The sequence below is a fragment of the Porites lutea genome, chromosome 1 (assembly GCF_958299795.1).
Source record: "Porites lutea chromosome 1, jaPorLute2.1, whole genome shotgun sequence".
NCBI lineage: Eukaryota > Metazoa > Cnidaria > Anthozoa > Scleractinia > Poritidae > Porites > Porites lutea.
In genome coordinates this window covers 55,347,634-55,419,722 of record NC_133201.1, presented here as the reverse complement: position 1 = coordinate 55,419,722, position 72,089 = coordinate 55,347,634, and the positions used below count along the sequence as shown (strand labels likewise).

The 72,089-nt window shown below is 38.0% G+C and overlaps 3 protein-coding genes and 1 pseudogene across 8 annotated transcripts in view; 3 read left to right on the top strand and 1 right to left on the bottom strand.

The window, feature by feature from the left end:
- Window positions 1–12,751: 12,751 nt before the first annotated feature.
- LOC140922231 (olfactomedin-like protein 2B) lies at window positions 12,752–48,538 on the bottom strand. 5 transcript variants are annotated; one of them, XM_073372242.1, is made up of 7 exons: window positions 48,414–48,507; window positions 17,834–17,909; window positions 16,161–16,274; window positions 15,338–15,410; window positions 14,650–14,917; window positions 13,807–14,051; window positions 12,752–13,539 (listed from the first exon to the last, which is right to left on the bottom strand). In XM_073372242.1, exons 2-7 carry the CDS (start codon window positions 17,879–17,881, stop codon window positions 13,286–13,288), a joined length of 1,002 nt encoding a protein of 333 aa, XP_073228343.1. In that variant the 5' UTR covers window positions 17,882–17,909; window positions 48,414–48,507; the 3' UTR covers window positions 12,752–13,285. The 5 variants fall into 5 exon arrangements, with proteins under 5 accessions (XP_073228343.1, XP_073228335.1, XP_073228318.1 ...); XM_073372234.1 differs by lacking the exon at window positions 48,414–48,507 and adding an exon at window positions 17,978–18,058; XM_073372217.1 differs by lacking the exons at window positions 12,752–13,539; window positions 13,807–14,051; window positions 14,650–14,917; ... (1 more) ...; window positions 16,161–16,274; window positions 17,834–17,909 and adding exons at window positions 39,879–40,395; window positions 41,600–41,850; window positions 44,350–44,614; ... (1 more) ...; window positions 46,194–46,307; window positions 48,275–48,345 and having other exon boundaries at window positions 48,414–48,538.
- On the top strand, window positions 30,007–31,196 carry LOC140922288 (uncharacterized; annotated as a pseudogene).
- Window positions 48,539–53,711: 5,173 nt separating the features above from the next.
- Window positions 53,712–65,099, top strand: LOC140922152 (uncharacterized). 2 transcript variants are annotated; one of them, XM_073372160.1, is made up of 9 exons: window positions 53,712–53,860; window positions 54,513–54,631; window positions 55,935–56,699; window positions 57,080–57,294; window positions 59,187–59,372; window positions 60,733–60,832; window positions 60,931–60,996; window positions 63,674–64,331; window positions 64,887–65,099. In XM_073372160.1, exons 2-8 carry the CDS (start codon window positions 54,541–54,543, stop codon window positions 64,309–64,311), a joined length of 2,061 nt encoding a protein of 686 aa, XP_073228261.1. In that variant the 5' UTR covers window positions 53,712–53,860; window positions 54,513–54,540; the 3' UTR covers window positions 64,312–64,331; window positions 64,887–65,099. The 2 variants fall into 2 exon arrangements, with proteins under 2 accessions (XP_073228261.1, XP_073228262.1); XM_073372161.1 differs by lacking the exon at window positions 53,712–53,860 and having other exon boundaries at window positions 54,224–54,631.
- Window positions 65,100–68,481: 3,382 nt separating this feature from the next.
- The window catches only part of LOC140922210 (protein OSCP1-like), a 19,260-nt gene continuing 15,652 nt past the window's right edge, over window positions 68,482–72,089 (top strand). Inside the window, exon 1 of the mRNA XM_073372198.1 lies at window positions 68,482–68,664. Within this exon, the coding sequence (XP_073228299.1) occupies window positions 68,553–68,664 (112 nt within the window). The 5' untranslated portion in view covers window positions 68,482–68,552. The remainder of the gene's footprint in view (window positions 68,665–72,089) is intronic.

Here is a 72,089-nt window from a genome sequence, read left to right as displayed (position 1 = left end):
CATACAACTTAACTATTACCAGTAGAAAACAGATTTCAAAAATAAAACGGCCTGCATGGCTAATTAGCTTGAGAGAAATCAGGAGGAGGAGGCCCAGGTAGAGTAAATTCTGGGCAAGCGCCCTGAAAACTAGCAAATAACGCAGATGCAGATGAGATGGCGACAAATAACACTTAAGTTGACCTGAAGTTGCAAGGGAAAAGATGGCTCTCCCCCCCCCCCCCCCCCCCCAAAAAAAAAAAAAAATTGACAAAACGTGAGCGGTCTCTTCGCAGTAATACGTAACTTTGACTTTGCGATCATGTCTAAAACAGAAATAAGTGTTACAGCTCTTAACGTACAGTGGCAAGTTATCTATTTAAAGTAGTACTAAAGATGCAATCTTATGTTTTTAGAATAATGCTACTTACATGTTTTTTGCCAGCTCAAGAGCAAGGTCTTTTATTGATAACTTCTTTGAATGACTGTGATGGTAAGATCGCTTGCTCCGTGATTTTACCAAGGAACTTCCGAGACCGTTGTCCTGCAAATTCATTAAGGGTATTATAAGAAGAGAGGAAAATATAAGAGTGTAAGGACGATACAAGGGAGTAGAGGGTGTAGGTAGAAGAGCACGGGGATATATGGGAGAAAAAAAGACCACATATGGGTGTAGAGGGGATATGTAGAAGGTACGGGGATATATGGGAGTACAAAGACGATACAAGGGAGTAGAGGGGATATGTAGAAGGGTACGGGGATATATGGGAGTACAAAGACGACATAAGGGAGTAGAGGGTATGTGTAGAAGGGTACAGTGATATATGGGAGTACAAAGACGATGGAAGGTAGTAGAGGGGATATGTAGAAGGGCACAGGGATATATGGGAGAAAAAAGACGATACAAGGGAGTAAAGGGTATATGTAGAAGGGTACGGGTATATATGGGAGTGGAAAGATGATACAAGGGAGTGGAGGGGATATGTAGAAGGGTACGGAGATATATGGGAGAACAAAGACGATACAAGGGAGTAGAGGGTAGATGTAGAAGGGTACGGAGATATATGGGAGTGGAAAGACGATACAAGAGAGTAGAGGGGATATGTAGAAGGGTACGGGGATATATGAGAGACAAAGACGATACAAGAGAGTAGAGGGGATATGTAGAAGGTACGGGGATATATGGGAGCACGAGGACGATTCAGGGGAGTAGAGGGTATATGTAGAAGGGCTCGGGGTATATGGGAATACAAAGGCGATACAAGGGACTGGAGGGTATTATGGGCATTGGAGTACAAGCGAGTACTGGGCACGGTTCCTTGAAGGAGGGTTAAGTTTAACCCAAGGATGAGATACATTGTAGGCAAAGTTCTCATGTCAACGAAAAAGTAATGGAAACATTGTTGATTCTTTATTCTGAGATCCAAAATTTCAACGCAAAATGATAATTTAATGTAATATAAAGGGAGGCAAATACAATCGTGGAGTAAAATTTTAATCCTTGATTTGCTTTAATCATGCAGCCGTTTAGAAATCGGGCCCTAAAAAAGGATATGTATGTGGGATGTAAATAGTGGGGGGGAATATGTGCAGCTGCATGGAGGATGCAGGAAATGTTTAGGGCGGAAAACATGAAGAAAGCTTGTAGAATTAAGGGACAGAGATATATGGAAGTAAAGGGAAACAACAGGACAATTTAACGACGACATCATTTAGTACTCCAGTTAGCACTCCTTCCGTTTGTGTTTTTGTGTTTTTGTGTTTTTCTTCTCTCTTACAAATTAGGGCTATTGATTCTTATATCTCACTTTGGGACTGACAAATTTAATTAGGACAGCAAAACTGAAAGAATTCTGGGAGTCATTCGGTAGTCAAACGACGTCATCGTGAAATTGGCCTATTAGGAACCTAACAAGGGGAAAGTAACATATCACTCACGATAAACTTACCGGTAAAAGGACAAGCAACAGGAAAAATAGTGGGCACAATCGAAACATTTTCGGAGAAACTAAATCTCTGAACCCGCAAAGGAAAATAATTAGTTTCAAAGGACAATGTGAACTCAACGACTTAATATAATGCTGATTTTCTTACCAATTTCTTCCAAAGCTTGTCTTCTCTATCAGTGTCTATGAGCAGTGTTTCTTGATCCCTGACTTGAGGCACACTTGCCAAGTGAATGATTTTCGTGGCTGAGTTCACCTTTTTATTGCCTTGAGTTCTATATTTTGTCTAGCATCATTCATTGTTTAAGAAATGCGAACTTTTTCTTGTTATAATTTAAGCTGATTCACTCTTCCGCTTTGTACTTGTAAAATTAACGTTTGCTCGTCTCATTAAGGTCAAGATTAACTTCATTTCAAAAACAGCGAATAAAACATGTTTGATAGACGTTCCAAATGAGGAGTATTGGTCCTTTCAGTACAGATTTTTGTTGTGTTCAAAATGTAACAGCTTCAAATTTAATAAATGTTGCAAAAGCTTCTAGCCATAGTACACAAAAAGAATACTTATTTTGTTTTATTAAAAAATTGAAGGTATTAAAGTGGGCCGAATTTCTACTAGAGACGAACTATCCGTCTGAGATGGATAAATCGTCTAGATATAAATCCGGTGTTCAGACGAATTTTGGTCCCAAATTCGGCTGCACTTGATTCAGACAAAATTCGTCTAAACGGCAAATTTATATCTCGGCGATTTATCCGTCTCTAGTAGAAATTCGGCCAATGTCGCTTTTGCAAGATCATCTCTTACTCGGTAAAGATCTCTATGTGCATACCGAAACTTGGTCCACCACAGCTTGCCTTTTCACGGACTTCTTTTCTGACCGGGTTTCAGAAGCTTGTTTACACGGGGAGAATTTATCGCCCCATTTGTCGCCTGACATGAGCTTCGCTTTTGGTCTCTCTTGGAGATAGCAGCGCGATTTGTCTTAGGCTTGCCGCAGCGAATTCGATTTTGATCGAAATAGTGAAACATGCAATGATGTACGAACAATTTATTCCAGTATCCTACATTGGAGAAACTGTCATACCCGTGGTAAATGTTATCGTTTGTAAACCTGGGGCATGGAAACGTCACAACCTCAAATCAAAAAGCCTCCTGTGAAAGGCCGAGTCAAATTTGTTGGGTTTATACCCATTTCAAAAGTTAAAGTTCGGATTCTAAGCGCCTGCTGACGACTAGAGCACATTTTTCTATATTTGTTCCAATGTTGTTTCAAAAAATATTTTTTAAAGAAAAAAATATTGCTTTGACTATATACTGTCAGACAAACAAGGGTATATTGTAAACAAGTAAATGAAGATTTGAGAATCCCCATGAAATTGCGAAGAAATGGCCATTAATCGCCATTAGTTTTAAACAAGGCGAAATGAAAACGCGGCTCGACAACGTGCATGTGTAAGCCGCACGATCAGGTTTACCGACGCACATGACTTAGTAAAAATATGATTTTCTTTTGTGCAGCAAAAATGGAAATACAGAGGAATGATGCGGCGTTTTGGAACTTCATAAGGAAATCAGATGAAATTGGTCCAAAATATTGCGAGGTTCTACAAACTGGGACTTTAAGTGCCTGACTTTGAGAAATTTAGATTCGTCACTTTATCGGGAATTTTTCGCAAAGTAAATCGAATTTATTTATCGGGAAGTTCGAGAAGCTTCTATTTTGAGTGATCAAATAAAAACTAGATCGAATCGAGAAAGTTTTTTCGAGAATATTTTTATTTCGGAAATTTGCTCAACATATGAAACAAATCTAACGGTAGACTTGCTCACAAGTCGAGCTTTTGAGCGCGTAGCGCGAGCGAGCGAGCGAAAGTTCGTACCGGGTCCTATCACAATACCACACCAGACCAGAAAACCGTGCGAACGCCTTTTGAAAGTCTAATCTAACGGCACAGGCAACATACTTATTTGATACTTTACACTCGCGAATTTTCTGATCATCCACAAGAGCCATGAATGGCTCTTGGAATCCAACATTGATAAATGATCCTGCACCGTCATGTACCTTACATGCCGTTTCCAAATATTTACTGAATTTTAATTCTTTATACGCCCTATAAGTTTCACAGTTTCTATGTGATCCGGCTGCTAACCTTAACATGACATAACATAATAACTTTATTTAAGTGTCGATGTCTTTAGCTTATAAAAGCTAACTGGGGACACAATTGTGGAACAATTCATGACATGGTCTAGAAGAGAACATGTGTTGCAATCCGAAAAAATGTAAAGAACTTATCTTCAGAAGTACTGAAGGAAAAATTAATGCTCAATATAATTGTATTTGACATTCCTCGATGCAGTAGTCTTGTTCTACTGGGGGTTACTATCCAGAGTGATTGCAAGTTTCGGGCGCATGTTAATCTTAAATTAATTGAAGCAAATAAATGCCTCGATGTTCTAAGGACCCTTACAAAAGAGCAATATTCACAAGCTGATATAGATCACTTGTTCACTTCCTTGGTTTTGCCTAATTTTATCTATGGTTTACCCGTATACGGAGCGTCTGAACCTGATTTCAACGTCATACAGAATTTTTTAGATGTAATAAGAGCCGTTTTATTTTTTTACCCCGTTTTCATTTTGATTAAGGATCTATTAAAGACGCAAGACTGTAAAATTTTTAAGAAAGTAATCTCTATAAATAATAACCCGCTAGCTCCATATATTAATTCAAAGAACGTTGGTTCTTATGATCTCCGTAAAAAACAATATGCCAGTCCTAAAATTAAAACTGTGCGTTTCATGTCTGCCGTAGTTTGTAAATAGATTGATATCATAAGTTAAACACAACCTCAGTACAGGATAGTTAGGATTCTACGATTAGTTTGTTTATTTTATTATGTATTACGGTATTCACGACAGTTGTAACATAGGATATTATGTATCGTTCTCTTGTGCGAAATAAAGACCTTAAGTTTATAATTATTATATAGCGTGATCCAGCGCCTAGATATGAGGCTCTTTTCTTGAGTACCGAACAACCCCTATTTTAAGACTGAATCAACGAGCGATGGGAGACGAATCGAAAAACTCATTGAACGCATAATGAAAAAATTTGAACAGTAAATTACTGTAGTGTGGTAGCGACTTCACACGACAAATGAACATATAAAAATCTTGTTAAGGAAATCTTCTTTGCTTTCAATATCAGAGAGGGTCGAAAGGCGTTAGCGAAACGCAGTTATTGGAGCGAACTCGGACGACCACGGTGAAGTAGAGAGATGGCTACGACCGGTTCTACGCTGAAAACCATTAGCTATCAACATTGAATTTATTTAATTAATGATTATTTACACTTAGAGGACTGAGTTTGCAAATGTTGTTTAAAAAAGAAACTAAGACTAAAATGTCAAGCTGTAATGCCACTTTCTTTTTTTTTTTCATTTTCGAATATTAATTAATAGACAAGTTGTTTTGAACACTTCTATCGAGAACTGAATAATTCCGTGTCTGAGATTTTCTGTCTTTTTAAACTTTCAGTAGACATAGACATTAAAGATAATAACTTTTGATACTTTGTATTGCGTAAATCAGTTAGAAAACTTCTTTGACTGTCAACCACATGCAAATCTATTATGACTTTTTAAATTTTCCACAGTCGATTTTTTTTGTTGTTGTTGTTTTTCAAAACGTCCCCATTACTTCTTTCTTTTACGGTCCATTAATCTGCTAAAAATCGTAGCTGAACATATTTCATGCAATGGAGAATTCTAAGAATTACATTAATTATTTAATAGTACATAATTCCACACAGCAATGTTTGAAAGTCATGAACTTGAAATCTTTTTGCATGCATTTAGTCTCAGAAAGAACCAAAAGGTATTTGAGCGAAACGGCCACCCATTCGCGCTTGATTTGAGATCAACGCGGTAAATTAAAATAAGTGAAGAGACGGACGCATCAAGTTCTGATCAACTAAAAGAAATTTTACATTTACATTTTCTTTCTCTTTCGTGGATTTTTCAAATAATATCTTTGTTTTTAATTCACAGTAACACTGTAAAGTGAAAAATTTTAATAAAGGAATTATCATTCAGTTTCTAATTGGACCACAAATCAAATTCGTTAAACGCCGACCCTGAAAGGATTTAGCTACTAAGATCTTGATTTGGTGAAAAATTTCAGTCAAGTAGAACCTCGATAACTCAAACTCAAATAACTGTTTCGAATTCCTCGCTAACTCGAACTGTTTTTCGTTTCCCTTCAGAGTTTGAGTCACCTGGGTTTTACTGTATGGGCATGAAATTTAGGCCCCGAGGTCAATTTAATAAAACTTTTACAAGCGTATGTAATTTACAAGACAGAGTACCTATTGTTTTAGGGTCCGAAAACAATAGCTACACTTGTAAATTACACTTAAAATAGTTTTATTAAATTGGCCCCTGAAGAGAGCTATTTTTTTCCTTCTGATTTTTGAATATTAATTAAAAATAGAAACCTATAATATCGGCAAAGTTACCTCTTGATTTTGACAATTTGTTAGTCTTTTGGTTCTAAAAGAAGCCAAGTGCGAAAGATAATAATTTTTTGAGACTTTGCAATGTATGTGTAAATCAGTTAGAAAATTATAATACTTATTTGTCTGTCCGTTAGTCTAGCATAAAAAAGGCTCTAGGCAAATCTTTAATTGACGAGTTAAGTTTTCCACCGATTCCATTGCCTTTTTTTATTAATTATATATTCACTATTTTTGGCCAATTTTTGTGGTCTGATTGTACTTAATTTTCTGTATACGAAACTTTCGAATTTTAAGTTTACTAATAAAACTAATCCATCGTTAGTTAAGACTGTACTGTAGCTGAAATTTGTTCTTACGTTACGTTTTTGAGAAAAATTAGCCCGTCGCAATAACTAAAAGTAGATTATTAAGGACACGTCATCATTAGCCGTAGCTGCGACTTACCTTAGACTGTTCTCTATCCTTCATCTTTTTCTGCTTTTTGTCCTCTGTTCGTTAAATCTTGGACATGAAATATTTAAATCAATCGCTCAGTATGATTGTCAACGATTTGCGATAGTAAACATCGAAATACCTCAACACTCCGGCTTTAATTTTATACAAGTTTCGCGTAAGTCGGGTCTTTTATACCTCGACACGGCATAGTGCTTCTCAAACGGCTCCGAGTTTTTCTTTCGGAACTAAATCCTTTCGTTTAAAATTAGTCTATCATTTTAGGCAGAAAGTTCCTTACCAAAGCGAAACAAACAAAGGGCCCAATCAGAAAATTCCTATTAACTGCCCCGTTTTTCTATCTTTCCACTGTCTTCCTCAGTCGTTCTCCTTCGTTTTCGAGGATTCGCAGATATTAACATGATCAAGCCGAAAATATCACAGTAATGAAAACGTAACCAAACGCCGTAAATTAAAGAGTCGGTTTTCTAATGAAAAAAGCTTCGTTTCATCAAAATATGTAATCATCGGTGAAGAAAATAAGACTTTTCAATGACTTGCTCCACTGCGCATAATAAGCATAATTAACTCTTCCGTTTCAACAGAGGCCGGGCCGGATTTTGAAAGAAAGCTAAAGCAGTAATTCCGGGAAATCAGTCTGCCAGGTACCGATTTACTTACTATCTGTTTTTTGAAAGATTAGGGAAAGTTAAATAAATCTTGCTAGCTGTAGTGAAATGAAATGAAGCGAGCCCCTAGCCTGTCGAAGGTTATTTCTTTTTGTTCTCTTATAACTCTTGCTCGCATATATTTTGGTTTGAATTTCTTGAACAAAGTTGCTTCAGTATATTATTTTTATTGAACTGAGCCCAGAACACTTTACCTGTACCGTTCAGCAATCAAAAGCGAAGGCAAACAAACACTGAGGACAATCCTAGTTACTGTGTAAACCAACTTTTCATCCACAAGTGCGACGGTTGATTCAGACTTAGGAACTTAATTAGTCGGTTTCAATTCATTTTCACGATGTACAATGGTCTACAATTCTTACCATAGAAAATAAATCATTACGGATTTATGTATTAGGTTCCGCACATGACTTCGATGTTGGAACTGGGCCTAATTGCTGTCGATGCCGTATATATGGGGAAGAAAAAAGTGAAAATCGTTTGGAAAGGTTAGCTAATAAACGTTCGTAGCTGAAGAAGTGCTGAAAAATTTTCGTATTATTGTTTTCAACTGTTAAACTAGTACAGCAGAACCTCGATAACTCGAACTCGGATAACTCGAATTCCCCGCTAACTCGAACTAATTTTTTTTTCCCTTGATCAATATTTCAGTTAAATTTACGCCGATAACCCGAATTCCCCCGCGCTGAACTCGAACTGTCTCTCGTCTCCGGGCTCGTCTCCCTCATCAGAGGTCGAGTTACCGGGATTCTACTGTACATGTATTACACGTCTTTATTGAACAAGCCGCAAAAAGCTGTACGCAAGATAAGGTTCGTTTCCGTGCATTGGTTTAACGTGTATTCAACTACGTGGTGACAGGATCAACGCCTGGAGGATTAAACTGGAACTGCAACTGCAACTGTTACTAAATTTTACATACATACATACATAGCTTTTAAGGCAAAAATCGCTCAAATCAATGGTCTGCCTAATTTTTCTCTGTTCTAATAAATTAGTAATTAATTCAGTATTTTAACCAAAGCAGTGCTTAAATTTGGACATATCTATACCGGAATATTCAACATTTCCGTTCCTGAATTTCTTTTAAGGGAGAATTTTATTTGTCAGGACTGGTCCCTTGAAGAAATGTGAACGTCCCATCCTGCACCGTCCTTTTATTTAAACAGTTTTTTAATGTCGTTCAAATGTCCGCAAATATTTATTAAACGCCCTAGTTTAACAGTATGTAAAACGTGATCCGGCACCTTCTTATGAATCTTTCTCAATCTACCGACCGCCGGACCCACTTCTGTACGAGTGAACGGGTTAAAAACAACAAGAACTTTTATAAGTTACTTTTGTCCTTGGTCTAATTGCCTCAGTGTTGTCGTCAGCGACGTAGCTGCTAAAAATCGCGGGAACATATTTCATGCAATGGAGAAATCCGTGCACTACATTAGTAAAGTAAAAAAACGTACGATTTCACACCGCTTGAATGGAATGGTTTTGAATGCATATACGTTTCAGAAAGAGCCAAAAGGCATTAACGAAACGCACTTATTCGCGCGAAACTTAAGATTTTAACGCGGTGAAGTCGGTGCTGGAGAGATGGACTGGTGGGATTAGCGGGCGTGTGTTATTTTTTGGCGTAGGAGCAAGTCACATTAGGATTTTCGCTGCTCTCTTCGCCGCCGAATCAAGAATCCCGCCAGTTACGCAGGCTGGACGCGTCGCGTTCTGATCAACTTGGGCATGAAGTTAAAACTTAACAATTAGACCGATTATTTACGCTGTCTGAGAGAATTTACAACTGAAATGTTGTCTTTTACACTCGTATGGTAAGTGAAAAATTTCAATTAATCAATTTGACTCAAAAATTTCCATCACGCGCGTCATACCAGTTTCGTAAAGTAAAGGAAGTACACAGGGAATTTAGCTAGGCCATTGAAGAGAGCTGTTATTTTCTCATTATTTTTGAATATTTAAAAGTTGTTTTGAACACGCATATCGACAAAAGGACTTCTTGATTTTGACATTTTGCGTCCTCAGTATGATTCGAAAGTAGCCAGTGGGGAAGATATTATTATTATTATTATTATTGAAAGTAATTTATATTGTATTTATGTGTAGATCAGTTAGAAATTTCTTTGTGTGTCCATGACAGCTTAGCATAAAAATAAGAGTTTATGCAAATCTTTAGTTTCAAATGATAGTTTTCCACCAAAGTTCAAAGCGTCCCCAACGTATTTATTTATTTATTTTAGTGTGCTTAATTTTCCCCACACGAAACTTTTGAATTTTTCATTTTAAACAAACAAGTTCATCGATTAATAGTAAAAGCGGACTGTTGCCGAAATTTGTTTTTAGTTTTTTGAGTCAAATGAGCACGTTAGTAGGTACTAAAGCCACGTCATAGCAGAGGGTGTCTTTAAAGTCACCGTCCTCCGTTTTCAGTAATTTTCAATTGCTTATATTGCAATTACCGCTGCGACGATCATATCTTCTTTAAAAGTGCCGTAATTTTTTTCGGGTTAATTTGCAATTGCTTAAATTACAATTACCATTGTGACGATCATATCCTCATTTTAAAAAAGAAAGTTTTAGCGGTACATATGTAGCCTCCAACGTCAATCTCGGTGATTCACTTTACCATGCATTTACAGTAAAATAACGATATAGATAGAAGAATCTGTAGCTCAGTTTGCCCAGTGTATTGTCAGGGCGTTTTCTTTGGAGTGCGCATTATTACGTTCTGTTAGCATAACGCCATGTTGAATTATAAAAAATAGACGGGAGTTGGCCCCTACTCACCCCACCATCTGTTTTCGCCCTAAACGATCTATTCCAAGGGATGCTGCTCTCCCCAATTGCAATCTTTCTCAGCAACAAAATCATATTAAAGATGGCAGCCACGGTATTCAGCGAACATAGGCAACATAAACATAACAAACAGCTTTCGCCCGCTTCCAAAAATACGGCTGCATTGCAGGCTATAAAAATTAACAAGTGAATCTCCCGAGTAAAGGCCCGCTTCTTTTTGTTTTCGCGCTGTGGCGTGGACGAATTGACTGGATCGCCAGGCCGCTTGTTTGTAGGCCTGCTTTTAGTAGCTCAGAATAGTTTAAAAAATGTCAGTGGAATCCTAAAAATGGTAGTCTGGCGAACCTGCTCTGTCCTATCGGTGTGCATTTGGAGAGGGTCAAGGGAGACGAACTTTACATGGAATGATCTTTTCTGTAGATCGCGATTGCCCACCGTAGATAGCCTTTCTCCGCCGATGTTTACAATGAGTTTCTATATAAATCAGTGTCACCTGAAACTACCTTAACTCATGGGCATCCAACGACTGTTTTCTGTAAAATATCTGTTCTTAGCCAAGCTTGAATTTTCTATGCTTGAATGTGCCTAAAAATTTCTTGCGTTCCATTCAGGTACAATTTTTGAAGCTATTAATATATCTAAAAAATTCCCTACGATTTTCTCAAGTTTAACTTTTCATATTTTACTCTTCATGTTAGCTTATAAATTTTCGTAAAAAAAGGAAACCTAAAATTGGGTTCAAAAATATGATGGAGTGAGGAATCAGAAAAATTGTCAATTTCGTAAAATGTTCAATTGCATCTTAACTTTTTGGGAAAATAACACTGAATCCCTTATAATTTCGAAAAGCCTCAAGCTCCCCTAGGATGACAGAACAGAAACAAATTTTACAGCGCCGCTTAGAATGCATTTCTAAATATCTAAAAGTACACTGAAATAGCCTAAAAAGACTTTTCAATGCATTTAGGAAGAAACCGTCGTTGGGTGCCCCTGTTAACCGTGTATGGCAATGGGGTTCGGTTTTCACCAAGATAGATTACACTCTTTTTTTTCTATAAGAATATAGTTTATAAGAATATCGAGCTGAAATTTGCGAAATCTTAAAAATACTTTAAGAATAAACTCCAGGCTGAGATTTTGAAAAGGATATAATTTCCTGTGGTGAAAATTTGTAAATACAATACAAATATACCTTTTCAATTTATTCCTTTCTTTAAACGGCAAAACTAGCTAACTATATTTAACAAAACTATAATTGATACCTTAATATATATTCTAATTCGGAAATGTCATAAGCTATTATTAAGAATAATACAAGAATATTTACAGCCTAAAATTGGCGGAAAAGTAAGAATATTCAGCCTGGCCCTAGAAAACAACATTCTTATATAAAAAAAAGAGTGTAATGGGAAAGATAGGGAATCTTGGGGCGTTGGTCGGGATATACGAATTTCACTTATAAATAAGTTATTTTTGGAGGTTGTGATTAAACAGAAACCTTATTCTTGAGACGACAGCACATTTTAAAAGATTGATTGAAACTTCACAAAGTCCTCATGATGACTGTTGAATTCTCTCGTGAAACCCTGAAAAACGTTTGTGGAAGTCTCCGGAAACAAACCTCCCTACTAATTTCAAGCATTTAATTGGTCCCCATGGGCCATGATGCTAGGCGGTTACCTCTCTATCCGATTATTCTCTGACTCTTGGTTTCACTACACATTCTCGTTAAAAGTACAGACTGCATATCTGAATTTTAAGTTCCTAGGGCAGTGTTTTTAGCCTGCATATAGACGTCTGCTATTTCCTTAATTGCTCTACATGCGTCCAACAAGGGAAATAGGAGGCTATTAAAGGGGGCTAAGTTTTTTTAAACTTAATGTACAGACTATCACTCCCGCTTTAAGAAATAAAACTGACTCTATCGAACTTCTGCCCTTAATTTGGAGGGCCGTCTTACAACAAGCAAGTTTTAAAAGCGCAAAATTCGAGCCGAAAAGAGGGACAAACAGCCCCGTCGATCTATTGAGACTTTTTTGTGATAATAATTTCATCACAGATTTCGAGTGCAGTTGTCGTAGGGAGCCAACTCCGCGTTATGAACTCGCCATGTAGGTGATCGCTATGTCGCAAGCAGGAACGTTTACACTTACAATCATATGTTTTATTTTTATATTTTTGGAAAAGTTATCTAATCTCTCCAAGCACAAATCTCTGAAATATTTTTGGACACCGAAAGCAGTATGCAAACTGAACATGAGAATATCATGAGGAAAATTTATAAAACAAGCACATAGACCCCTTGAGTTTCCCTGAAATTTCCACCCTTGACGTCATCAGGCATTGTCCTGCTACGAAACAAAACAGACCAACAAGAGATGTTTTTTAACCCATTTTATAATTTCAGCATTTTAGCACTGGTAACAAATTCTGGTAACAGCAGTTTATTGATGACAAAATTAGGCTAGTTCACCACAAGTGAGTTCGTCTGCATGGCACAACCTTTGTAAACCTTAAACTGTTCACTGACTAAATGACCCAAGAAAAAAAAAGACAAAAATTTTAGCGAAATTCGGCTCTTAAAAAAGTTCAGTACTGCTGAAAGTTTTACCTAAGCGCATGATTTGGCACTATGCATAAGTTTCATTAACTCGCGGCGTGTACTAAAACTTAGCTTTGGAATTTATTGTTTCTAAGTAGGATTTGCATATGTTACGGTGGCTTTCAGAGGGTACGTGAGTACGTTGAATATTGAAGTTGGTTTATTTGGCATTGCAATTGTTCGTCTCTTGAGTAATATCAGAACTTGCTTGCTGAGAACTACCCTAACTTGTCATCATCTACATAGAGCAAAGCGTTCGTGATCAGAATTTTTAAACCCAACACCTGCTGATCACATAATGATTAGAACTTAATGTTCCTCAAAAGTGATGGGATAAGTGACCAAACGCTTGTTATCCCAGGCGTACAGCACTCTTTCTCTGGGGTTGTAGTCCACCATGGAGTTATAGCCGAACTGATTGGTGAACTGGATGTTGGGGTTCCATTGTTTTCCAGTCTTGGTGTCGTAAGCAAAGTTGATGGTTGTGGACCTTGAGCTATAGTGGTCGATACAATAAACCACGCCACAGGCCATGAACGCATTTCCCATTGAACTCATCCTCTCTGAAATAAAAATTAAAAAAAAGAAAATGAAGAGTGAACATAATAAAACTGTATGCCCACTGGTAGCGTACATTCACTCGGATGATACTGACTTGCGAAATAGAATAACATTCCGCTTTAAAATGGATGGTATTGGCACCAACTGGCAGGTTACAGGAAAAGGTTTGGAAAATTTTCAATGCATCTAACAAAGCTACTGAGCTTCTTTTCCGTTACTGAATTTTTCATGATGCTTTTACTAAGAGCGCTGCTCTTAGGGGGTAGTACCTGTTCCTAAGCTCCACGAGAGGACTGTTTGACCTTTGTACACATCCATTTTATATGCGATCAATCGGTAGCTGTTCCCATTGTAGCCCCATAATACCCATAATCCTTGTTCGTCAACTGCTAGGTCAACTCCACTGTATCCACCCCACTGGTAATTATTCTTCCTCGGTGATCCCCCCAAACCTATCTGTTTTACTTCACGTTCCGTTTGCAGATTGTATACGACGATATTGTTCGTACCCGCTCTGCCATAATAACAACACAATAAAGTCAGCATTTGTTAGTATTAGCGAGGGTGCTTGGAAAGTACGTGGCAAGCTGTTGTCAACTATATAGCCGACTGAAGAAAATGTATTTCCCCTTAGCTTTGATGAAGACCTCTATGTATACTGATATTAAATCAGTGCAAAAGTGAACTCGTATACATGTGTAGTATTCTACTGACGTGGCTAGCAGCTATGCAAATCTATTGGAACAAATGAAATCGTTAAATTTCAAGAGAGTTCAACTCCCACTGGATTGGTTTGGGACATCAACATGGCCACGGTCTGATTGTTTTGGGATACCAATATGGCGGACGTGACGTCATGTGAAGAGTCTATATTATTACCGAAAACTGTGATAAAACGAGACCTAGGGAAAGAAAAACTGCTTCGGGCTTAAAGCGACAGTATTTGAACTTTTGCCGATTTTCGATCTCTTAGCGATTATTTCTATCAAAAAATAATAATATATGAAACCTTGGTTCTCCAGCTGGCCATATTCAACCGGCGCAAATTTACATCTTGACAAAATCTGGTTGGATTAATACAAATAAGAACAAGTTGATGAGTACTATGTTACCTGTTGTAGTAAAGGTTTGGTCCATACACCACCCCTCCTGTTCCGTCCCACGTATAAGGCAGTTTGTACTTCTTACGAGGGATGCCTGCTTTGAACGTGTCCATGTTTGCAAACTCTTCAAGCTCGTTTCTCCCGGAGTAATACTCCATAACGAATATGGTCTCGGCACCCATGATACCTAGCGGGTCTTTCATCCACGCTCCTTGAGTATAGTACCTAGTGTTGTGAGTCACAGGTTTACCAATAGACTTGATGTGAGTGCAGCTATCTGCAAGAAAGTAGAGAAAGTGAATCTGATTGTAAGATATTCTCTTATATGCCCAATTAAAACGTCCGTCAAATTCTGTAAGTGTTCCATTGGAGGTGAAGTGGCCAAGTTACGAGCGTCAAACTCCGGACCATGCACTAGCTCTCTTTTTGTCTCGTTTGTCTCAATGCCAGTTCCTTGGCAACGTTTTGAAATCGCCTAGTGGTCTAAACTGAACTTCTTATTTTTTTTTATTGGGGTGCCTGTAAACAAGTTCGAAAAGTCAAGGAAGCTTTCATTCGAAAAAAGACAATGATATCTTATCTCATTGACTTTGTTTTGCGTGTTTAATAATGAACAAGCGATAGCGTGCTATAGAAGTGATGTCTAAAACGTGTTTGTGCGCCCGCGAAAAAAGGAAATGGTGTGGAAGTAACAAACCTCTCTGAAGAATATAAACACTCTCCTTGGCTTTGTCCAGGTCATGCTGCTCATTAATGATCATCTTCAGCAACTGAAAATGTGAAAAGGAAGGATGGAAGACAACTACTTTGTTTCATTTAGAATTAACAATAGCAGCCAAAAGCCCACAATATCAAAAACCTCATGCTTAGTAAAAAGCAGATTTTAAAAAGTGAAACTGCCTACGTGGCTTTGATGGCTGTAACATAAAAAATCGACGTGAAATCTTATTACCGCGCTTCCTGATGAGCCCTATAAAAAAGTCAGAGTAAACTCCGGCAAGTGATAAATTGGACTGGAAAGTAGAGAGAAGGAAGATGCAGATGAGATGGCGACAAAAAAACAGTTAATTAAACAAAGTTGAATTGAGACAGTCAGCACATTAGTGTGTAGTGCAATGCAAATTTTACTATTTCATCAGAGACAGAGATATGATTATCCATTTTTTTATGGTAAACCGAGACTGATGTGTTCGTTGCCGCCAATCATTTGCAAAATCAAATTGCTAAAGTGTTGACTAGTGTTAGTTTTAGTGTTTCAAGAGCTTACGAGATGGCATGTATCCGAGTTAAGTTACAAGAACCAGAATTCGAGTTATTGGGATAAATTTCAGTGAATTTTTTATCAAAAGGGAGAGGAAATTTTGTTCTAGCTAGCAAGGAATTGGAGTTATCCGAGTTCGAGTTCACCGAGTAAAAATGCTCAAAAGTGGGGTGAAATCCAAGGGAAATAGGACTTGATTCGAGTTAGCGGGGAGGTCGACTTATCCGAGTTCCATTTATCGAGGTTCTAGTGTACTTACATGTTTTTTTGCCAGCTCAAGAGCAAGGTCTTTTATCGATAACTTCTTTGAATGACTGTGATGGTAAGATCGTTTGCTCCGTGGTTTTACCGAGGAATTTCCAAGGCCGTTGTCCTGCAGATTCATTAAAGGTATTATAAGAAGAGAGTTGAAGAAAGTAAAGGCGAAATGTAAAAAGCTATAGCGATATATAAGAGTACAGGAACAATACAGGAGTGTAGAGGGTATATGTAAAAGGCACGGGGATATATGGGATTGCAAAGACGATACAAGGGAGTAGATGGGATATGTAGAAGGGTACGGGGATATATGGGAGTACAAAGACGATACAAGGGAGTAGAGGGTATGTGTAGAAGGGCACGGGGATATATGGGATTGCAAAGACGATACAAGGGAGTAGATGGGATATGTAAAAGGGCACGGGGATATATGGGATTGCAAAGACGATACAAGGGAGTAGAGGGTATATGTAAAAGGGCACGGGGATATATGGGATTGCAAAGACGATACAAGGGAGTAGAGGGTATATGTAAAAGGGCACGGGGATATATGGGATTGCAAAGACGATACAAGGGAGTAGAGGGTATATGTAAAAGGGCACGGGGATATATGGGATTGCAAAGACGATACAAGGGAGTAGATGGGATATGTAGAAGGGTAAGGGGATATATGGGAGTACAAAGACGATACAAGGGAGTAGAGGGTATATGTAAAAGGGCACGGGGATATATGGGATTGCAAAGACGATACAAGGGAGTAGATGGGATATGTAGAAGGGTACGGGGATATATGGGAGTACAAAGACGATACAAGGGAGTAGAGGGTATGTGTAGAAGGGTACGGGGATATATGGGATTGCAAAGACGATTGAGGGAGTAGAGGGTAGATATAGAAGGGCACGGGGATATTTGGGAGTGCGAAGACGATACAGGTACGGGGATAAATGGGATTACAAAGACGATACAAGGGAGTAGATAACTTTTATGAGAGTACAAGGCGATTATAGATGAGAAGTTTGTATGAAGAGGGTATGGGAATACACGGGAGTAATGGGCACGGTTCCTCGAAGGATGATTAAGTTCAACAAAAGGCGAACACAAATTTTATGCGTACGCCTCTTGCCCACGAAAAGCACAAAATACATTGTTGAGCCTTTACTTTGAGATCCATGATAATCGAATTTAATATTATATGGGAAGTTCAAAACAATTGCGTAGTAAAATTTTGATCCCTTTGGAGCGCATCGTCCTCTCGGGAACCGGGCGCCAGTAGGAAGAACAATAGAACAAGGATATATAGATAAGATAACGGGGAACATGGACTACATGGAGGATACAGGGAAGTATCGGAGGTGAAACATAGAGAAACCTGTTGCTAAGGAGGGACAGGAGGGTACGGGCGATATGGGGTATAAAAGGGGGACAACAGGACAATTGCATGATTCGCATCATTTGTTAACTTAACGGTTAGCAGAGTTCTTCACTTTTTAATTGTTGTTTTCTTTTAAAATTGGCTATTAATACTTCCAACACTCAATGGGCTTGACAAATTTAAATAGAGAGGCAAAAAACGAAATGGACTCTTGAAGTTGTTGTCAAATGATGTAATCGTGAAAATGGCCTATTAGGAAACTGACAAGGGGATTTTAACATCACAACTCACGGTAAACTTACCAGTAAAAGGCCAAGCAAGAGGAAAAACAGTGGACACGATCGAAACATCTTCGGAGAAAATATAATCAGTCTGAAACTGCAAAGGAAAAATAATTAGTTTCGAAGGACAATGTGAAGTCTAAGACTTAAGGCTTATTTTCTTACCAATTTCTTCCAAAGCTTCTCTTCCCTATCAGGGTGTATCAGCAGTGTTTCTTGATCCCTCTCTTGAGGCGCACTTGCCAAGTGAATGATTTTCTTGGCTGAGTTAACCTTTTTATTGCCTTCAGTTGTTTATTTTGGCCACCACCATTCATTGTTTAAAAATGCGAACTTTTTCTTGTTCTAGTTTAGACTGATTAACACTTCCGCTTTGTATACTTGTAAAATTAACGTTTGCTCGTCTCATTAAGGTCAATGTTAACTTCATTTCAAAAACAGCAAATAAAACATGTTAGGTAGACGTTCCGAATGAGGAGTATTCTGCTTTTGCATATTCATGTTGTGTTCAAAAATAAAACAGCTACAAATATAATAAATGTTGCATACGCGCTTCTAGTCACTGAATTAAAAATAATAATTATTTTTGTTTTATAAAAAATTGAAGGTATTAAAGTAAGTTATAAAGGGCCAGAAATTTAACTGTCAAGTGTTATCGAGATATGATACTCAAGTACAAGCGTCCAGACTGAAAAAGTCACAGAATTGAGCCTTCTTCAAGATCGTTTTAAACACTGCTGATCAGGTTTATATAATGGCCGAATCTTTACTAGAGACGGATAAATCATCTCTAGTAGAAATTCGGCCTGCCCAATGTCGCATTCGCAAGATCATCTCGATCTCTTACCCGGTACAGCGGTAAACTGAGATCTTTGCTTACCGAAACTTAGTCCACCAAAGCTGCTTTTCACGGAATTCTTTTCTGACAGGGCCTGAAAGGCTCAGTGGTACGGGGAGAATTTATCGCCCTATTTGTCGCGCGACATGAGCTTTGTTTTGGTCTCAACTGCAAATTCCCACATTTTTCAAGGAGATAGCAGCGCGATTTGCCTTAGGCATGTCGCAGTGAAACGATTTTGATCGAAAAATGCAGTAATGTGCGTACAGTTTATCCCTATCCTGCTTTCATACCCGTGGTAAATATTGTCGTTTGCAAACTTCGGGCATGGTAACCTGAGATCAGCCCCAATTTTAGTGGCTAAAATCCATATATTCTCTCTTACGCGTTCGCGTTTCGTCTTTCTCGCCAGAAATTTATTTGTCAAGCGAAACGAAAATAGAGCTTGATCTCAAGTTAGGGGCATGGCGACATCACAACCTCAAATTAAAAAATAGGCCTTCTGTAAAAAGGCTGAGTCAAATTTGTTTGGTATTATTACCTTTTTCAATTAACTTAAAGTTCGGATTCTAAGCGCCATGATTAGTCTGATTAGTGCACATTTGCGCCTTTCGAACTTATTTCTATGTTTCAAAAAATGATATTTTTTAAAGAAAAAAGATATTGCTTTTGAAATTGCGAGTGAATTGCCATGTTAAATCAACGTTAGTTTTACATAAGGTAAAAAAAAAAACGCTGCTCGACAAAATTGCCCATGTAAGCCGCACGATAAGGTAACCGACGCACATGACTTAGTAAAATTATAATTTTCTTTTGTGCACTGAGGTCAGTTAGAAAAATGGAAATACAGAGGAATGCTGGGGCGTTTTGGAACTTCATAAGGAAATCAGATTAAATTGGTCCAAAATATTGGGAGTTTCTACAAACTGGGACTTTAAGTGCCTGACTTGAGAATAGATTCGTCAGTTTATCGGGAAAGTTATTCGAATTATCGTGAAGTCCGAGAACCTTATATTTTGAGTGACCAAATAAATAAAACTAGATCGAGAAAGTTTTTGCTAAGAAAAATTTTTTTTTCGGAAATTTGCCCAACATATGAAACAAAAAGGCTAACGGCACAGGCAACATACATACCTGATACACAAAGCACTCCAATGTTTTGAGCAGCTTGCGAGCTAACATCTTCGGGCACAATACATAAAAATACATTAAATACATTAAAAGAAAAAACTGTGTCTACTCATAAAAAAAACTAATATTCACAAAAACTGCAAGAAACTTGAAGAACAACCGATTCTGATAGTTAGTCTAGATTGGCAAGATATCTATTAGCCTATAATCTGTTATAAAACACTGCAAGACGGGACAATCTCTTTCGAACACTGATTAACCGTCAATAAAAATTTGTTTGTTAAGTTGTTCCATATAAACCGAAAATAATTGACTCAAAAGCTTTTGGGAAACTTATTAAGCTTCACACACTGCAATAAATCCGTTGATTTTGTTCGTTAATGTAAATACTAAAATGTTGTCAATAGCCTCTCGCAGCATCGAAGATCGGTTAGCCTTCTAGGAAAAACCTGCACCGTCATATACTTTACATGCCGTTTCCAAATATGCTGTTTCATGACATGGTCTAAAGAGAAAAACATGTCTTACAATCCGAAAAAATGTAAAGCCGGAACTTATCTTTAGAAGTACTGAAGGCAACATTAATTCTCAATATAACCCTGTATTTGACATTCCTCAATGGAGTAGTCTTGTTCTGCTGGGGTTACGATCCAGAGTTATTGCAAGTTTCGGGCTCATGTTAATCTTAAATTAATTAACGCAAACAAATGTCTTCATGTTCTAAGGACCCTTAGAAAAGAGCAATATTCACCAGCTGAAATAGATCATTTGTTTACTTTCTTGGTTTTGCCTAATTTTGGCTATGGCTTACCCGTATACGGAACGTCTCAACCTGATCTCAATATATAGAACTGTTTAGATGTCATTAGAGCCGTTTTATTTCTCACCCCGTTTTGATTAAGGATTTATTAAAGAAGCAAGACTGTAAAATTTTTAAGAAAGTAACCTCTAATAAATACTATCATCCGCTAGCTCCATATATTCTTCAAAGAACGTCGGTTCTTATAATCTCCCTAAAAAACAATGTGCCAGTCCTAAAATGAACTGTGCGTTTCATGTCTGCCTTTGTAAATAGATTAATTATTTGAACACAACTTCAGTACAGAAATTTAGGATTCTATGATTAGTTTATTTATTTTATTGTGTATTACGGTATTGATGACAGATGTAACATACGATATGTATTTTTCTCTTGTGCGATTCAAAGACCTTCGTTTATAATAACTATACAGCATGATCCGGCACATAGTTATGAGGCTCAGTCTTTTCTTAAGTTTCTAACAAACGAACAACGCATTTTTAAGACTCAGAATCAACGAGCGATTGGAGACGAATAGAGAACTCGTTGAATGCATAATGCAAAAAATTTGAACAGTAAATTAATAGTGTGGTAGCGACCTAGCACCACAAATGACCATATGAAAATCTTGATAAGAAAATCTCCTTTGCTTTCAATATCAGGGAGGGTCGAAAGGCGTTAGCGAAACGCACTTATTCGAGCAAACGCGGATGACCACGGTGAAGTGGAGAGGGCTACTATACTACCGGGTTCTATGGGCTTAACTATTAGCCACCAACATTAAATTTATTTAATGATTATTTTCGCTCAGAGGGTTGAGTTTGCTACTTTAATGTTGTCTAAAAAAGTAACACTTCAATTGAAAATATCATTAAAAGAAACAGACTAAAATGTCAAGCTATATGCCAGTTTCTGTAGTTTTTTTTTCTTATTTGCGTTTTCGAATATTAATCTGATAGACAAGTTGTTTTGAACACTTATATCGAGAACTGAATAATTCTGTTTCTGAAATTTTCTGTCTTTTGAAACTTATACCAGTAGCCAGGGACAAAAGATACTAATTTTGGATACTTTGTACTGCGTAAATCAGATAGAAAACTTCTTTGTCTGTCAGCCACATGCAAATCTGAAATATGACGTGCTAAATTTTCCACAATCGACTTTTATTTTTTTTCTCAAAACGTTCCCATTACGTCTTTCTTTTAGGGTCTATTTAGCTGCTAAAAATCGCTGAACATATTTCTTACAATGGAGAAATCTAAGAATTACATTAAATAGAATATAATTCCACACAACAATGGTTTGAAATCATCAACTTGAAATCTTTTTGCATGCATTTCAGTCTCAAGAAGAGCCAGAAGGCATTTGAGCGTAACGCATTCATATGCGCGAGTAATTCCGTGCGAGACTTGAGATCAAAGCGGTAAAGTCAGTGGAGAGATGGACGCTTCAAGTTCTGATCAGCTTTAACATTATACCAATTATTTATATTTTCTAACCGGATTTTTCAACTAAAATGTTGTTTTTAACAGTAACACTGTGATGTGAATAAGAAAGAAATTATCATTCAGTTTCTATAGACTCACAAATCAATTAATTACTAGACACTCCCTGGAGGATTTTACTGAATTCAATAAAGGAAACAGACTAAAATATCACAAGCCAGTAAAGGCATGAAATTTAGGCCCTGAAGAGAGCTATTTTTTTTCGTATTTTTGAATATTTATCAAAAATTGTTTTGGAAACCTATACCGGCAAAATTACTTCTTGATTTTAACAATTTGTCACTCTTTTGATTCTAAAAGCGGAAGCCAGATGCGAAAGAAAATAAAGTTTTGAGACTTTGCAATGTATTTCTCAAACTCATTAATAATTCATTAAGAAAATACAAAGGAAATTAATGTTTAATGAGTGTTTGGAAATCGGATGAAACACTGCTTAGTATTTGCATCCTTAATTTCTCCTTCAAAAATGATTTTGTTTGAGAAGAAATATCAAACATTCGACACAGTGTTTCATCACCAGATGAAACACCTCGAAGTTCGTCAAAAATACTCCGCTGCGCGTCGTATTTTCAACTCTCTTCTCGGTGTTTCATCTGGTGATGAAACACTGCATCTCATGTTTGATATATTACGTGTAAATCAGTTAGAAAATTATAATACTTATTTGTCTGTTCGTTTAAGTCTAGCATAAAAAAGACTTTATGCAAATCCCGCTTTAACTCAGACGAGTTAAGTTTCCCACCGACTCCTTCAAAATTATATTTTATTTTTTGATTTTTTGTGGCCAATTTTCGTTGTCTGAGTGTTCTTAACTTTTCTGAAAACGAATCTTTTAAATTTTAAGTTTACCAAACTACTTCATCTTTACCTCACACTACACTGTTGCTGAAATTTGTTTTTTTCGTTTTTGAGAAAAATTAGCACGTCGCTATATTTAAAAGCAGCAGCTTAAGTTATAGGACTTACCTTAGACTGTTCTCTATTCTTCATCTTTTTCTGCCTTTTATCCTCTGTTCGTTAAATCTTGGACATAAAATAAGATATTTAAAATAATTACTCAGTATGACTGTCTACGATTTTTGATCAGTGTATCGAAATATCTCATCACGTCACCTTTCGCGAAAGTCGGGTTCTTATATCCCGACACGACAGAGTGCTTCTCAAACGGCGCCGAGGTTTTCTCTCGGAACCAATTAATTCCTTTAGTTTAAAATTGGTCTATCAGTTTAGGTAGAAAGTTCCTTACCAAAGCGAAACAAACAAAGAGCCCCGGCGATCAGAAAATCCCTTTTGTAAGCTTCTATACATACTATTCCAGATACTGCCCCATTTTTCCATCTTTCCACCTTCGAATTCATTTTCGAGGATTAGCAAACATAATCAAGAAGATTTGATCACAGTAATCAAAACATAACCAAACGCCGTAAAGAATTTTCTTTCAAAAGGCCTCGCTACAACCGAAAATGTAATTATCCCGGAACTTTACAATAGGGAGAGACTACCTTCACTGCTCCACTGAGCCAAGAGCCACATGGCTCTTGACTGAGCATGATAAGCATAATTTACTCGACTTCCGTTTCAACAGCGACCGGGCCGGCTACGGAAACGATAGAGCGGCAATTCCGGGAAATAAATCTGCCAGGTACCGATTTACTTACCACCTGTTTTTTGAAAAATTTAATAGGGAAAGTTAAATAAATCTTGCTGAGTGATGAACTGTAGTGAAATGAACAATCGTGAAGTGAGCTCCTTGCGTGAAAGTCATAATATTTTGGTTTGCATTTCTTGTGAACAAAATTGCTTCAGTATGTAATCATGATATTTTGGTTTGCATTTCTTGAACAAAATTGTTTCAGTATGTAATTTTTATTGAATAGCCCAGAACGCTTTACCTGTACCGTTTAGCAATCAAAAGCGAAGGTAAACAAACAGGACAATCCTAGTTACTGTGTAAACCAACTTTTCACCCACAAGTGCGACGGTTGATTCAGACGTAGGAACTTAATTAGTCGGTCTCAATTCATTTTTACGATGTACAATTATAGCCTGCAATTCTTATCAGTGCAAATAAATTATTAGCGATTTATGCATTAGGTTCGGTAATGAAAACTTCGTCTTTGGAACTGGGCCTAATTTGCTGTCGGTACTAAATGGAGAAGAAAAAAGTGAAAATCGTTTGGAAAAATTAACTAATAAACGTTCGTAGCTGAAGAAGTTAACTGAAAAATTTTCATATTATTGTTTTCAACTTTTAGACTAGTACAGTAGAACCTCGATAACTCGAACAGTGACTCGGATAACTTGAATTCCCCGAACAGTCGAACTATAACTAATTTGCTTTCCCTTATTGATCAAGATAAGGTTGGTTTCCCTGAACTGGTTGAACGTGTATTCAACTCCGAGGTGACAAGATAACCGATTGAAGAATTAAACTGGAACTGGAACTGGAACTGAAACTGTTACTAAATTTTACATACAGCCGTTATATGTAGCTTTCAAGGCAAAAATCGCTCAAATCAATGGTCTGCCTTTTTTATCTCTGTTCTAACAATTAATTTAGTATCTAAAAAAAGAGCGCTGCTGAAATTTTGGATAAATTTATCCCGATATATTAACATTTCCGTTCCTGAATTTTTGTAGAGAGAATTTTTTTCTCAGGACAGGTCCCTTGAAGGAAAGTGAACGTCCCATCCTGTACCATCCTTTGATTTACAGTTTTTTAATGTCCGTTGAAATGTCCACAATATTTATTAAACGCCCTAGTTTAACAGTATGTACAACGTGATCCGGCTGCTTCTTATGAATTTTTCTCAATCTAGCTACCGACCGCCGGAACCACTTCTATTTTTTGTTGTGTTCAAAAATGAAACAGATACAATGTTGTAAACGCTTCTAGTCATCGAATATAAAAATTATACTTATTTTTTAAAAAAAAATTGAAGGTATTAAAGTAAGTGATAAAGGGACAAAAATTTAACTGTCAAGTGTTATCGAGACTGGAGTACAAGCATCCAGACTGATAAAGTCACAGAATTGAGTCTTCTTCAAGATCCTTTTGAACACTGCTGGTCAGGTTTAAATATGATGGCCGAATTTCTACCAGAGACGGGTAAATCATGTCTTGTAGAAATCAAAGTCGCATTCCCAAGATCATCTCTTTCCCGGTAAACTGAGATCTTTGCATACCGAAACTTCCATGCCACCAAAGCTTGCTTGTTTACGGACTCTTTTCTGACAGGGGTTAAAAGGCTGATACGGGGAGAATTTATCGCCCTAGTTGTCGCGCGACATGAGCTTCCCTTTGGCCTCAACTGCAAATTCGCTCATATTTCAAGGAGATAACAGCGCGATTTGTCTTAGGCATGTCGCAGCGAAACGATTTTGATCGAAACATGCAGTGATGTACGCACAATTTATCCCTATCCTGCGTTGGAGAAACTGTCATACCCGTGGTAAATGTTATTGTTTGCAAACTTGGGGCATGGTAACCTGAGATCAGGCCCAATTTTAGCGGTTAAAATCCATAGTTCGCAATTCGCCTTTCTCGCCAGAAATTTATTTGTCAAGCGAAACGAAAATAGAGCTTGATCTCAAGTTAGGGGCATGGCGACATCACAACCTCAAATTAAAAAATAAGCCTCCTGTTAAAAGACTGAGTCAAATTTGTTGGGTGTTAATACTTATTTCAATCAAAGAGTTATAAACAAAGTTCGGATTCTAAGCACCTGATGATTAGTCTGATTAGTGCACATTTGCGCCTTTCGAAATTTCTATGTTTCGAAAAATGATATTTTTTAAAGAAAAAAGATATTGCTTTTGAAATTGCGAATAAATTGCCATATTAAATCGCCGTTAGTTTTACATAAGGTAAAATGAAAACGCTGCTCGACAAAATTGCTCTTGTAAGGTAACCGACACGCATGACCGGCCTAGTAAAATTATAATTTTCTTTTGTGCACTGAGCTCAGTTAGAAAAATGGAAATACAGAGGAATTCTGCGGCGTTTTGGAACTTCATAAGGAAATCAGATGAAATTGGTCCGAAATATTGGAAGGTTCTACAAACTGGGACTTTTAAGTGCCTGACGAGAATACATAAGTAGTCAGTTTATCGGAAATTTATCGGAAAGTTAATCGAATTATCGGGAAGTTCGAGAAGCTTATATTTTGAGTTATCAAATAAATAAAACTAGATCGAGAAAGTTTTTTCTAAGAAAATTTTTTTTTCAGAAATTTGCTCAACATATGAAACAAATCTAACGGCACAGGCAACATTCATACCTGATACATAAAGCACTCCAATGTTGTCGGAGCAGCTTGCGAGCTAACATCCTCGAGCACAATACATAAAAATGCATTAAATACATTACAAGGAAAAACTGTGTCTACTCATAAAAGAAACTAATATTCACAAAAATTGCAAGTAACTTGAAGAACAACCGATTCTGATAGTTAGTCTAGATTGACACGATATCTATTAGCCCATATTAATCTGTTATAAAACACTGCAATAAGGGATAATCTCTTTCCAACACTGATTAACCGTCAATAAAAATGTGTTTGTTAAGTTGTTCCATATAAAACGAAAATAACTGACTCAAAAGCTTTTGGAAAACTTATTATTAAGCTTCATACGCTGCAATAAATCCGTTGATTTTGTTCCTCAGTGTAAATACTAAAATGTTGTCAATATAGCCTCTCGCCGCATCGAAGATCTGTTAGTCTTCTAGTTTAAAAACCTACACCGTCATATACTTTCATGCCGTTTCCAAATATTTAATAATAAAATAATAAAAAAATAATGAAATATTTATATAGCGCTTATACTTTTCAGTGCTAAGCGCTTGACAGAATTGTAATTCTTTATACGCCCTGAGTTTAGCAGTTTCTATATATGATCCGGGTGCTAACCTTGAGGAACAATTCATGACATGGTCTAAAAAGAAAAACATGTCTTACAAACCGAAAAAATGTAAAGCCGGAACTTATCTTCAGAAGTACTGAAGGTAACATTAATTCTCAATATACAACCCTGTATTTGACATTTCCTCAATGGAGTTGAGTCTTGTTCTACTGAGGGTTACGATCCAGAGTTATTGCAAGTTTCGGGCGCATGTTAATCTTAAATTAATTAAAGCAAATAAATGCCTTGATGTTCTAAGGACCCTTAGAAAAGAGCAGTATTCACAAGCTGAAATAGATCACTTGTTTACTTTCTTGGTTTTGCGCCTAATTTTAGCTATGGTTTATACCCGTATAGGGAGCGTCTGAACCTGATCTCAATATTATATAGAACTGTTTTGACGTCATTAAAGCCGTTTTTTCTTACCCCGTTTTGATTAAGGATTTATTGAAGAAGCAAGACTGTAAAATTTTTAAGAAAGTAACCTCTAATAAATACTATCACCCGCTAGCTCCATATATTCCTTCAAAGACCGTCGGTTCTTATAATCTCCCTAAAAAACAATGTGCCAGTCCTAAAATGAACTGTGCGTTTCATGTCTGCCTTTGTAAACAGATTAATTTTGAACACAACCTCAGTACAGGATAGTTAGGATTCTATGATTAGTTTATTTATTTTATTGTGTATTACGGTATTAATGACAGTTGTAACTTGGGATATGTATTTTTCTCTTGTGCGATTCAAAGACCTTATAGTCTATAATAACTATACAGCGTGATCCGGCGCATAGTTATGAGGCTCAGTCTTGTCTTAATTATAAGTTTCTAACAAACGAACAACACATTTTTAAGAGAGTGTCTCTGTAAGAGCGGTCCGGTCGATTTTCCTTGAGACACAGATTTAGCTCATTTCTTGTGTGTTGTAAGACATTCATGTACCTATACTAAAACCACAATCCGTTTGATCAGATCTCTTTATTTTTCAGAGTTTTACGGAAATTAAATTTCACTCGACCGAAGGCCTGTCGTGACACTTTTCAAGACGTTAATTTGAGGCAACTTTGCCGGACAATTTACAACAAACTACGGGACTCAGCACAAAACAAATACCACAGCCATGTATATTAACTCTATCTTATCCATCGAGGCGACTTTCGTGAACATCACGTTTCAATCAAGCAAACAGGAAGACTTGAACGACACCTTATCGGTTCGCTTAAGTCACACACGCGAAAACCGATCAAATTCAAGGTACATTTTTGAAAAAGTGAGGCGTTCTTAACTGATCCAACTAATATAGCTAGGAAGTAGGTGCCATAGAAAAGGTAACTACAGAAAAAAACTTTGCGGCCCGACCTTTACTAAAACTTTATAACTCCGTGAACTTACCTAATTTTCGGCAATCTCCAAGTTTTGCCGCCATTTTGAGGTACTTGTCAACATGAAGCGTAGCAGATATAAATCGAGCAGGTAGATCTAAAACAGTCAGAAATACATACGAAAGCATTTAAATGAACTTCACTTTCAATTCAAGGGGCAAAATTTGAAATTGTTCGTTAAACCTACCATTCCTACATCCCCATGCGACCATTTCTTCCAACAATTCAAACACTACAACTAGTGACCACTAGTGTTCGAATTTCCCTTGTCGATTCCACCGTAAGAAATAACCTGTGCCACCCAAGCTTCGACTCGAATGTGAAGTACGAATCAAACAACATAACTGCGTCATCTTCGAGGCCATATCACGCTGGTATTTTGATTTTCTGATCGACAAGAACGGTGATCAGGAGGTGATCGCCATGTTTACCTCATAAAGGTGACCGCTGACCAGCCGCTGAATGAAAACAGCACGGCGCAGGGTGGTACGTGTGGGTGGCGGACTTATCGTGATAAGATATTCGAATACAAGCTAAAAAAGCTTTAGGACTCTCAGTCTAAACAGTGAAGGCATGCTTCGTGGTACAGACAACTTTTAGTTTATTCTCATAACTTTTTCCTTTAAATTAGAACTGGTATTAATTAATAGAGTTATTTAAATATTTTTAACCGAGGTACCCATATGACTTTTTTGCTTGTCCTCAGTGGTATAAAATAAGGTGTCTTTTCTTGCAGAACTTTTTATTTATGCGTTATTGCACGGAATGAACACTATACTTAGAAGGTTTGTTCTAAATCGTTTTGCTGTTCCCAAGAATGTGTGCAAAATCATAGCTTTATACAAAGCTGACTCTAAAATATGATTTTCCGTAACAGTAACCAATATCATTTAGGTAAGGTTTTAATAAAACTAGTAATGTACAATTTTTAGCGTTTTCCACTTATAAGACTGACATACAATTGTCAAGTGAACTATGTTAGTTTCAACTCATTCCTTGATTTGATGTGACCTTTTATCACTAAACCCCATTCTTTTCATTTGCAATTTTCCTGTACTTTTTTTTTCTTTTGACAACGACAAAGAGTTTTATAAGTAAACCGATTTTTTTGGTGTACCACGCTTATTACATTTTATGTTCAAATACATGCAAAAGGCCGGCTAAATAAGCTCCTCCCCCTGCTCCTAATTTTTGGGGTTGCCTTCGCCCCATGCCTCTGACGACTCCCTGTCGGCTAAAAGGAAATTTGAAAGACTGCTATGCAGGACACATTTTCTTTGTCTTCATTTTCATTTTCCCTCTACAATTTTTTATAAGTATGTAAAGATATAAAAAACACAAAGGTTTTTACAAGTAAACTGTTTTTTTTTTTGTCCCACTCTTAATATATACATATACTTTGTTCTCGCAAAATGGTGGCTAAGAACGGCTGATCGAATATATACCTACTTGGAAATAAAATGATGCTGTTTGGTTTCCCGTTAAAACATTACGTAAGAGTGACGCGTGTCCGTTCAAATTGTAACAAAACCACCTCACAAAGTCAAAGCAAAAGAGAAAAAAGTGTAATTTTCATAGCCAACTTACAATCTCTCCATTTTAGACAGCTACAAGGGCCACTGGGTCACTGCTTGATGATGTAATTATCCTTCCACTGAGCACTGGAATTCATGGGTCATTTCCTTTATTTTTGACATTAGAACAGCTTTGAAATCTCTAGATTTAAGCTGGGTTGAAAAATCCTCATCCCTTACCCTTTCAGAAGATGGCAGTACCAATCTTATCGAGAGACAGGGTAGCGAACCTTTCCAGTCGAATTTAAGTGAAGGGTGGGCACTTCATAAGCCAAAAGGTGGCGCTGTTCGCTTCTAAGAGAAAGTAAGGCAGTATCTCACCTCCAAGTTTGAAATTGGTGAGCAATCTGAAAGGAAAGAGGATCTGCGACAAGTCTCGCAAGATATGAGGAAAGCGAAGGGGGAAAACAGGCAGGGCCTGTTTTCCCCGGAAGAGTGGCTGACCAAAGCCCAAATACAAGGATTTTTCTTCCGTTTGTCCTCCTCGAGATGGAGACGGGTAGGTTCGTCTCCGAGCACCGCGGTTGACGATAAATCTGACGAGGAATTAATTGACGAGGAAGAAGTGAATCACATGACCACCGTCGAATCAGTTGTAACAGAAATTGGCTTAACGCATCCGATTGTCTATGACATTTATGACTTGTGTGACTACGTCAAGGAGGGAAAATTGAACTATTTTACTGTTTCCATGCTTAAGGAAATCTGTACTTTCTTCGAGCTCCCATTTAAATGGGAGTCGTGCAGAGGCATGGGGCGAAGGCAACCCCAAAAATTAGGAGCAGGAGGAGGAGCTTATTTAGCCGGCCTTTTGCATGTATTTGTATATACAATGTGATAAGCGTGGTACACCAAAAAATCAGTTTACTTATAAAACTCTTTGTCGCTGTCGCATGAAAAAAAAAGTACAGGAAAATTGCAAATGAAAAGAATGGGGTTTAGTGATAAAAGGTCACATCGAATCAAGAAATGAGCTGAAACTAACATAGTTCTCTTGGCAATTGTATGTCAGGCTTATAAGTGGAAAACGCTAAAAATTGTACATTACTAGTTTTATTAACATCTTACGTAAATGACATTAGTTACTGTTACGGAAAATCATATTTTAGAGTCAGCTTTGTATAAAGCAATGATTTTGCATACATTCTTTGGAACAGCAAAAATGACTTAGAACAAACCTTCTAAGTATAGTGTTCATTCCGTGCAATAACGCATAAATAAAAGGTTCTGGAAGAAATGACACCTTATTTTATACCACTGAGGACAAACAAAAAGGCCATATGGGTACCTCGGTTAAAAATATTTAAATAACTCTATTAATTAATACCAGTTCTAATTTAAAGGAAAAAGTCATGAGAATAAACTAAAAGTTGTCTGTACCACGAAGCATGCCTTCACTATTTAGACTGAGAGTCCTAAAGCTTTTTTAGCTTGTATTCGAATATCTTATCACGATAAGTCCGCCACCCACACCACCCCGCGGCGTACTGTTTTCACTCAGCGGCTGGTCAGCGGTCGCCTTTATGAGGTAAACATGGCGATCACCTCCTGATCACCGTTCTTGTCGATCAGGAAATCAAAATACCAGCGTGATATGGCCTCGAAGATGACGCAGTTATGTTGTTTGATTCGTACTTCACATTCGAGTCGAAGCTTGGGTGGCACAGGTTATTTCTTACGGTGGAATCGACAAGGGAAATTCGAACACTAGTGGTCACTAGTTGTAGTATTTGAATTGTTGGAAGAAATGGTCGCATGGGGATGTAGGAATGGTAGGTTTAACGAACAATTTCAAATTTTGCCCCTTGAATTGAAAGTGAAGTTCATTTAAATGCTTTCGTATGTATTTCTGACTGTTTTAGATCTACCTGCTCGATTTATATCTGCTACGCTTCATGTTGACAAGTACCTCAAAATGGCGGCAAAACTTGGAGATTGCCGAAAATTAGGTAAGTTCACGGAGTTATAAAGTTTTAGTAAAAGTCGGGCCGCAAAGTTTTTTTCTGTAGTTACCTTTTCTATGGCACCTACTTCCTAGCTATATTAGTTGGATCAGTTAAGAACGCCTCACTTTTTCAAAAATGTACCTTGAATTTGATCGGTTTTCGCGTGTGTGACTTAAGCGAACCGATAAGGTGTCGTTCAAGTCTTCCTGTTTGCTTGATTGAAACGTGATGTTCACGAAAATCGCCTCGATGGATAAGATAGAGTTAATATACATGGCTGTGGTATTTGTTTTGTGCTGAGTCCCGTAGTTTGTTGTAAATTGTCCGGCAAAGTTGCCTCAAATTAACGTCTTGAAAAGTGTCACGACAGGCCTTCGGTCGAGTGAAATTTAATTTCCGTAAAACTCTGAAAAATAAAGAGATCCGATCAAACGGATTGTGGTTTTAGTATAGGTACATGAATGTCTTACAACACACAAGAAATGAGCTAAATCTGTGTCTCAAGCAAAATCGACCGGACCGCTCTTACAGAGACACTCTCTTAAGTCTCAAAATCAACGATCGATTGGAGACGAATCGAAAACTCGTTGAATGCATAATGCAAAAAAATTGAACAGTAAATTAATAGTGTGGTAGCGACCTACCACCACAAATGACCATATGAAAATCTTGATAAGAAAATCTCCTTTGCTTTCATTATCAGAGAGGGTCGAAAGGCGTTAGGGAAACGCACTTATTCGAGCAAACGCGGATGACCACGGTGAAGTGGAGAGGGTTGCGATCGGGTTCTTTGGGCTTAACTATTAGCCACCAACATTAAATTTATTTAATGATTATTTTCGCTCAGAGGGTTGAGTTTGCTACTTAAATGTTTTCTAAAAAAGTTACACTTCAAGTGAAAATATCATTAAAAGAAACAGACTAAAATGTCAAGCTATATGCCAGTTTCTGTGTTTGTTTTTTTTTTAATTTTCCTTTTTTTGAAAATTAATCTGATAGACAAGTTGTTTTGAACACTTATATCGATCAAACTGAATAATTCAGTTTCTGAGATTTTCTGTCTTTTAAAACTTATACCAGCCAGGGACAAAAGCTAATAATTTTGGATACTTTGTACTGCGTAAATCAGTTAGAAAACTTCTTTGTCTGTCAACCACATGCAAATCTGAAATATGACGTGCTAATTTTTCCACAATCGACTTTTATTTTTTTTCTCAAAACGTTCCCATTACGTCTTTCTTTTAGGGTCTATTTAGCAGCTAAAAATCGCTGAACATATTTCTTTCAATGGAGAAATCTAAGAATTACATTAAATAGAATATAATTCCACACAACAATGGTTTGAAATCATCAACTTGAAATCTTTTTGCATGCATTTGAGTCTCAGGAAGAGCCAGAAGGCATTTGAGCGTAACGCATTCATTCGCGCGAGTAATCCCGTGCGAGACTTGAGATCAACGCGGTAAAGTCAGTGGAGAGATGGACGCTTCAAGTTCTGATCAGCTTTAAATTATACCAATTATTTATATTTTCCAACCGGATTTTTCAACTAAAATGTTGTTTTTAACAGTAACACTGTAAAGTGAATGAGAATGATCATTCAGTTTCTATAGACTCACAAATCAATTATAATAATTACTAGACACTCCCTGGAGGATTTTGCTGATTTCAATAAAGGAAACAGACTAAAATATCACAAGCCAGTAAAGGCATGAAATTTAGGCCCTGAAGAGAGCTATTTTTTTTGAATTTTTGAATATTTATCAAAAATTGTTTTGGAAACCTATATCGGCAAATTTACTTCTTCATTTTGACAATTTGTCAGTCTTTTGATTCTAAAAGCGGAAGCCGGACGGGAAAGATAATAAATTTTTGAAACTTTGCAATGTATGTGTAAATCAGTTACAAAGTTCTAATCATACTTATTTGTCTGTTCGTTTAAGTCTAGCGTAAAAAAGACTTTATGCAAATCCAGCTTTAACTCAGACGAGTTAAGTTTTCCACCGACTCCGGCAACACTTTCATTATTATTATTAATTATTATATTTTATTTTTTGACTTTTTGTGGCCAATTTTCGTTGTCTGAGTGTTCTTAATTTTTTTGTATACGAATCTTTCAAATTTTAAGTTTACCAAACTAATTCATCTTTACTTGACACTACACTGTTGCTGAAATTTGTTTTTTTCGTTTTTAAGAATAAGTAGCACGTCGCTTTAAAAAGCTAAAGTTAGGACTTACCTTAGACTGTTCTCTAGTCTTCATCTTTTTCTGCCTTTTGTCCTCTGTTCGTTAAATCTTGGACATAAAATAAGATATTTAAAGCGATTACTCAGTATAACTGTCTGCGATTTTTGATCAGTGTACATGTATCGAAATATCTCATCACTCCGGCTTTCGCGAAAGTCGGGTTCTTATATCCCGACACGACAGAGTGCTTGTCAAACGGCGCCGAGGTTTTCTCTCGGAACTAATTAAATCCTTTAGTTTAAAATTGGTCTATCAGTTTAGGTAGGAAGTGCCTTACCAAAGCAAAACAAACAAAGAGCCCGAACAGAAAAACCCTATTGTTAGTTTTCATAAATACTATTCCAGATACTGCCCCATTTTTCCATCTTTCCACCTTCGAATCATTGTCGAGGATTAGCAAACATAATCAAGAAGATTTGATCACAGTAATCAAAACATAACCAAACGCCGTAAAGAATTTTCTTTCAAAAGGCCTCGCTACAACCGAAAATGTAATTATCCCGGCACTTTACAATAGGGAGAGACTTGCTCCACTGAGCCAAGAGCCACATGGCTCTTGACTGAGTATAATAAGCATAATTTCCTCGACTTCCGTTTCAACAGCGACCGGGCCGGCTACGGAAATAAAGTTAAAGCGGCAATTCCGGGAAATAAATCTGCCAGGTACCGATTTACTTACTACCTCTTTTTTGAAAGATTTAATAGGGAAAGTTAAATAAATCTTGCTGAGTGATGAACTGTAGTGAAATGAACAATCATGAAGAGCTATGAAGTGAGCTCCTTGCGTGATAGTCATAATATTTAGCTTTGCATTTCTTGAACAAAATTGCTTCTACTAGTATGTTATTTTTATTGAATAAGCCAGAACGTTTTACCTGTACCGTCCAGCAATCAAAAGCGAAAGCAAACAAACAGGACATTAATCCTAGTTACTGTGTAAACCAACTTTTCACCCACAAGTGCGACGGTTGATTCAGACGTAGGAACTTAATTAGTCGGTCTCAATTCATTTTCACGATTTACAAATTGTTCTGCAATTCTTACCAGTGAAAATAAATTATTAGCGATTTATGCATTAGGTTCGGTACGTGTTCGGTTCCACGTTGGAACTGGGCCTAATTTGCTGCCGGTACTAGATGGGGAAGAAAAAAGTGAAAATCGTTTGGAAAAATTAACTAATAAACGTTCGCAGCTGAAGAAGTGAACTGAAAAATTTTCATATTATTGTTTTCAACTGTTAAACTAGTACCTCAATAACTAGAACTCGGATTACTCGAATTCCCCGGCGCTAACTCGAACTAAAAATTTGCTTTCCTTTGATCAATATTTCACTTAACTGTTTAAGCCGATAACCCGGCCAAATTCCCCCTCTCTAACTCGAACTGTTTTTCGTTCCCCTTCACGTTTTTATTGAACAAGCTGCAGAGAGGTGTACGCAAGATAAGGTTGGTTTCCCTGTATTGGCGAAACGTGTATTCAGCTTCGTACGTGGTGACAATTAGATTACCGATTGGATAATTAAACTGGAACTGGAACTGAAACTGTTACTAAATTCTTCATACAGCCGTTATATATAGCTTTCAAGGCAAAAATCGCTCAAATCAATGGTCTGCCATTTTTATCTCTGTTCTAGCAAAAGTGATTAATTTAGTTTCTGAAAAAAGGGCAGTGCTGAAATTTTGGATTAATTTATGCCGGTATATTAACATTTCAGTTCCTGAATTTTTGTAAGGGAGAATTTTATTTGTCATGACAGGTCCCTTGAACACGGGAAAGTGAACGTCCCATCCTGTACCGTCCTTTTTTAAATCTCATTGAAATGTCCACAGTCAAATATTTCTTAAAGTCCCTAGTTTAACTCTATGTACAACGTGATCCGGCACCTTCTTATGAAACTTTTCTGAATCTACCGACCGCCGGACCCACCTCTACGAGTGAACGGGTGGTATAAAAACTTTAAGAACTTTAAGTCATTTTTGTCCTTGGTTTAACTGTCTCATTGCTGCCGTCGATCGGTGGCGTAGCTGCTAATAATCGCGGAACATTTTTTATGCTATGGAGAAATCTGTGCACTACATTAGTAATGTAAAAAAAGTACGATTTCACACCGCATGAATGAAATAGTTTTGAATGCAAATAGTCTCAGAAAGAGCCAAAAGGCATCGAAACGCACTCATTCGCGCGAAACTTGAGATCGCAACGCGGTGAAGTCGGTGCGAGCCGAGATGGACGTAACCTGCGTAGCTGGCGGGATTAGTCAGATTAGTGGGCGAGTGCTGTGTTTAGGCGGCCGAGCAGCTTAAAGACTGAGAGGAAGTCAAATTGGGATTTTTGCGGCTCGCGAAGGTCCCTCGTGGCTACGCCGCTCGCTTCGCGTGGTGGCTCCGCCGCCGAATGAAAAAATTCAGTCAGCTACGCAGACTGGACGCGTTTAATACGTTCAGATCAAATTGGGCATGAACTTAAACTTAACAATTAGACCGATTATTTACGCTTTCAAAGAAGATTCACAACTGAAATGTTTTCTTTTGCAGACACACTCGTCTGGTAAGTGAAAAATTTCAGTTAGTTGAATGAATTTGACTAAGAAAAGGTCGATCACGAGGGTCATACCAGTTTCGTAAACTAGAGGAAATATAGGCCATTGAAAAGACCCGGTTATTTTCTAATTTCCGAATAATAATAAAAAGTTTTTTTAAACACGCTTATCGTAAAAGGGATTGATTTTGACATTTTGTGTCCCAGCCAGGGGGGAGATATTATTTTTATTTGAAACTAATTTATATTGAATGTATGTGTTCATTAGTTAAAATAAACCTCTTTGTCTCTCCATGTCAGCTCAGCATGAAAATATGAGTTTATGCAAATCATCGATCTTCATTTTACACGTTAGTTTTCCACCAATGTTCAAAGCGTCCCTAATATATTTATTTTTTACCATTTTTGGCCAATTTTTTGTTCTGAGTGTGCTTAATAATTTTTCACTATTTGAAAATTTTAATTTTACCGTTTGCAACTAAACAAGTTTATCGGATAATAATAAAACCAGACCGTTGCCGAAATTTGTTTTTACTTTTTTGAGTAAAATGAGCACTTTGCTGAAATCAGTAGAATTTAGGCACTAAAGCCACGGCATGGCAGAGGGCGTCTTTTAAGTCGCCTTCCTCGGTTTTCAGTAATTTCCAATTGCTTATCATGACCGCTGCGATGATCATATCTTCATTTAAAATGTGTAGTACCGCAGTTCACATCATCTTCATTGCTTCATTCCATTCACGGGTTAAGATGAACTCAACAAATTGTCCTGCTCCCAATGCAATGTATGGGTCTTTATAGCTCAATTGGTTAGAGCACTGCAGCGCTAACGCAGAGGCCAAGGTTTCGAATCCCGTTGAAGTGCCGAAATTTTTTTCGGGTTAATTTGCCACAGCTTAAATTGCACTTACCGTTGCGAAGATCATATCTTCATTTTTTCAAAAGGAAGTATTAGCGGTACATATGTGGCCCCTAAAGTCGATCTCGGCGATTCACTTTACCGTGCATTTACAGTAAAATTACGATATAGATAAAAGAATCTGTAGGCCAGTGTATTGTAGGCGTTTTCTTTGGGGTGCGCATGAGATGACGTTCTGCCCGCGTAACGCAATGTTGAATTATAAAAAATAGAGGATTTGGCCCCCACTCACTCCACCTTGTGTTTTCGCCCTAAGCGATCTATTCCAATGGATGCTGCTCTCCCCAATCTTTCTCAGCCACAAAATCAAAGATGGCAGCCACGGCACCACCGACGAACATAGCCGGGCAACATAAACATAACAAGCAGCTGTCGCCCGCTCCCAAAAATACTGCTGCATTGCAGTCTACAGAAAGTTATAAATGAAGGCCCTATTCTTTTTGTTTCGCGCTGTGGCGTGGATGAATTGACCGGAGTACCAATAACTCAGAATACTAGTTTAAAAAATGTCAGTGATATTCTAAAAATGTGGCATCAAAGGCGCCGAAGTCCTCCAAAAAGCCGTCCGGAGCACCTCTTATTTATTACGGACAACCTGCTCTGTGCCTTCGGTGTAGGGTCAGGGTCAGGTGAACTGTACATGGATAGCTTTAATTCCGCCGATGTTTACAATGAGTTTCCATGTAGATTGTCACCAAAAACTACCTTTAGTTAACTGTATGGCAATATGGGATATGTGAATTTCAGTTAAGTTATTTTATGAGGTTGTAATTAAACAGAAGCCTGATCCATGAGACGCCTGCACATTTTAATAGGTTGTCTGAAACTTCACGAAGCCACACGCGACTTCCTCAAAGCAAACAATGCAGACAATGCAGGGCAGAAGTTTATTTGACAGAGTGAGTTTTTTATTTCTTAAAGTAGGAGTGATAGTCATGTAGCTTAGCTAAAAAGACTTAGCCTCCTTTAAATAGCCTCCTGTTCCTCAATCCACCGAGTGACCCACTTTTGGTGGAATGAGCGGGCGATGCATGGGAAAAGGAAAACTTTGTGGGCATGACCAAACTCACTTGTCCTTCAAGTTCTGCGGCGTATTTGTTCAAAATCTTTGAACACACTATTACAAGTAATGAAGAAATCTAATCTAAGTCCCAGGGAGGGGTGGAGTCGAAGTTAAAGTGTCGGAGATGACTGAGGTATTTTGGGAAGTTTTAAAAGTTTTCCATTCTTTTTTGGGGGGCAGTAAAATCTGGAGAGTGCTTTTTGGATGCCTTGATTTAAGCAGGGATTTGGGGGGGTAACAATGAATTAACCGCCACAAACATCCCATTTCCATTTTCTGTGTGTTATATCATTTAATCCTTTGTGGAAAAATTTCACTAAAGGATCAGAAATTCAGCATGGGATTTCTTTTTTTTTTTCCTGCGATTAATTTTTGGTCGATGTAATTTTTCTTTGGTGGGGGGTGGGGGGATTTTTTGCCCTCTTTCGATCTACACCCTGACTTTAACTGCGGAGTAACCGCGTTCCCCGCCCCCACCCACTCACTCCTATTCAAAAGTGCTACTGTACATTTGACAAGCTCCGAAGACAGTGCAGTGTTTTTAGCCTGCATGCAGCAGTCTACTAGTTAGTTTACAGACAATCTCCCCTTCCAAAAAGAGGGACGCTACCGAATCAGAATCTACGCTTTCTGATTCAAGAGGTTGTAATTGGTTTAGCAATCCTAGGGCCTTCTAGCAACCGGCAGGGTTTGACAAGGGCAAAATCCCTAGGACAAGTCGTTTACGGCATTAGGCAATCAACGACTGACTGAGTCCAACTGATTTCTTTTCTTTTCGCCCTTTACTTTTTATCACTCGTTGTTTCAAGCATTGTCGTTGCGCAAAGAAAAAACAAAAACTACCAAAATAAGATGCATATTCGATTTAACCACTTTTATTTAACTAATTAATCATCCCAGTGCTAACAGCAGTTTATTAATTAATGAACAAATGAGGCTAGATCACATAAGCGCGTTTGATCCCATGACACATTCTTCCGTAAGCTTTATGCCCAAAACCGAATAGACCGCTGAGAAAAGAAGAAGAGAAAAAACAACAATTTCAGTAAAATTCCGCCACTAAACTGGTCACCACTGAAATTTTGAGCGGTTGATATAATTATTCGATAACAACTCTACAATATTGGACTGTATGGTGTGTGGACGTTTGGACTACTTACAGGTATTATTTCAGCAAGGAGCCCAAAAGTGTGACCTCCTATTATTAACGTACATTCTTTCATGCAGACATTAACCAATCAGAAGTCGAGGACAGTTTCCAGCTGACTTCTGATTGGATTAAATCTGTACGAAAGAATGTGAATAAATCAAAAGCGGTCACACTTTTTTGCGCCTGCCACGCCGGCTGCATAGTTCAGTATAGTTGTTCAGTTGTTTCTTGAGTTTCTTGAGTTGCTTTGAACTGCCCCATTTTCTCCTTTTAATAGCTAAGCATCCCTTTAAAATATCAGATTGTTTTCAAACCCATCACCCGCTGATCCAGTACTTAGCCTAAAGTTTCTCAAATGTGATGGGATAAGTGACCAAACGCTTGTTGTCCCAGGCGTACAGCACTCTTTCCCTAGGGTTGTAGGCCACCATGGAGTTGTAGCCGAACTGATTGGTGAACTGAATGTTGGGGTTCCACTGTTTTCCAGTCTTGGTGTCTAAAGCATGGTTGATGGTTGTTGTCTTGGAGTTATAGGAGTCAATACAGTAAATCACCCCACAGGCCACAAAAGCATTTCCCATTGAGCTCATAACTTCTGCAAAATAATATTAAATGGACACTCGGAATAAGTCAATTAAACTAGCTCCCACTACAGTAAGCAAAGTTGACTCTTCAATTGAATGAGTAATGCAGACTTGCCAAGTTAAATGATATTCAGTTTAAAGGTCATGGAAAAAAAAAATCATCATTTTTTTTCAAATTTATAATTTAAAGATAATTAGATAGAACTCGTCCAGAACTTCTCAGTTAAAAAAATAGCGAAAAAATTTAATATTTGCGCTGACTTATGTGGCGAAAAATATTTTACATTCTAATTAATTTAATAGAGTGTTTTCACTCACATGGCCAGCATCTATGCGAATTTATTGGAATAAAAGAAAGCGTTTGCATAAGAAAAGAGTTCAACTCCCACAGGACTGGTTTGGGAGACCAACATGGCCACCGTTTTATTGTTTTGGGACACCAATATGGCCGCAGTAACGTCATGTGAAAACCTTCTATTGACTGAGGAATCTACTTATTTTCCCTTTTTACTCGAAATGAAAATCGGGCCAACTCATGTGGAGCGTACATTTCAAGTCGATAACCCGTGACCCAGTTGGTGGAAATTTGGCCAAGTGACCTTTTTGTCAGTTAGTTATTCTAAAAACTGTGTCTGCGAGTTTTGATTTCTTTTCTTTTCTTTTTTTTTTTTTTTTTCCCGAGTTATATTAATATTATTTTTTTCACGGGTATTACTAATGGCTTGTCATCCCTAACCTCATCTGCTCATAACGAAAGAACAAAAGCACTCGACGAAAATCTGAGAAAGGTTTTGTAGTCAAACATGTAAAGAGGCAATGCGATCTCATCGGGTTCACTACTGCCATCTACTTTGGCAAACTAACATTGTTTCTGAAATGCGTTAATTTTGGATTTTTAAAAGAAATTATTTGTAACCTGCAACTATTTCTTTTTTAGGAAATGTACGGTTTGTAGGGGTAATTATTAGAACTACAATCGCTAGCAAGGCTTTGAAGGGTGGATGATACCTTAAAACAATTAAAGGATGCCAATGATATACGCATTTGAGAGAGGACGGAATGATGTTGACTCCGTTTACTTACTGGCAGGTTATTGCAATGGCTCTGGAATTAATGATAAATTTTACAATGTTTTTTTTTTTAGTTCATTAGCCTTGTTTATAATACTGCATGGCATTTTGTATTTAGTTTGGGAGCTCTTTAGTGTTATAGTACCTGAACTTGAACTTAAGTGCCAAGCGTGGGTTAAGATTCCTCTGTATACATCTATCATTTGCGCTCTCAGTCTGTAGCTGTTACCACTGTAGCCCCATAAGGCCCATAATCCTTGTTCGTCAACCGCGAGATCAAATTGAGTGTAACCACCCCACTGGTAATTGGTCTTCCTCGCTGGACCAGGCAAGCCTATCTGTTTTTCCTCACGCTCAGTCTGCAGATTATACTTGACGATGTTGTTCGTACCCGCTCTGTCATGCAATAACAAAAAACACCACCAATTGTAAGTATCAGTCCCGTAAGAGAAAAATTATAGTAAGGGAATGAATGCGCTTGAAAGATTTCAAAGATATCGTTAGATGAAAGCAATATCGGTTTGAGTGCAGCTCGATACCAAACGTGGCAAGCTAGCTAGCTGATAAGGGAAGAGGAACCATTCCCCTTTTATTCATCAAAAATATTTCGCCTTTTGAAATGCCCCGAGCTAATTCTTCATATCCAGCTGTCGTTTACCTAATTTGCAGATGAAAAGAAATTCACCATTGATTCGATGGTATATTTCCCATAGATCAACTTCGTTTTCAGGCGCGGCAGCCTCTAGCTGTTTATTCCTGAGTGAACTAAAAAAAATGCATGGTGTTTATGGCCATCCGAAGACGAAATAGCTGAATTTCTGACTAAAACTGAACGGCAGAAATGCAAGAATAATCAAAACATAGTGCTCGATGGATATTACCTACTTTTTGAGGAGTATCTGCAAGAAAAAAAAACTCAGCTGTTTATATCCTGCGGTGGCGGATCCAGGGGAGGGGCCTAGGAAGCCCCCCTTATTTTTAGACCAAACTTTTGGAGACCACCCCCCCCCCCCTTATCTAAGGGTATGGACAAGACAAGACAATGCTTTAATTGGAGTCTTATACAGTTCTATGTTCATCGACTTTTTATCCAAATAATTTAAAATCATAACACACATTGCACTAGTGAAACTATAATCAATGTTAACCTAAAGAACTAATGATCTTCTTTTCTTATAGCAGTCGAATACGTATTTCACTTTTGCACTGGTTTGTTCTTGCTCGGAGGGTTTATTAACAACATGTAGAAAAACATCATCTGGTGCCATTCTGTTTACTGCTATTCTGTATTCTTTGTTTAATCTTTCTTTTTTCTTGATACGCAGGGCACAGAGTTAAAAAGTGTATTTCATCTTCTACGTCTTTTTTACAGATAGGACAGATCCTCTCTTCCGGTTTCTTATAAGGTCTTATATACCGACCTGTCTCTATCGCCAATTTGTGATTACTTAGACGGAGTTTAGTTAGAGTTATCCGGTGTTGGATGTTGGTGACCTGACGTAGATAATCTTCACATTTATAATTTTCTATTGTTTTAAATTTTCGAAAGGTTCTTAGTTTGTTCTTTTGGTTGGCATCTTTTCTTACGTCATTCTTAACGTCACTTAACCATCTTTGTAATTACTTCGATGTCTTTCAGTCTTTGTTTGATAATGTTCATGATTCCTATGTCATTTTTATGTGCTTTTGTCCAGAGGTATCCCAGCACTATTTGGTCTAATACGCGTTTGATTTTTTGGCTCCATAATTCCTTATTCATCCTCGGCTTTAAATCATTATAAACCACCGTGTGATAATTTGTGTTTTGGGTGTTTGGTTAGAGTTAGCCAAAACTTAAAATTCCTATATTGTGCTTCGATTTTTATTGGGAATCTTCCTGTTTCAGCCCCTGACATGCATTGTTGCTGCAGTATTTATTTACACCTAGCAACCATTTTTCAAGAATTTAATTTAATTTGGTCAAGTAATCATACAATCGATCATTGAGAATGGATGTGAAGAGTTTACCTAATGCAGAGAGCAACGTGATGCCTCGGTAGTTTTCAGCTTTAGATCGATCATCCTTTTTATGTATAGGGACGATGCGGCCAAAACTCCAGAGCGTAGGATATTTACCTGAACTTAAACTACGATTGAATAACTCTAGTAGATGACCTTTTATGATATCTTTCCCGGTTTTTAGTACTTTATTTAATATTTTACCACACCCTGGGGCTTTGTTTAATTTCAGTTTTTTGATTGCGAAATCAATTTCTTCTTCCGATATTGCATAGGATGACCGGCCACCGCCCCCCCCCCCCCCCCCCCTATTTCAACGTCTGGATCCGGCACTGTCCTGAGACCCTGCCGAGAAAATAGGCCAAAGTTTTGAAGAAAGTCCTCGAGGAGGTGTTATAGCTTGTTAAAGTCCTCCACCCTTCTCCTCGACCTGTATAATTCTTCACATTATACTCAGCCTCATTTAATAATATATCATTTAAAAGACGGTCACTTGTTTACTTTACAAATATTAGACAATTAATGCAATCTCATATGGAATTAATATTACCGAATAATTGCTAACAGCGTCTAGGTCGTCTAGGAATTGAGATTTGAACAATGGTTCGGGGTGAAGCGATACACTGGAGAGGACAGAAAACAATTTCACTGCTAAAATATAGTCCACGAAATAATCTCCTTTTGCCTCTCGTTTTGCTGTTGGCTATACTCAACTCAGATTGAATGAATACAGGTATGACAAGTACAAAGTCTTTGGACATTTGTTCTTTGCTCCGCACTGTTCGGGAACAGATTTTATTTATTTAATTACATGATTCTTTTTATTTCATTATTTTACCTTGGCGTGATGGGCAACCTTTGCCAAGTATAAATATTTAAGTAGAAGTAGAAAGTTACCTATTGTAGTAAAGGTAAGGTCCATACACCACTCCTCCTGTTCCGTCCCAGTTGTAGGGCAGTTTGTACTTCTTACGAGCGATGCCTGCTTTGAACTTGTCCATGTTTTCAAATTCTTCAAGTACGTTAGCGTGGTAGTTCTCCATAACGAATATGGTCTCAGTACCCATGATTCCTAGCGGATCTTTCATCCATGCTCCTTGAGTATAGTACCGATTGTTGTGAGTCACAGGCTTACCAATAGACTTGATGTGGGTGCAGCTATCTGCAAGGAATAGACACTGTATCTGATGATAACTTCCTAGCAGATTATCAAATAGTAAAACGTCAGTCATGGAGGTAATGTGACCGCGATACGGGCGTCAAACTCCCGACCACTAGCTCCCATTTCTGTCTCGTAAGTCCCAATCTCAGGTCTTGTGATATAATTTTGCACTATCTTTGTCATTTTTCTGATTTTTCATTAGCTTTTATTGGAGTGCCTTTAAATGAGGCCCACCGAAACAAAACATTTACATCTTTTATAGACACCTATAAAACCCTAAAGTGGTTTGGGCATGTATCAAGATCATCAGGGCTTGCCAAGGCGATTTTACAAGGAGCAGTGCAAGGAGGGAGAAGAAGGGGCCGACAAATGAAGCGTTGGGAAAACAACATCGCCGAATGGACAGGGTTGAAGTTTTGCCACGCCGTAAGAGAAGCTAAAAACAAATAAAATGGAGGGAGAGGGTTGCAACGTCTGTGGCGCCCCAACGGTCATTGACTACGGGATAGGTGCAGGTGTATAAAACCCTCAAATACACTTCCCCGGAGGTCATCAAACAACTTACTCTTGAAAGTTGTGTGTTATGTCAGTGAAGTGATCTTTGTGTCCACCTTGACAAAATTTTAAAAAATGGTTTTATAATAAAATTGAGTGTAAAGCAAGTTCGGAGTGTGAACAGGAGGACACTAAGGTGGTCACTGAAAGTAGTTTTCTGCTTTGGTGACAAAGTTAACATCCACTGTTTGATCTCCCATTTGCAGTTCCTATACTTGGTAAATGGGACCGTCACAATTCGCGAATGTTGTATCTTCGTAGACTTTGTTTTGCGTAGTTAATAATCAGTGATAACGTGGTCTAGTGATGAAAAAACCTTGTTTGCGCGTCGAAAACAAAGGAAAACAAACCTCTCTGAAGAATGTAGACACTCTCCTTGGCTTTGTCCAGGTCATGCTGCTCATTGATGATCATCTTCAGCAACTGAAAATGTGAAAAGGAAGAACGGATCATTAAGACACCTGTCATTTAGAATTAACAATAGCAGCGTATATTTCCAACAGCCCACAATGTAAAGAAACTAACTATCAACAGCAATTCTGAAAGCAAGTTTCAAAAAGTGAAACTACCTGCTTGGCTGTAGCTCGTGAGTGGTGAAATCGCATTACCGCGCTCAAAACTGAGGAGGCCTAGGTAGAGTTCAGTGGCGGATTCGGACCTTCAGATAAGTGAGAGGGGGGTAGTCATCCAGACCCTGAGATCGGTCGGTCCCTGAGGATCGATCGATCGATCGATCGGTCCCTGAGGTCGGTCTCGAAAAATTTTTTTCGGCTCTTCGGGCCTCCGTTTGGTCTTAAATTAAGAGGGGGGTTGGTGGCGGGCCTCCCGGGTCCCTCCCCTGGATCCGCCACCGGAGAAAATTCCGAGCAGGTGATCATGATAATATAACCTGGAAACTAGCAAATAAGTTAGATTCAGATGAGACAAAAAACACTTAAGCTGAATTGAAGTGACATGGCAAAGAAGGCTTAAGACCATTTACAGTAGTACTTAATGTGCCATCTTATTTTTGAATGCTACTTACATGTTTTTTTGCCAGCTCAAGAGCAAGGTCTTTTATTGATAACTTTGTTGAATGACGGTGATGATAAGATCGCTTGCTCCGCGGTTTCACCGAGGAACTTCCAAGACCGTTATCCTGCAAATTCATAAAAGGTACTATCAGAAGAGAGAAAAAGGGAAGAAGAGAGGATACTTAAAAAGCCATATGGATATATAAGAGTGTAAGGACGACACAAGGGAGTAGAGGGTGTAGGTAGAAAAGAACGGGGATACATGGGAATACAAAGACCAAGAGAGTAGAGGGTATATGTAGAAGGGTACGGGGATATATGGGAGTACAAAGACGATACAAGGGGGTAGAGGTGATATGTAGAAGGGTACGGGGATATGTGGGAGTACAAAGACAATACAAGGGAGTAGAGGGGATATGTAGAAAGTATGGGGATATATGGGAGTACAAAGACGATACAAGGGAGTAGAGGGGATATGTAGAAGGGTACGGGAATATATGGCAGTACAAAGACAATACAAGGGAGTAGAGGGGATATGTAGAAGGGTACGGGGATATGTGGGAGTACAAAGACAATACAAGGGAGTAGAGGGGATATGTAGAAGGGTACGGGGATATGTGGGACTACAAAGACAATACAAGGGAGTAGAGGGGATATGTAGAAGGGTACGGGAATATATGGCAGTACAAAGACAATACAAGGGAGTAGAGGGGATATGTAGAAGGGTACGGAGATATATTGGAGTACAAAGACGAGGGTATATGTAGAAGGGTACGGGGATATATGGGAGTATAAAGACGATACAAGGGAGTAGAGGGGATATGTAGAAGGGTACGGGAATATATGGGAGTACAAAGACAATACAAGGGAGTAGAGGGGATATGTAGAAGGGTACGGGGATATGTGGGAGTACAAAGACAATACAAGGGAGTAGAGGGGATATGTAGAAGGGTACGGGGATATGTGGGAGTACAAAGACGATACAAGGGAGTAGAGGGGATATGTAGAAGGGTACGGGGATATGTGGGAGTACAAAGACAATACAAGGGAGTAGAGGGGATATGTAGAAGGGTACGGGAATATATGGGAGTACAAAGACAATACAAGGGAGTAGAGGGGATATGTAGAAGGGTACGGGGATATGTGGGAGTACAAAGACGAGGGTATATGTAGAAGGGTACGGGGATATATGGGAGTACAAAGACAATACAAGGGAGTAGAGGGGATATGTAGAAGGGTACGGAGATATATTGGAGTACAAAGACGAGGGTATATGTAGAAGGGTACGGGGATATATGGGAGTACAAAGACAATACAAGGGCGTAGAGGAGATATGTAGAAGAGTATGGGGTAATGGAAGTACATCGACGATCCAAGGGAGTAGATAATTTATTTGGGAGTATAAGGCGATTATAAATGAGAAGAACGGATGAAGAGGCGATGGGAATACACGGGAGTTCTGGGCACGGTTCCTCGAAGGATAATTAAGTTTAACCCAAGGATAACACATTTTAAGCCTACGCCTCTTGCCCATGAAAAAGTAATGGGAGAATAAAATATATTGTTGAGCCTATACTCTGAGATCCAGTATCAGCAACACAGCATGGTAATCGAATTTAACATATAGGAAGTTAAAAACAATCACCTAGTAAAATTTTAATCCCTTTTGCGCTCATCGGCCTTTCAGAAACCTAGTCCCAGTAGAAGGAATATTATAACAAGAATGTATAGATAAGATAACGGGGAACATGGGCTACATTGAAGATACAGGGAAGTATCGGAGGGGAAACATGGAGAAACCTGGTGCTAGGGAGGGACAGGAGAGTACAGGCGATATAGGCTATAAAAGGGGGCAGGACAATTGCATGATGACATCATTTGTTCACAGTTAGCAGAGTTCTTCGCTTTTTAACTGTTGTTTCTTTTTAAAATTTGCGATCAGTATTTTTAAGACTCAATGGGATTGACAAATTTAAAAACAAAAACGAAAACGAATTGAAGTTGTTGTCAAATGATGTCATCACGAAAATGGCCTATCAGAAATTAACTGACAAGGGGATAGTAACATCACATAACTCACCAGTAAACTTACCAGTAAAAGGACAAGCAAGAGGAAAAACAGTGGACACGATCGAAACATCTTCGGAGAAAATCACTCTGAAACTGCAAAAGAAAAATAGTTAGTTTTGAAGGACAATGTGAAGTCTAAGAGTTAAGGCTTATTTTCTTACCAATTTCTTCCAAAGCTTCTCTTCTCTATCAGGGTCTATCAGCAGTGTTTCTTGATCCCTCACTTGAGGCACACTTGCCAAGTGAATGATTTTCGTGGCTAGGTTAATCTATTTATCTTCTTTATTATTTACTTTGTTTACCATTATCTATTGTTCGATATATGTGAACATTTCTTGTTTTTCTTGAAACCAATGCAAACTTCAGCTTTTTTCGTGTAAAATTAACGTTTACTCTACGCTTTACTCATTAGGTCAATGTTAATGTCTCTGTACTTTCTCGAAAAATATCTGATTTGTACTTAAAAAGGTTGAAAAAATTGAAATGTTTACTGAGAACCTTATCAAATATTCCGAAATTTATACTACTACATGAGAAATTTCTGCAATTTGATTGGCTTAGAGCAGTGGTATTTCAGCTTAATTTGAAATACCTACATGTGAAAATTACAAACCTTTTGTGGGTAGTAGTATAAACAAATAATAGCATTATTTGTACATGATATTTGGCATAAATACCACTTGTGATATTTCAAAATTGTCTTAAATTTCACTCGCCTTACGGCTCGTGAAATTTCGTATAACAATTTTGAAATATCACTCGTGGTATTTATGCCAAATATCACTACAAATCATGCTATTACCTATACAAATTACGATGTCTAATAAATATATGAAATATAGCACTAGAAAATGTCTAGAAGAAACGATGTGAAGATATTTACCACAAGAAATATACTGATTAATGATTTTTGTAAGATCGATCAGAATGCTCAAACCATTATATGGTAATAAAATTGTTCGTAAAATGGCTTAGTCCTTCCTTATTTGTGTTGTCTTGCGATATTTGTTAATAGGCATGGATTTCAGCTTAAGAAGCAATCCTGAGCATGGTCTTAACGGAGTACCTCTCACAAGTCATTAAAAAAATAATAACAAGAATAGAGTACATGTAAGAGTAAGCCCGTTCTAGCTGAGTGTTCTTCGGCACCGCCAGAAAAAGAACTACGAGCTTTTTGGTGTTTTTCCATCAGACCCTAAACAGGGAAGAGTATCATTGTACAAAATAATACGCAAGATTAATCTTTATCTTGGACCATAATTGTAATTTTAAATTTTCCTGATTCATAATTCTGTCAGTCCCTCTACAAAACTATTTGACGAGTCTCTGATTATTCCGGTTTGCTATCATCTGACTTCAATTTACTTCATGCTGGAAAGATTGAGACTATATAGCAATAAAACTCCCAAATCATGGCTCATTGCTGTAGAGCGCGCTTCAGTCTTTGTATAAATGTTACAAAAATACGTTCAACCGACGAAGTCAATCTGTACGTTAACAAGAAAACAGAAAATCATAAATAAGGAAAGCTATGCCCTAGGCGTGTTAACTGTCAAGTGGACAAATAAAAGAAGACCAAAAAGACGAAGGTTTTGTGCGGAATAAGTTGTCTTTCTCTTTCTCGACACGATAAGCGCGCAACCACTGCTCGCTATACACAAAATCTCGTGGAACGCACTCTAATATGTAAAATGTTGGCACCAGACGTTCCGCACAACTATTAAGTTGTTATTGCCAAAAACGGTTGTGAAAATAACCGAACGTGATAGGAAGGTTTTCGTTTATCGAAGACTAAAACTAATTCGAATTGCCTTTCTTTCATGCAGGAATTGTCGAAGAAATCTCACGAATATTCAAGTTTGTTGGGTGCACTTTATTAGGGTGGCCTGATGTTTTTTATTCTCGATTCCCGCTTTTTCAGTCACTCCTAATTCACCTGTTACAGAAGAAACGTTGTGAACGTAACTAACTTATATATTTCTAAGCATGAAATTTATAGTTTCCTTTTGCATTAAACAATTTACTTCTCATCATTTCCATATATTATATTTTGATTATAGATCAGCTCAGATCACTTAGTTAAGAGAAACTTAAGAACAAGTAATCAACGTCTTGTCCACTTGGTGTTTGGCCGTAACTAGAGAAATCCCGTCGATGGCGGGGTTGAAAAAAAACTTGAAGACCCAGTGCAGTAAGATTTTTTGAAATAGATGTAGTAAACGTGAATTAGGTTTACAATTCAGATTCGATGATAACTTGAAATGTTAAGCAAAAGCTCTCTTGAACAGAAAATACCCTAAATTAAAGATGACACAAAATCGATCTTTTTATTGTGCAAACTTGAAGAAAACCGTCATGTCTGCCAAGTCTATGAAAACACAAACATAAAAGCAAATCTATGTATTGGCATGTTTACTTTCAACGGAGTCAATCTGAGCAAACCACTGATTTAACTTTAATTTTACTGAAGGATCAGTCAAAAAAAGCCCGAAATTTTTCAAAATATAAGTGACCGAACAATCCAATTTTCCTTTTTTCGTTGTTTTTTGCGGTTGAACGAAATTATGAAAGCCTTCATTAGCTTGATTGTTGTAGTCTTACTTAAAGATTTGGTGTGCGACACGTTGATGATACTTAACAAAGCCACGTCGACTAAGTTATACACTTACCTTTGAAATCTCACTGTCAGTGTTACACATATATAATAATGACATCCTTTAGTTTATAGCTGATTTCGGACGAATGAATCTTCCTTCTTGTTTTTTGTTAATGCCCTTAGCTAGAAATAAATCAAAGGTGGAAAACATGAAAATATACTCCAAATGATCGGCGACCATTTCGTGATTCTCTCAGATCGCGTATTCGCTGGCTAATTAAGTCAGTGGTGCGTCTAGTTGAGGGGAAGATGACTGGTGTTTTCGAATGTTTCGAAATGTTGTATACTTCTCATCATATGGATAAGCGGTAATCTTAGCAGGAAATAGTGAAAATATGCTGGTTGTATACAAACCAAATCATTGCCCCTTTTTGTAGACAAAACCGGTCGAACTTATCCAAAACACCGATTCCGCTCACGAAATCGGCTTCTTGCCGAAGAAAGCTCTCTGATCCTCTTTTTGGTCAACTTTAATTTATGATCATGAACTTTACTGGAATTTTGCTGTACCAAAGCATCCGTAATGTATTTACAATTGCCCATAAGTCGACTTTTATGAGCGACAAAGCCGCAAGAACGAGCGCGAAGCGTGAGAAAGTCGACTTTTCTCGCAATACGGACTTTTAGAGAGTCTATGATTTAACCAGTTAAGGAACACTACTACCGGTAAACTACTGGTTATTGTCCCCTCACGCGTGGCGTAGCTAACATCTGGCGAGGGGAGAAAAAGCTCCATACATCTAAGGGTATATTTCTGATATTTGTTGCTCGTGAAGGAGGCAAAATAAGCTTTTAAGTCATAGGTATATAGGTTAACTTTTCATAGCTTCTGTAGACACCTAACTGAAGCTGACGTTCATTTATTTTGCTTCGAAGAGCACTGCTCAGTTAGTCCTGGTAAACTAAAGACCCTAAGTTCAGTGAAACCGTGCACGCTCCAGCATTTTCAGTTTCTCGTTCCCTTGGATCAAATTGCTCTCGGTCATGCAGGCTCCCATTGTCAATATCTCCAACTCTAATGATTTATTGAAAAACTCTCCCAAAATAGAACTAACCAAGTCCAGAAGGCTATATTGAGAGTGCGTCAAAGAACAAAAAGTGCGAGGAGACAAAGAACTAATATACGCCCCAGGAAGCTTAAGTCAATGCAAGTTGTGTTGAATGCATCTCGTTCCCAGATTCACAGACTTCACAGAAATTATATAGTCAACTGTTCTATTTGATTATATTTACCGACTACAAATTAAACGATTCACAGGATACATGTTTCACTGCACTGCTGCCGCAGTACAATCAATTAAAACACAGCTGTTTGAAACCCGCACTTCTTTCCGTCATGGCTTAAAAGCTAAGCAAGGCGACTCAGACCGGCAGTGCAGGTAGGAGACGGAGATAATTTTTGTCCACAACGCCGAACGCACTCCTGATATTTGTTCAGCATAATTGTCTTGGAAAAAATCGTTTTTTAAAAATCTTTTTTTTATCCGTTCGGCATGTAAGTTTTTCATTAATTCTTGTTTGCCGCCCTATAACATTTACCTTTATTTCTGTAAAATTATTGTTCCCTATAACTCTCTATAATTCAGATACAATTACCCGTAAACAGATCTTGCAAACAAATCAAAGTCAGTGTTCTTTTCATTCAAGTTCGAAGACCGTGAAAATTCGAAGGGCGGTGTGTACAGGACCGGGTTAAACGATAAAGAATTGATTTCACAGGGTAAATGTGATATGTATACTAACAGAAAACTAAAAAAGACTTAGCTAGTTTTGAACTGAATAAAACAAGCTCTTAACAAGTAGACGTTCCTATTTTCACGTTTTGCATTGACATTTGAAAGAACAATCTGTGTCATACGAATCTGTCAGGGCTGTCTGTCCCGCTAATGTAACGACTAAGGAAGTAAAAATATGCAAATTGACCAAGAAGCTGGACTCGTGTATCTTTTTGTCATATTTGTTTTCATTTCAAATCTTTTGCTATCCTTGAGATTATCTGTTCAGTTCCATAAATTAAGTAATAAAGTGTCGAAAAGGGGTTACTTCCCTAATAAGCGTTGTAGTATGCGGAGTGATGATCAAAATATTGGTTTTATCAACTGACTGTACACGTGTTAACTGAAGTAACTTTTTCACCGTAAAAAGTTTGAAAAACTGACTTTTTGAACATTAACACCTCGTCGAATTCGGCGCTGTCCTCTCCTGATACTCAGGTTGTACTCTGACGAAGGATCTGTAGTGCTTGAAATGTCCCCAACCATAGCTTAATATATTTCTTTGCCCGCTGCGTCCCGGGTTTGCTTTCTCGTGCCCTCTCTTTTGTAAAAGTGTGTCCGTCGGGAACAAGGCGGCAATTCCCGTGAATTTTTAAATACCTGAATGTTATTGAAGAAAAGGATTCAAAATTTCAGTCTTGTTCATAAGTTTCCTTAGCGAAACTAGTTATCCAAACAGAGTCATACCATCGCTTATTAGATGGTAGTTTTATTCATTTTGGTATGAAAATAAGAAGCTTTAAACGAATCCAAAATCTTCGGAGAGCTTCTTATTTTTCTAACTCACCTGTCTTTCTTAGCAAATTAATTAAATTCCAAAGGGCAAGGTGAAAAGAAAATTAAAGGCAACCTTCTGCGATCAACCTGGTCGCCAGCCTCCCAGCACTTTCGGTTCAAAGCCCCAGGAGGGTTGCGTGACGAATAAAACTCGCTCACAAATTTGAGAAACTGAGAAGACCCTGGAGACAAGTCACGACAACGGCGTCAATCAAATGAGCCCCCCTCTAGGTAATCTTGAAGTTGCACAGTGTAGCGTGCAGTTGATGTGCAAAGCTTGGAGTTTTCTCATTGAACTTTGTGTGCTTTTACATATAAGGGCATCAATGTGACTTTTTCCGCTAATTTTCATCAAGAAAAAAAGTGACGGACTTTATTTTTGTCGGATCTATCGATACAGGTAGGAATGATTGCTTTGTAAGGCGATCTGGAACGCCAAACCTTCAAACATGGCAAGGTGTATAAACTTGGGCACGCCGTCGTTCGATGAACTTTGTGGTATATTTTGCTTATTTATCCTTGCGTTGCTTAGACTTAAAACGATGATCATTTGTCAAGGAATATTTATATTTCATTTTATGGACATGCAAGGGAACGAAATGTATTTATTTAAGGGTTTTGATCTCTTCGAGTTAAGGTTACTTCTTATTTAGCCACGTAAATGGCGGCAAGAGTAGGTTTGTCGCGGGAAAAGGATAAGCATAGAAATAACAGTTTTCTTTTTCTTTATTCAGCCTACTAATTTGTTATTTATCGTAGTTGAAACATATGTGATCGATTTTACAGCTGTTAAGATATAACAGCAACCTCTATTGATCATAGATTTTGTTATTGTAATTTTAATGTTGGCAGTACTACCTGTAGCGGTTCTTGTAGTTGTGCAATTTTTATAGCACACGCAGAAGCGATTTTGCGAAATTTATGCTTTGTTAGCAAGTGTTACAAAGTCAAGCAAGATATTATGAGAATTAAACATACATAAGCCTTTTGTTTTTGTGTGGATGTTTGAGTGGGGTTTTGAACGTCAGACATGATTTTGAATACTTCCATAGCTAGCTAGGCCATACTGTAGTTTCGAAGATGTGGGCAGGCGGACATCATGACCCTTCTGCAAATGCCCAGCAATGGTGGCCAATGTCTTACAACTACCAGTATCAAAATCCACAAGCAGGTAAGCATTGAGATCTTTTGCTTTTCAGTAAGAGGCATACTAGAAATATGCATCTTGCAACCCCTCAGGAAACTCAGTTGCGCACAAGTTAAGCCCTACCAGTTGCAGTTAAAAACTGGTTTGGGCGACCATCCTCGAAGATCCTTTCGTGGGGACTGCCACTCCCAGAATACCTTGCAGTACCAGTTTCCAGCATGGAAACTAAATGTATCTCCCTAAATAAAACAAAGGGACAAATCAAAAGCAAAACAAGGGAATGAAATTTATCTTTATAGTTTCATTGTGCTATGTTAGAGAGCAATAATTATTTTTCATTAGCACTGAATTCTCATACTAATACAAGGTTTTTGTTAAAAATTGCTACAGTGAGTCCTGGGAGTCAACTAGTGAAAATAAAAACAGACAAACAAACAAAAATGAGCACCAATACTGAAAATAGTAGTAGAACTTTTCATTCCAATCATTGTCAGAAGCAGTGTCAGAACTGTACTTGAAGCTCTGCTATGAATACTGTCACCCATGGGAACTGTCACTCAAACAGAATATTGGTAATCAGTAAATCATGCTTAATTGTGTGCTTTGAATTACTGGTATTTCATGGTTTGGGGGGATTTTTATACATCAATAATTCAGAGATAAACAATCATTGCCCTTATTAAATAATGTGAAAAGTAAGGTCATAATTTGGCGTCAGGTAAAAGCTTGTTTATTCCACCTACATACATTCTACATGTATTCTTTTAATTCCGATCCCTGGTAAAGGGGCAAGTCTTAATGAGGGAATTCTGCAATTACTCCTAAAGGACACAAATGTAATAATATGATAATCTGGAAGACAGATCAGTTTTAAAGGTGATTTGATTGCCGCTAGTCCATACTCCTAGGCAACAGAACACAGTATACTGCAGTGCTGGGAGAGTCAACTTTTACTCTTGTTTTCTGTCAGTGTATTGAGTGTGAAATGTCAGTGTGTGTCTGTGACGTGCTTGTATTCATTGTAACAATGTGTTTTTGTCTTTCTTTGAGTGTAAAAACTCTGAGGTTAAGATGTACAGTAAGTGCTCAAAAGATTAAGGGAGAAAGGTGTACTCAGATTAAAGTTGCATTCAATTTCAAAATAAACTAGAAATAAAAAACCATGCACAAGTGTAGGCTGTCATGTATCAATTCGGGGTAAAAAGTAATAACATCCTAAATAATGTTTTCTTACCATGTGAGGTAACTTTGTCAAAATAATGTTTTGTGTTATAAAAGAGGTAATAGTATTGAGAGGTGTTAAGGTGAAAGCTTTTTTAACATTTAGACCCAAGCCAAGACTGGGCAGCCAAAGCCGCATTATGGGCTCAGCAGAGAATGGCACAAGAGCAGATGGCACAGTACTACCAACAACAGCCTCAACCACCAGTGAACCACTCTCAGATGTATCAGCAACCTGTATACAGTGGCTACCAGCCAGATACCCAAGCGAACATAGGACAACCACCCCCTGCTAATGTCAACAATCAACAGTTTCAACCAGAGGTTCAAGCACCACCAATGCCGCCAGTGGAAGAAGGCGAACCACCAGTCCCAGGATGGCAAGGTGAAGAGGGTAATCATATGGCTGATAACATCGAAACAGTAGCCATGGATGATGAAGTAGAGGAAAGAAATGGAGCTGAGACTCGAGAGGTTACAGACCATGCTCACGTTGAGCAGTCTCAAGAAAGAGAAAAACAGATCACGGTCACTCAAGATTACAATCACCAACCTCCACCAGCCCTACAAGGAATGCAAACATTTGACCATAATCATGGGTTTAACCGGCCTCCTCCACAGCAGCAGTTCAGCCATGTAGCAGCTCAGCCCATTGATTACGGTCATGGTCATCAAACCCTCGATTACGGACACCAAGGTCCTCTTGTTCCAGGGGCACAAGTTTATGATTATCATCCTCAGTATGATAGTCATTATTATCATCAGCATCCTTACGAAATGGAACGTCATCATCACAGGTTTGCACATGAACATGGTAAACCCAAAGGCCATCCTCCTGTTGAATCAATTCCTGATATAAGTGGACTGAGTGGTAAGTACATTGGCCACTGTTTTCACAAGCTTTAGGGTTCCATAGTAATGCACTGTTCATTTGTTCTTGAGCAAAGATAGGCTTGAAAATTATAGAGCAATTACAGTGGAATGGTGGATTTCACTGCAAGTTATTTTGTTTAGTGGTGTCTTTTTTCATGGAAATTCAGAAGCGAGAAATGTGTAGAACTTGCACCAGACCATTGCCAATAAAAATTATACTCAAATACCTGGTGATGTGGACTGTGCTTTTTTTTAGAGAATCACACTGTAAGTATTTTACAGGTATGTCAACAAAGTGCAAAGTGCATTCCAAATTAGTTGTTAAAGAGTTTTAAGCTGCTGTTTTACTCCACTTAAATTCTGGTCATTTTTTTTCAGATGTGAAGAAAAAAGCTCTTCCTATGTGGATAAGAGAAGGTCTTGAAAAGTTGGAAAAGCAGAAACAGAAACAGAAAAAACAAGATCAGCCGGATGAAGAAGAACCAAAGAAATCAAGCCTGAATTTGTCTGGGTCAGCTTCTACCATAGCGGGTTATGATCATGGTAAAGTTGATTCTCCAGTGCATTCACCAAAAAGCAATGATTCTGATGAGGTAAATGACGATAAAGCATTGTGGTTGAGTTTTATAAAAATGGGAAACTATTTGAATACCATGGATGTACAGTGTAGATGCATGTACCGTCGGTTGCATCTAAGCGTGTACACGTGAGGAAAAAACATGTTCTAATTGGGAGCAAACAGGCATGTTTTGCCGCCAAACATTCGAAGCTTGGAGTACGCAGCTGTTGTCGACTTGATTCGTTTTCGCTCAATGAAATATTCTTTGCAAGAATTTTTAGACGTTAAGAATAATTTCTGGAGGCAAGTGTGCTGTTTCTGAGCGAGAAATATGCCTGAAAGTTAAGAAAAATGAGATATGAGCGGAATGCGTTGATCAAAAACGTATAAACAATGTAGCTTTGGTGCGACAGTTTGCTTTAAGGGCTGTCAAACTTCAAATGTTTGGTGGCAAAACACGTCATGTCTGGCACCTTATTTAGATGCAACCGATGGTATTTACATTGTATATGCACACATGTGACCATACTTGTACATAGGATTTAAGTCCCAAGAGTGACCAACATCAATTTTCTCCTAACAATATCGACACATCATCAAAAAAAATGGTTATGAGAATTAACAAAATGATCAACAAAGGAGAAATGCGTTGATCTCTATAAGGCAATGTATGGACATCTAAATTGTGGAGAATTTGTATTTGGATATTGGGGCTTAAGGGTTAATGCACTAATTAGGGCTTTATCATTAAATGGGATTCAACAAATTAAGATGAAATCCATCAGGAAATTGAGTAATTTTAATTTCCAGTGGACAAAAATTTTGTACCAGAATATTTCAAGCCATATTGCATCCTTTTTTGCACTTTTTAAGGGCTGTAGATGTAATTATTAGTTATCTGTAATAACACCAAAGACAATTTCTTATGAGAGCCCAAGAAAATAAATTCAAATTTCCAGGAATTGAAAAAACACAGGTAAAAATAATTATCAAGCATAAGATTTCATTTTGTGAAATTTGAAGCTTTTGAAGTTAAGCTAAGTTTGTTTTGTCGGGCTCTTTTCTTTGGAGTTATTTCATATAACTTTTTATAGCCCTCGAAAAGTGTAAACAATATTTCTGGACCCAGTTGTTCGAAGAACGATTAACGCTTAACCAAAGGTTAAATTTAACCTGGGTTTCTTTTTCTTGTGCTTACAAGAATTTTCTCGGATAATTTTCTCTGTTATTTTTAAACCTTTCAGTAATCAACTTGTAGACAAAAAGAATTAAACCTGAAATGATTTTTAAGCTTTCATATCTGAATTCAAATCTCGAACTAACTCTAGGTTATCTTAACCCAGCTTTGAACAACTCGGCCCTGGTAATTATTCTGGTACAAGGTTTTGGCCACTAAAAATTAAAATTACTCAATTTTCGAATGGATTCAGTCTTAATGTTTTGTTGATAGGTCATAAAAATTGAACTTAGTTGTGTTAAACACAATTGATTCTTAAAGTATTTTTTTCTTAATTGAAAATTTGCAAGTGGAAACACTTCATGTAGGAGGGGAAAAAATCATGAGGCTGCAAATAAATATTTTTGAAATATTTTAAAGGCTTCTATTGGATAAATACCTTCAGTGAATTAGTAGAATTAAAAGTTTCTGCATGTCAATAGAAACAAAATTGAAATAAAACATTGTAGTTGTAAGGTATGTTTAGTCAAGGGATGGATTGATGTTAAAGTAAACCGAACAAAAATTGTACTCAAATTGACAGACCTGAAGTGTGTTTCCGTTATTTTTTGGTTTCTGTACCTACATTACAAGATTTTCTGCACAGTCCGAAAGCGTACAGTACAGATGCAAAACTAAAGCATTTTGAAGTTTATTTTTCAAAGTACTTTTATCTGTTAACTAAAAACCACCTTTACTTGTTACTAAAGGAGGTTAATGAGGAGAAAAAAGGGGCACACCAGTCGTCAGGAGAGGAAGATGAAAAGGAGGCTCCAAGAAAAAGCTCTTCTGTTAAAGCACGTCACTCTAGGAAAGCATCCCCACCACACAAGAAGGCAGAATCATCAGATGAAGAAGAAAATGAGAAGACTGAGGAGGAAAAGCAGCAAGAACTTGTAAGTTTTTTAAGAGCGCACTCACATGTAGACATATTGTATTGATCATTAAGTAATTGTAACCAGTGAATGAAACTTACATTTGAGGATTACCATAAATGACCTACATGTCTATTAAATGCATGGGGCATCTAAAGAATGTTAGGAGTCCAAGGGGGGGCGTTAGGAGGCAAGAACTCACTCAGCTACATTGTATATTTTTTTGATATTATTACAGTTAACTCTCTGAGAGGGACACCTTTAGAACTGCCACTAAGTGTCTATCTTAGAAAGATGTTCATCGTACATGTATGGTGAGCCAACTAATAACGAAAGGCAGGGACAAACCCTAGTTACATGTACATATCTGTTTAACGAGGTGTCCATTTGGAGCGATTTAACAGTAAATCCCACACAGCACTTTATTTTTAAGCACTATACTGTGGGGTACAATGTAAACGGTTTTCAGAAGGTACTTCATTGTTTGTTTAGATAAAACTGTATCAGTGCCAAATTTATTTAAACAAAAAGACTAGTTGCACGTAACTGTTGAAACTGCACAACACTCTTCTTATCAGATGACTTTACTATGTGTAGCTTTGCCTGAGTGTAAAATGCAGCAAAACTTAAAAGGTCAATAAATTTTTCTATTCCAAACTAACATGAGTGGAAATTGTGATGAAAACTGTTCTCTCGAGAAATCTCCTGGAGCTCATGGCTAACCAGAATAGTTTTCATGAGTACAATATAACATGTACATACACTGTACATGTATACATAGAAAGTTCAAATGGGGTTTTCTTAGGGCTTGCATAAGTAGAGCTGTGTACTTACAAGTCATGTACAGCTAGCTATACAAGAGTGACCTTTTAGAGTACCTTGACTGAACTTATTATTGTTATTCACACAATTTCAGAGCTCTGAACACTTCAGACATAAACTTAAATGCATTCAGTGTCTGGCACATGTCTATTGAACGGCGCTTTTTTGTTTTGTGGCCCAACAGACAATCTACGAAAAATATACTTTTTTCAATTCATACGAATTTGAGGTGGGGTGAGAGGCCACTTGTTTTGATAACATTACAGGGTAAGTGAAGAGTGCCAGTCTCAGTCAGCCCAAAAAATGCGTCAGTTTATGTGTCCAGGGAAACGTTTTTTGTTTTGATTGTGCAATCTGTTGTAATCTTTACTCACCATTAAGAGCAAATGGAGATGCTTTGTCCCTGCCCACAAAAGCCTAACATGCAATTACAAAAATAATGACAATATCAATATTTAAAATGGGGCAGTTTTGCATTATAATTAGCCGTCTTTCTCTGGACTCTTGGAGTGTTAAGTGTCTAACATATTATTAATAGCTGTTTTTTTATGGTTTTCAGATGGTGAATATCCGCAAACTGCTGACGGAAGTTCTCTTAACGGTAACTAATGAAGAGTTGAAAAAAATTGCTCAGGAGACTTATAATGAAGCGCTGCGAGGTACATATCCTGTCATGCTTAGTGGTGTTCTTTACCAAGTGCTTCTGGTTGGCCATCAGTAACGTGACTATTTTCTGTTGTGTTGAATGATGTTGTAGGTCCTGCACGGCAGTTGCAGCATTCTGGAGGTTTAGATGCTCTTCGAGGAAAAGGAGGTTATTTAGGTATGTTCTGTACCTATTTATGCATTTCACTAAGGGTGACAAAAATATTGTTGTTTAGGAGAAATGTAGGTCTTACCATGTAAAAGTAACAAGGGTGTTTGATTTGAATAGTCACACAAGAGATAACTTTCCACTGACTAGCTTGACGTTTTATTAAAGCTACATGAGCATGTACTTGATGTTGTTTGGTTTGTCATGTGAGTACAAAAATAGGAAGGACATGTAACAGTAAATTGATAAAGCATTTACTTGTATAATTAAATGTAAATGAATAAGAAAGTACAAACAACTAGAACAAGTAAGGCTGTATAAACAGTAGAACTACATCTTCTGTCTACTTGGTTGCATTAAAAGGGGAAGTGTCATGGATAAGTAATATACATGTAAATGAAATAAAAAAGACTGGAACCATTGACAAGGCAGCCATGTTGGTGGTCAATACAGTACATTTTTTTGTCTTAGAATCTGCAAGATAGAGTCAAGCTCCCAGTGGAGAGAAACTCTTTTCTGTTTTTATCCCCAACATGGTCTTAGTGGTGACACGTTCAAACCTGCAATACAGCAGTATGATTTTAGTACAAGCACTTCCACATAATTTTTCTTCTTTCACCATGTTCAAGAATTACTGACTTTTTAAAATAAATATTAAGATTAAGGTTAATACTTAGTGACTGTTCGTGATGGAAATGGCTCATTTCCCAGGCGTAAATTTTGCGATTCAAGAGAAACATAATCAACTAGTTTCTCGATGTTCAATGGACCAGTCATTGAGTGATCTGTTACATGTATACTGCAGTGATCTGTTAGCCCACAAAGTTGAATCTGAGGCTGCCACACAACAATTCTAGCCAATTGTAAGAGTGGGGGGTTTGAACCAGGGATTACCAGCACTGACCACTCAGTTGTGCTAGGAGATACTCGGATATGTTGCTAATAATAATTATCTTGCCTTTTCGAGTAGCCTGTGACGTCTGAGCATTATTTTGCCTACAGGTTGGAGAGCTTGCCATACAAAAAATAATGTACAATAGAGAGTGAAATCTCGATAAATTGAACCCCATACAGCGAACATCCCAGTAGAACATTCATGGCATAGTTGTTGTGAAATGTATGGAACAGACCCATAAGCTAAAAATTTTCGAAATTTTCTTGCAGTTCTCCACTCGGAAAAATTCTGGATACACGCGTCCAATATTGTTTGTGGGGTGACGGGAGGGGATGGACCTGTGTGCAAAACGCCCCAGAAACGCGAAAGTGTCCCAAGACTTTTGTCCATGATTGTCTGAAAAGGAGGTGGGAAGAAAAAAGGCATTTTTTTTATGATTCCCTAAAAATTTTTATTAACAAAATATTACAGAACTAAATTTCTTACTCGCTCTGAAACTCAAATTTTATTTTTAAAAAAATAATTATACGAAATGAATGTTTCATGAGCGTTAAAACACAGCTGAGTCTTAGACTTGTATGTTCGCGGGAAAAATTAAATATCCTAAAGGTATTGATCTTAGAAACGCTATGAAACTTAAACAAACAAGGCTTTAACACGACGGCACTTGATAAAAATACTTCTGCTCGTTAATAAGTGACAAGTTTTTGTTGTTAACTTTAAGTGAGCTGGAGCATTGTGCATTTTAGGACTAGACTGTTAATTGCTGCCTATTGCCACTGGGCCCTTTAAAGCGTTTGATGCACCTTTTCATTGTTTTGCACAGGCTACATTGTATTAATGTCAATAATATTATATCAGAAGAGGTCGTTGTCTCTCATAGTGACGTACTTTTCCGATTCAGTGGCCACAATAATGACCTGGTTCTAGATTAATTGAAATGTGCATTAAATCGGGAAATGCTTTCGCTCCTCGGCCTTCTAAACAAATAATACGCGCGAGGTCATTTTAAGTCGGCCCTTGATCTCGGGTGTTATCCTATTTTTTATTTGATTTGTAGCACTAGCAGATGATTTTATAGACACTGTTTTCAACTTCTGACCGGGACCAGTTAACGAAAATCCGTGAACACGGCTGGAAAGAACGCCATAAATTGAAAACTAACGAAGATATAGCACTGCGAAGTCGCGCAATTTTACCGATGTTAGTGTGGTGGCAATTTCGTGCCCTTCACCATACAAACGTTATTGAGTCTCTATGGCAATATCTTCTCTCGTTTTGGATGTATCGCATTTAAAATTGGTGAGTCTACTTATTTTAAGGCGCTTTTTCCGGCAGTGTCTATGGACATTCGCTTACTGCTCTTTATCAAAATTTGAAAAAAAAAACCGTGGAAGGGTCTATTCTTGCCGTGTGTCGCACAGTCTTTATTCAAATGACAAAGCATGTTGTAAACTACGAGCATTCTCCCTTTTTTTCTTAGTCCGTTGAGCGAAACTCATGAAATACTAAAATGACCACGCGCGTGAATGGAGGCCACCCTTGTTTCTCGCCCTCGCGTGCGTCACTCCCCTCACTAAATCTGAAGAAAAAGAGAGAATGCTCGCAGTCTAAAGGTAATGTTACACGAGACGATTCGCAACGACGACTTTTAGCGCAACACATTGTTGCGACATTGTTTCGAGTGGTTACAAGACTGTTCCAACATTGCAACGCTGTGTTGCGCTAAAAATCGTCTTTGCGAATCGTCCCGTGTAACATCACCTTAATGATGTTGAAATTTTCTTCCAGGACTAGGCGGGTATGGTTCAGATACTGGGAGTGAATCTGATCAAGAATCAGCTGGCGAAAGATCATCTGCTTATTACGAGGACAGAAAACATCCAAGTGCAGACATAGAAGAGAAGCAGGAAATACGAAGAAGTCGTTCCCGCAGTTTTTCCAGAAGAGTCAGTCAGAAACACGAAGCGGGTTCTGAAAGTGAAGAAGAGGATGAATCGAAACGTTTAAAACACCATGATTCTGGCAGTAAGCACGTGAAGAAGGATAAACGAAATCGAAGTCCTTCGTCCTCTGTCAGCGAGAGCTCAAGTTCCGTTTCAGCTCATCATAAAAGTCGGCGGAAGAAGCATCATCGAAGAGAAAGAAGCGACAGCTCATCACCAAAGCACCGGCGGAGACATCGTCGACACCACGGAAAAAAGAGCCGATCTCGAAGTAGATCGCCGCGGAAACACAGTAGCAAGAAGAAATGGAAGAGTGAGAGCGAATCGGAGAGCGACACCGAGAGTAGAACTTCGAGAAAACATAAATCATCAAGACATAGTCGGGAGTATTCTGATAAGAAGCATCGTCGAAAACGAAGATCTTCCAGTTCATCATCGCATAGTGAACGGGAGGGTAAGAAGGACAGAAAACGTAAGGCCTGAACATCCCGTGGATTATCAAGGTGGATTGTAGTTTATTTTTGAATTGTATTACGATCTGTTGTATATATTTTTTGTGAATACATCATAAAATAAAATGACCATCAATAAGCTGTCGGTCTCTGTGAAGATTCAGGTTCACACAGTAAGACGCGCGCTTTTAATTGTCCATGTTACACCCATCTTACCTCAAATCCAAGCAAGAGTATTGACAGACCGACTAACTGACTGATCCAGAAAAAATTTAGTTTCATTAACTAGTTTATTTGGCAATTTAAAGAGATTTAAGGCGACGTTTGGTGCGCAATTCCTTTAGCAGTGCGTCACAAAACAACTGATTTATCAACCCACCAACTGTTCAACTGTCTGATTGACATACTAGTCGATAACAGAGGCTTATTGTTCATCTGATTATAATACCTCAGCTAGACATGACATTCATCGTCATTACCGGTACCCCTTCAGAGCACCGTTCCTCGCCGTCCACTCCAGCAGTCCTTGCACTAGAGGCATTGGAGGTTACAAATTGTGTTTTGGTATAACGGTGCTGATTTTTCTTTTTTTGTATTTTGTTGCAGGTTAAACTGGGGAAAAAGTAATGATGTTTGTCATGAGTATACCGGGGTTCTGTTCCTGTTGCCTCTTATAGAAAAGAAGTAATTATTTGGTGAGGTGTTTTTGCTTCCCGAACCGAAAACGTTAACTGACTCAGTATCAGCATTAAAGCTGACTCGGATTAATTGTTTCGTACATTGTACATTTTAGAAATTTTATTAAAATTTTTATTGACACAGTTTTGTTGTTCTTATGTTTGAGTAAGTTTTTGAGTCATTCTCTTAACCCTAGGCCAAGCGTCGAACTTTTCATGAGACGAACCAAACTTAGTGAGTTCAGTTCATGAAAAGGTCGACGTCTGGCTCAGTCAAGTTCGTTTGAATGAGTTTGGATCGTTCAACACGTTCTATCCGTCTGTTTCAGACGGATAGAACGTCTGAAGATCGTCTCTGGGACAAACGTCGATCTTCACAGGCGACGAACTAAACTAAGTAATTAACAATTAGTATGATGATGTATATGTTAGACTCGTTCGGGGGATAATTGATCTGATTCACTTGATTAGTTCGACGCGACCTAAGTTCGACGTCTGCAGACCCACGATCTTTATTTAGGTCGACCCAAATTAGAGTTTGGCTCATGAAAAGTTCAACGTTTGGCCTAGTTAGTGTCCAAAAATGGAATAAACAACGTGCAGTAGTTATCACTTTGGGCGTTAGGGATCATCGCAGTCATATACTTGAGCAGTCACATGCGAGAAGAAAGACAGGAAAACGGTACTTTAATCCTAACCTATGTCGGTGTAGTGTTCAAACCACCGAGGTTAGCTTGCAAGCAAAATCTCCATTTCGTGGAGTCCAGAGAAGTCACAAGTGGGCGGCTCGCCAGCCTGGCATGCCATACGTAGCTCGCAGGCTTCACCGAGGAGCTGGTCACTTTTTCAGTTCGTTGTATAACCGTAGAAAGTGAGTGTATGATATTTTATATGAGCTGCGGGAGAAAAACATAACACGTGAAAGATGGTGATGTCGCATTTTGTTACGCAGTTGCGCTGATTTAGGGGTTTCATTCATTTGTGACTAGGCTTACTAGCTAGCAAGTAATCAGAGCAACATTATAACTGGACAAAATCCCCTTAATTTGATCTTAACCGGTTTCAGATAACTCGGAAACAATCTTAAAGCGCTTCCCATTTGTCGGAACCGGTCGGCCGGACCAGCCAGTTTGAATTAAAATCGGCTTTTTGTAAGAGTTTTTTGCTGAAAAACCATCTTTTTTCTTGCATACTATTCAGGGCTCGATAGTTTTGATTAAAAGTGAAATTCTCGTTGCGACGGGAAGGTCTGCCCGGTCAGTTCTGACAAATGGAAAGCGCTCTTAACCTGCGATTCATTCATTAAAATAAGGCTCTATTGCGTGGATTTGCTGTGCATTTGCGTGTTTGTGGCCGGAATTGATACTCCAAAACTATCCTCGCAGACCCAGGGGCAGTCAGTCGGGCCGGGAGAAAAGGCGCGACGAAAGTTTACAAGCACCGGTGCCAGATTTTGCATCTGGAGCAGAAGGCCGCGAAGTGTGCGACCTTTGAACAGCTTTGTGGTAAGTTTTAGCTCTTTATAGCACGATATTGGCCAGAAAACCGTTCGACTTAGCTTCCAAACGCGTTTTTTGGCAAAGTCTCGAGGGGCGAACGGGGTCTAGGAAAAAGTCAAACTTAGTTTCCAGTCCTTTACCGTAAGTGCGGAAAGTGTGTGTTCTGATAGCCCGCGTACCTAGCAGGCGCGCGCCCCCTTCTTTCCTACGCCCACTACTTCCAAACGCTTTCTACGCAGGCTGGTGTTCTTATCAACGGTTTGACGTGAATTCATCTGGTGTTGAGATCATCATCTCTGAGTGTTGTCCGTTTCACATCAAACGTAAATCTTCTATTAAGACCGCGTCGTCAAAGTGGATTCCGAAGTAAAAAGCAACAGCTTTGGGTAGATTGACAAAGGACTCCTTTTTTGGGAATGGTTTAGCATTCAACCTCGCTTAAGAGGAAAAAACGCTGAGCTATACTATTCCGTTACTGATATATCCAGAGGGACTTCCTCCTGGCCATGGCTCCTGATCGCTGAAGAATAGCCTGCAAGGAAATAGGGGCCGAAATATAATTCTTCCGCCACGTGGCCTCCACAACTGCCTCTTCCGTTTTCTGTTTCTAACTGGTGTCCGAAAAAGCGAGCCTCGTCTCCGGGGCGTTTAACCTTAAGAATGGGAGGGCATAGTGAATTGTGTCGATGGCGGATTGACAAAAGTCTAAAGCATACACAGTGAGCATATGACGGTTGTTGTACGGTCGCACTCTACCATAAGCCTGTAACTTGTGACAGCTCCTTTTAAGGGATCTCAAACTTTTCAATCGCCCCCATAAAAATTATAAGACCTAGTTCTCGATGAATATTGAAACATTCACTATATTTAGAGACTCAAAGATCCAACGGCGACGGCAACGAGAACCTGTCAAAAAAAAAAATGTGCATCACACTTTTTTGTTCATTTCTTAGCCTGCGAAAACATCCGTTTCTCCGCGCTCTTCGCCGCTGGGACGTTTCGCGCAAAACGTCTCCAGCGGCGAAGAGCGTGGAGAAACGGATGTTTTCACAGGCTATTCATTTCTTTGCCCTTTTTGCACGACTACGACGTGAAAATGCCTAATATCGCGATTTATGGAGAACGTTCAACTCCAGGAGAGTTCGCCAACATTTGACAAAGAAGGTGGGTAGGAATAATCGCGATGAAGACCAGACTGAAAGACAAGGAGTCAGACCGTGAAAGCCCTATGTAGTAAGGGGAAATTTACTCAACGCTGATTGGTCGAGTTAGATCTAATTTTTCGACGAGCATCCCAGAGTCCACCGTGGAACGGATTACCCAGGATTACCCTTCAGCTCCCTTGACCAAGAGAGGCTTGCCTTCTTTGCTCGTTCCTCAGACTTCATTTCGCGGGGGTCGTGGGGAAGCCAGTGGTGTCGTCGCGAAATACCCTGTGGGGATGAAGCTGGGGAATTTTACCGACACTGACAAACTTTGGTAGCCCGCGGGCAAGCTCTCCAATTATGGAAGAACGAGCGAGTCTCCCTCTCATCTCCTATCGCGCCCGGCTCTGGCGTGACTTCTCGCGACTGCCCTAACCTGCGAGGATCTCAGGCTACGACTTCCCTAACTGGAGAGCTTGCTTGCATGCTGATACCGACTCTGATCCTGTGATACTTTGTTAGCCATGGCTACTAATCGCCTAAGGAAAAATAATTTTTCCACCATACATCCTGTACAGCTGCCTTATCAGTTAGCCTGCTTTCCGGACATGTTTAATATTCATCCCCACCCCTCCCCAGTGCTTTCTCCCATTCGCGAATGTCAATAATCACAACCCAGGCCAGTCTTTCTTTAAATAAAGACTAAAAAAGAGTATTTTAATCACTCAAAATTTTGTTTCTTCTTTTGCATTTATACCCGTTTGTTAGAGGAAAAAGTGTCACAAGTTTTTCTACCTACCAACCCAGCCACCCCATAGTCAGATTTGTAGAACGCGGATTGATGGTCTCTAATAGTTACTGATAATCCATTAACCCTATTGCAATGCAGTTGCTACAGGAGTCGGTTTAGCTGTGTTTAGGGACTTTGTAATTTCTTCATATGTTGACAGGATGTCTTTGCGAACTCTACCTATTTTATTCCTTAACCTTGGAGGAGAAATGCTTTATATTTTGGACCAGCGATTGAGAGCGCAGTCGATTCCTGATGAGAAAGCTCGGAAAGGTAAGCAAGAAAAGTTCTCCCGGCGGCCTCAAAAATGAGCTCTATTAAATATGGCGTCCACCAAGATTATTTCCATGGCGAGCGTATTAACAAATAAATATACGTTTTCTGTAGACATTAGGAGGAAAATAAGAAAGATAAGGTAACATTGTTGTTTAGAGAATTTCGCTGCGTGTGTTTAGGTTAATATTCAAGATTGTGTTCGACTGAAGCGAGTTTGTATTTTGGTTTTTCGTGTTAGGCTACACTTCGTAGCCGGGCTCTTGGAAATTAAAACTAGCCTACTGCAAAGTGCTTTTCTTATTTGCTCAGCTGCCACATGTTTCTTAGAATGGCTACCTGCGTGTTGATCTATTTTCTTCTCTTTGTTGCTCAGGTTAATCACATTTCTGAATGCTTTAAATTTTAAAAGTGTTGTTGTCTTAATCATACCTTTTGTTGCGCCAAAGTTCCGTCATAGGAAAGCTAGCGTTGTAGAATTTCTGTTCATCATGACCAAGATTAAATACTGGAGGGTATAAGCTTAATGAAACTCAAACTGTATTTAAGCTTAAACATACGTGAAATTTTAGTTTGTGAGCTTAAAAAATCCTCAAGAGAAGAAGACTGCCAAATGTCTAGCTTATTTTAAACGACTTTTTACTGGAATGTTTAACAGGAAAACAAGCGATTGAAAAATTGTTATTTCTGTCTCGAACTGTTACAAAAAGCGTTTTAGAATAAATTTTTCGTAATTTTTTCCTTGTGTAAAAACTTTCTATGTAAAGGTTTAGTTCAAGCAGTATCATTTAGAATTTTCTTATTGACTGACAGCTGGAGAAGCTAAAATTAGAAAAAAGAAGTTCTCTGAAATTTTTATCAGGGTTTGTGGCACATTTCCATGCAAATTTGTCAAAGTATTTACAATACCCAGGTTTTTGGTCCTTTCTTATGGAAATTTTAATTTTTTGAAATTAAGTAAAAGGCGGCACCGAGTTTTATGGAATAATATTTGAGATTTCTTTTTCTCTTTTGGCACTTGAGATAAATCAATGACAATCAGTCAAATCAATTTGCATAAAATTTGTCTGAAACTTAAAAGACTATTAAGACAAATTATTTGCATTGTATTATCCTCTTTATGACATAACAACAAGAGTTCTTTTGTTTCTTAGATGGCAGCTTTATATTTTTCATCTGCCTTTTTTTTAACTTCATAATTTCAAGCTATTGTCATTCCAGACCACTGTTCATTTAAAGCTATCTTTTTTCTTGTTCCTGGCTAACTTTTTTAGTTGACAAGATATTTGAAAGTAGTTAAGCAATATTAAGATCTCTTTTGGATTTTTAGCCCGCCTTTAACTAAGAGTTTTCCTCCATATTATAGCAAATGAATCTGATCCATGCACTCAGATGTGTGCAATAATTATTTTATGTAATAATTATTTTAGCTCTGGATAAAACAAGGCATGAAATTGAAATGTTAGATGCCATTGTCTGCTGTTACCCACAATGTATAGCTCGGAGAATTAAGCCTTAATAGTAAAAATATTTTGCACACTGGCTATTGACAAAGGTTCTTGTTGAGAACTAATTTCTAGGGTTACATTGTACATACAGTTTTACTTGAGACAAGCAAATTTGCAAGCAAAGAAGCGGTGGGTCAGAATTTTTGCGTGTTACTGCCCTTTTCACAAACATGTGAATTCTGAAGTTCAAAAGCCAACTGACAATTGCGTTTTTCGCTGCCGTCAATCATCTTAACGGACCTCTTAGGAAACAAAACTTTACTTTAACGGGTTCAAAAGGTCAAGGTTTGTGAGGTTTTGGAAATCAATTTTTCTCTCGTTTTACATAGTGTCATACACTGTTCAAATTTGATCTCGTTCAGAGTCAATACAGAGATTGTTATAATAACCTTCAACTGGCAATTATTTTGAGATATGAACCTTGGACCATTAGTTTGTTACTTGCCAGTAGATAACTGACTTATCTGTAGGCTGCACACGTAGTGTATGAGTTGCAAGAGGAATACATCAAACTGTGTTTCATAGTGACATTGCATTTCTTGTTGTTTTCTTCAAAACTATATGAAATATTAAACGAGCACTTGATCACTCCCACAGTGATCGCAAAACCTCATCCTCTCCAATATAGTTCTACTTTGCTATGTTAGTATGTCAATGTGCTGAGCTTTAGCTGACCTTATCAATGTAATGGCAAAATGTTATAATAATAAAAAAATAAAATAATAATAATAAAATAATAATAAAACACTCATTACAACCAACTTTCTCTGAGGCAGACAATGCTAAGACTGACTAAAGAATGACAGGGACAAACTTAAGTACATCCATTTTAGGAGGTTATCTGTTTCAAAGAGGTGTCTGTGAGATAGAGTTGACTCACTGTATTCATACACAAGGAGGGGTGGCGAATGGTAAAATCCGAGACTCGCTGAGACGCCTATCCTAGTTAGAAATCCGAGCCCGGGACTCTTTGGTAAAAAGTTTCGAGACTCAAAAAAGTAAAAACAAACCATGAAAAAACGAGACTTTGAGACTTATCATTAACGCTTCCGAGACTTCGAGATCCTGACAAAATTTTCCAAGACCCACGTTTTACGAGGTACCAAAAAATATTCACCTCCCTAAAAACCGTCTGTAGAGAGACCAAATTAAAGGAATTTCAATATAAATTAATCCACCGAATTGTAGTCACCAAAAAGGAACTTTACCGCTATGGAATCAAGGAAGATGATGAATGTATATATTGTGGTGAAAAAGACTCTATTAATCATACTTTTAGAGATTGTCATTTCGTCAAGATTTTCATTCAACGGGTTATCAACTGGTTCAATATAGAAAACAAGATCAATTTCAACCCATCTAGCGAAGAAAGACTGTTCGGCATCCTCTCGGACTTACATGAAAAGGTACTAGTAAGGAAATTCAATTATACCATGTTGTTTATGAGATACTACATCTACGCCAACAAACTACACAACAAACCAATTCTCCTCCAAGACTTCGTTGGTAAAATGATAATTAAATACAGAATTGAAAAGCTATAAAATAGACATGAAAAATAACTCCTCTGACCTACTAACTAGTAGTATTTAGTTTCAGTAGTGTTTAGTACTGTAAACATTTAATATATGTCTGTAAGGCAAAAAATAAATAAATAAAAAAAAAAAAAAGAAAACCATTCGCCACCCCTACAAGGCCCAGAAATACACTATATATGCTTGAAAAATTTAAGGATCTTTCTTGACAGTTATACTTGATACAGAGATGGGTGAAGCTATATACGAATTTCCCTAGTCATACTACTACATGAAAAATTTCTGCAATTTGATTGGCTTAGAGTAGTGGTATTTCAGCTAATTATTTTGAAATACCTACATGTGAAAATTACAAACCTTTTGTAGGTAGTAGTATAAACAA

What these genes read in the sequence shown, in the direction of transcription:
- LOC140922152 (XM_073372160.1), top strand. Translation starts at nt 54,541, where the DNA reads ATGTGGGCAGGCGGACATCATGACCCTTCTGCAAATGCCCAGCAATGG. An exon ending in GTATCAAAATCCACAAGCAG is followed by an intron (nt 54,632 to 55,934) that starts GTAAGCATTGAG and finishes TTTAACATTTAG; the next exon opens with ACCCAAGCCAAGACTGGGCA. An exon ending in AAAGCAATGATTCTGATGAG is followed by an intron (nt 57,295 to 59,186) that starts GTAAATGACGAT and finishes TTGTTACTAAAG; the next exon opens with GAGGTTAATGAGGAGAAAAA.
- LOC140922231 (XM_073372217.1), bottom strand. Translation starts at nt 48,322, where the DNA reads ATGTTTCGATCGTGTCCACTGTTTTTCCTCTTGCTTGTCCTTTTACTG. An exon ending in TCTTGCTTGTCCTTTTACTG is followed by an intron (nt 46,308 to 48,274) that starts GTAAGTTTACTG and finishes ATGAATTTGCAG; the next exon opens with GATAACGGTCTTGGAAGTTC. An exon ending in TGTCTACATTCTTCAGAGAG is followed by an intron (nt 44,615 to 45,519) that starts GTTTGTTTTCCT and finishes TATTCCTTGCAG; the next exon opens with ATAGCTGCACCCACATCAAG.